The sequence below is a fragment of the Heptranchias perlo genome, chromosome 3 (assembly GCF_035084215.1).
Source record: "Heptranchias perlo isolate sHepPer1 chromosome 3, sHepPer1.hap1, whole genome shotgun sequence".
Taxonomy (NCBI): Eukaryota; Metazoa; Chordata; class Chondrichthyes; order Hexanchiformes; family Hexanchidae; genus Heptranchias; species Heptranchias perlo.
In genome coordinates, this window is record NC_090327.1 from 110869704 (window position 1) to 110921328 (window position 51625).

A 51625-nucleotide genomic window follows, 5' to 3' on the forward strand; every position below is an offset into this window, starting at 1 on the left:
ACCAATAATAGTAGAAAATCAAGGGGCAAAGGGAGGGAGGAACTAAAAACAATCGCCATCACTAGAGAAAAAGTATTAAGTAAACTAATGGGTCTAAAGGCTGACAAGTCCCCTGGACCTGATGGCTTGCATCCGAGGGTCTTAAAGGAAGTGGCTCCAGAGATAGTGGATGCATTGGTTGTAATCTTCCAGAATTCACTAGATAACACGCCTATTCAAGAAGGGAGTAAGACAGAAAGCAGATAACTATAGACCAGTTAGCCTAACATCTGTCATTGGGAAAATGCTAGAATCCATTATTAAGGAAGAAGTAGCAGGACATTTGGAGACTCAATACAATCAATGAGAGTCATCATGGTTTTATGAAGGGGAAATCGTGTTTGACAAATTTATTAAAGTTCTTTGAGGAAGTAACGGGCAGGGTGGATAAAGGGGAACCAATGGATGCAGTATATTTGGATTTCCAAAAGGCATTTGATAAGGTGCCACATAAAAGATTACTGCACAGGATGCACTGCAGCAACTCGCCAAGGCTTCTTCGACAGCACCTCCCAAACCCGCGACCTCTACCACCTAGAAGGACAAGGGCAGCAGGCGCATGGGAACAACACCACCTGCACATTCCCCTCCACACACCATCCCGACTTGGAAATATATCGCCGTTCCTTCATTGTCGCTGGGTCAAAATCCTGGAACTCCCTTCCTAACAGCACTGTGGGAGAACCGTCACCACACGGACTGCAGCGGTTCAAGAAGGCGGCTCACCACCACCTTCTCGAGGGCAATTAGGGATGGGCAATAAATGCCGGCCTTGCCAGCGACGCCCACATCCCGTGAACGAATAATAAAAAAAAATAAGAGCTCGTGGTGTTGGGGGTAATATATTGGCATGGATAGAGGATTGGCTAACTAACAGAAAACAAAGAGTCGGGATAAAAGGGTCATTTTCAAAATGGCAATCTGTAACTAGTGGGGTGCCACAGGGCTGTGCTGGGGCCTCAACTATTTACAATATATATCAATGACTTGGATGAAGGAACAGAGTGTCTTATGGCTAAATTTGATGATGATACAAAGATAGGTGGAAAAGCAAGTTGTGATGAGGACACAAAGTGTCTGCAAAGGGATATTGACAGGTTAAGTGAATGGGAAAAAAATTGGCAGGTGGAATATAATGTGGGAAAATGTGAAGTCATCCACTTTGGGAGGAAAAATAAAAAAGCAAAATATTATTTGAATGGAGAAATACTACAAAATGCTGCGGTACAGAGGGATCTGGGTGTCCTCGTACATGAAACACAAAAAGTCAACATACAGGTGCAGGAGGTAATCCAGAAGGCAAACGGAATATTGGTCTTTATTTCTAGGGGGATGGAGCATAAAAGCAGGGAAGTCATGCTGCAACTGTACAGGGTGCTGCTGAGACCACACCTGGAGTACTGCGTACAGTTCTGTTGCCCTTATTTAAGGAAGGACATACTTGCATTAGAGACAGTTCAGAGAAGGTTCACTAGGTTGATTCCGGGCATGGAAGGGTTGTCTTATGAGAAAAGATTGAACAGGTTGGGTCTATACTCATTGGAGTTTAGAAGAATGAGAGGAGACCTTATTGAAACATATAAGATTCTGAGGGGACTCGATAGGGTAGATGCTGAGAGGATGTTACTCCTCATGGGGGAATCTAATACTAGGGGTCATAGTCTCAGAATAAGGGGTCCCCCGTTTAAGATGGAAATGAGGAGGAATTTCTTCTCCCAGAGGGTCGTGAATCTTTGGAATTCTTTACCCCAAAAAGCTGTGGAGGCTGAGTCATTGAATACATTCAAGGCTGAGTTAGACAAATTTTTGATCAGCAAGGGAGTCAAAGGATATGGGGAAAAGGCGGGAAAGTGGAGTTGAGGTAAAAATCAGATCAGCCATGATCTCATTGAATGGTGGAGCAGGCTCGAGGGGCCGAATGGCCTACTCCTGCTCCTATCTCTTATGGCCTTATGGTCTTATGGCTTCCAGAGCGTCTCAGCATTCCAGTAATCCGTTCTCCAGCTGATCATCAGGATTGCTGAGGCACCACCCCGGGAGAGTGGCAATGGTGGTCGGACCTGCTGCCCTCCCTCAGGACGACAGCCTTCCTGCTCCCACCCCTGCCATTCCGCCAGTGCCCCTGTTGTTGCCTCTCGGCCAGCCAGGCCAGACTGCTGCAGACCATGCTGAGATGGTGCAATCTGAAGTCGGGCCATCCCAGCCCAGAGCTGCTCGAGGTCGTCCTCCAAAGCCATCTGCACCTCCATTGACGGCCAGCAGCCTCCCACTACCCATGCTCCAGCCACCTCATTGGAGCACTAGGATAGGTAAAGGCACACGAACAAAAGGCACTAAGGGAATGCACAAGGGTGAATAGTTCTGTTATGTTTGCATAATTTCATTTATTAATTGATAAATGAGACTTTGATTTTGCATTTGGTGGTGGTTTTTATTTAAGCAATGAGCTGAGAGGGACACCAATGTGTAATCAGATGGAGGGCGATTTGATTGTCTGGTGTGAGCGGAAAGGTGGGGAATGTAGGACTTTTGGTGAGTTGGGGGATGTAGTTCAAATTATTGATAGCTGGCACGGATCATGCGAGCACGCAGAGCCTTTACAGACAAGGCGTGTAGTTCCTGTTGCACCCTTGCGTCTTCCTCCACTTCCTCTTCCGGCTCCACTCCTCCACTTCCCCCTCCTCCTCCTCCACCTCTGGCTCAGGGCCTTCTGCAATCATTGGTGGCAAAGGCTGGTCCCTCATGATGGCAAGGTTGTGCAGCATGCAGCAGACCACCACAAATCTGCCCACCTACTCGGGAGTACTGCAGGGCTCCTCCGGACTGGTTCAGGCAGCAGAAGCATTATTTTAGGATGCCTCTAGTGTGCTCCATGATGTTGCGTGTAGCAGCATGGCTCTCATTATAGCATGCTGTGCATGTGTGCGTGGATTCCTGACCGGTGTCATGAGCCATGGTGTGAGAGGATAGCCCTTGTTGCCCAGTAGCCAGCCTTTGACTTGCCGAATCGGGTGAAAGATAAATGGCACGTTGGACTGCCGCATGATGAAGGCGTTGTGACTACTCAGAGGGTAGCGGGCATCGACCTCCATGATCCGATGCGTGTGGTCGCACACCAGCTGCACGCCGAGGGAGTGGAAGCCCTTTCGGTTGGTGAAGACGGCTGAGTTGATGTACGGGACACGCAGGGCAATATGTGTGCAGTCAATGGCACCCTGCACCATGGGGAAGCCAGCAATGCGGCGAACCCCCATGCTCGCTCGTTCTGCTTGTCTCTGTGGAGAGGGAAGGTGATGAACCTGTTTCTCATCTGGTACAGTGCGTTTGTGACCTCCATTATGCAGCAGTGTACTGCATACTGCGAGATGTTGCACATGTCGTCAGCAGAGGCCTGAAATGCTCATGAGCCGTAGAAATTCAGCGCCACAGTGACCTTCACAGCCACAGGCAAAGCTGTCCTCGCCCTGCTCTGAGGCTGCAGTTGTGGCCGCACCAGTTGACAGATCTTGGTGACGGCTTCCTTGGTGAACCTCAGGCGTCGGATGTAATCCTCCACGGTCACGTTGAGGTAAGAGATTGATCTGGGAAGGCCCTCATTGGGTAAGGCTTCCTGCTCAGTGCCCTGCGCCTCCTCATCCTCCGTCTCCTCACAGCTTGACCTGCTGGGCATGGCCTCTTTGCATGCTCCCAGTCATGCTCAATGCCCAGCAGGACTCCTAGCTGACCGCCCATGGTTGGCAGCAATGTTGTTCATCCAGGTTTGTAAATTTCCGACCCGTAAGGCAATACCTGCCAAGGCACTCTCAAAAATAGTGTAGGAACTCTCAATAAGAAGAGGGAGCTTCGAAAAAACACTTCCTACTCCTCCAGCAGCCAGAAGCAGTAATCCAGCAACTAACCAGCAACACCTGCATGGCCCCTTTAGATAGCATTGGTGGGGGGTCCTTCAGGCACCATAAGATACGTTTAGATGGTCAGGGATAAGACTGTGTGTTGAGTTGAGCATTAAGGTCCAAAATGGCGTGTATCACTTTAAATCAGCATTGCACACTGATTGCACTCATTTTCTCCCTACTTTACATGCTTCTGGCATTTGGTATTTGCGCATGCGCTAACTCCTATACCAAGATGGCGTCTGGCGCACATCACGCAGGAAACGTGCGTGCGCATCCAAGACACCATCTTGGATGTCGGCGAGGCCGTGTAGCGCCGAAACAATGGGCGCTACTCGGCCCAGTTTAGCGCCCACCGAGTCCAGTGGCAGCGTCACTGATCAAGTGAACTACTCCATGATGGACGTTATTCTTTATATTCATTCTCGGGATGTGGGCATCACTGGCAATACCAGCATTTATTGCCCATTCCTAGTTACCCTTGAGAAGGTGGTGATGAGCCGCCTTATTGAACTGCTGCAGTCTGTGTGGTGAAGTTACTCCCACAATGCTGTTAGAATCCTAGAACTCCCTACCTAAGACAGACAATGATGGTACAGCGATATATATGAAGGATTGGTGATATATGTCCAAATGAGGATGGTGTGTGATTTGGAGGGAAATTTGGAGGTAAAAGTGTTCCCACGCACTTGCTGCCCTTGTCCTTCTAGTTGGAAGGTGCTGCCAATGTCAAGATTCTTGAGCTATTGCTGCAGCTGAATTCATTCAGGGTAATGGTAAATAGTCCATCACACTCCTGCTGAGCTTTGTCGATGATGGAGAGCTTTGAGGTGTGGCAAAGTCACAGAGTGGCCAGCCTCTGCCTTGCTCTTATAACCACGTGGTTGATATGGCTGGTCCACTTAAGCTTCTAGTCAGTGGTGACTACAGGATGGTGATGCCGTTGAAAGTCAGGGGAGATGGTTGGGCCTTTTCTTGTTGAAGACAGTTATTGCCTGGCATTTATGCGTTACAAATATGGATATTGTCCAGGTCCTGCTGTGGGATGGCATGGGACGCTTCTGAAGAACATAAGAAATAGGAGTAGGCTGTACGACCCCTTGAGCTTGCTCCGCCATTCAATATAGTAGGGAAAATTCTCTGGAGTTGAGGAGAGGTGATCGCATTGAAAAGTATAAAATTCTTAGAGGGCTTGACAGGATAGATGCTGAGAGGGTATTTGCCCCGGCTGGAGAGTCTAGAACTAGGGGCCATAGTCTGAAGATTAGAGGAGTTGTGAATGGAGTTGAACATTGCAGAGTTGTCGGCAAACAGGCCCACTCCTGAACTTATGATGGAGGGAAGGTTGCTATTGGGTGAAGATAGTTGGGTCAAGGATGCTGCTCTGAGGAACTTTTACAGTAATGTCCCAGGCTCACCTGATAGATGGACCCATGTATACACGTCCATCAGCTTAGTCCATGTTGACTGGTGGACTTTGTCAAGCCTTCACACAACTCCTTCATTGCTTACCATATTACCCATACTCCAGCAGGGCACAAATTTGAGCTGCAGGAAATTCCCACTAATGCTTGGCAGAAGCCACCTCTCTTACTACAGCACCCAGGAGCATTAGGTTAGATCCTAGAACACACATCTCATTCACTGTCACCAAGGGTAAGTACTATATATACTCATCACTTTCAGGGTATTAAATTGGGGTCTACTTTATTTCAACAATGACAAGTTTTGTTCTGATACTGAAGCATAAGATCTTAGATCAAAGAATGAGCACCCAACGTAGTGGAAATAGTGCAGAGAACAATACTGGTGAAAGTGCATTTGGCCGCTGCATTGTACATAGGTGGTCAACACTTTTAGTGAAGTAGGTGGCTCAGGAACTCAGGTGAAGGGTTTGTCTCAGCGACTCCACCATATGATTCTTCTTGGCTGCAAAGATGTTGTATTATGGATGTCTCCTGGGTCAGTCAGGATCCTACTCTGCTATTGGCCTGCAGGTGGGTCACCTCCTCACCACATACTCTTTAGTTATGCCTAGCAGCACTCAGACGACAATGATAATCTCAGCAGAGCCTTCAGGGTTGCAGTGTAACATACTACCTAATCAATTTAAGCATTTGCTGGCTATATGGGCCTTGTATCTTCACTCATTATTGTGATAGCCAGTGTTACAAGTCTGGGTTTTAGCAGGCATCTCCTAGGAGCCATCGTTCCAGTCTACATTCTCCTTCCAATAGTCCCAACACAGAGGCTAGTCTGACAATGAGGATCATTGTTGTTGATCACTGCTAAAGGTGCTTTTGCTGAGACAAAAACCTTGCAGTGTTGTAGGGTCCTTGGATAGCAACATGCAGCCCCATCAGTAATACTCTGCAATACAGAAATATGATAGCTCCCTCTCATTCTGCTGCTGCTTTTCCATGGCGAAAATGAAGAAGGTACTTCCTCTAGTGAACTACTTGATACACTAGTAGATTGTAGTTTAACTGAGGGCAGAGGTAACCTCACCTAGCACATGCGGTGAATATTACCTGCACACCACACAGCTTTATCCCCAGCTCCCTGCCCGAAACAGACCATGGGAAGAGAGTTTTCCTCTGACATTCCCAAGTAGGTATGCCTGGGTCTGTAGTCAAGGTTGCATGGATAAAGGCAGTTTGCCTCTAGATAAGCAAATCTGCCTTGCATCCTCCAATTATTTTTTTGGAATACCCAAATAAATTCCCATATCCAGACTATTCCTACAAAAAAAAACAGAAAAAGCAAAATGAAACAAATAACACCACACGGGAAAAAAAAATCAGTAAAATAGTTCACAAAAAAAAAATCAAAAGGTGGGGGGAAAAAAAAAAATCACACTAGTGCTCATTAAGATCTGAATTCTATTGATATTAACATTTATATTAAGCTCCTGCACATTTTTATCCAATTTCCCAGGTCCTAGTTCAACATTCTATCGGGTAATATGTCCTTATGTTCTGTTCAAGAGGAGTCTGCTACAACTACTGAAAGAGAAAGAGCATTTAAAATGCCTGAATTGTAAGAATTATAACTTTTCTCACAAACCCACAATCTCCTGAGCAGAATATCTGTTTCTACGATCTGTCCCTGAGCTGAGGACTTTCTTTTGTGTTAAGAGTGCTCAGAAACAAGGCAACGATAAACATTGTTCATGCAATGCTCAGTACAGAGCTCAGCACCATGGCCCTGACAATTGGTCTTACAGCAATTATAACGTGAAGAGGATCAAGTACTAGTGTCAAGATAGAATACAAATTCTCCTTAACGACATACATTGATATAACAACTTTAATGTAGAGTGCATCCCAAAATACTTCATTTAAAAACATAAGGAAAACAGACAAGCAAGGCAGGAAGGGAGAGGTTGGGATGGTTGATCAAAAGCTTGGTCAAAGAGATGGGTTTTGATGTGATTTTTAAAGAGGGGGAGATGGAGAAGCAAAAGAAGTTCAGGGAGGAAATTCTAGAGCATAGGCCCAAGCTACTGCAGACTCTGCTGCCCATGGTGAGGTGATTGGAGGAGGGGATGCGCAAAAGGCCAGAGATGGAAGGAACTGAGTGGGTTTTTTTGGGCGGGGGGGTGGGGTGGGGTGCGGTGCAGGAAAGAGAATATAGGGATGGAAGAGTGTGTAGCGACAGGGTGCAGAGGATCTTAAGATGACTTTAGTCCAAACTTTCAACTTTGGCAAGGGCATAAAACAGTGGATTGGCTGCCTTGTTATACACTGCGCCCGATTTTCCTTTCCACTGAGTCTGGGCTAAACTGGCAAATTCAACCAGTGAGAGCAATGGCAGATGTAATAAGTTCATAGGTCACCTAACAGGAGGCATCTTTGAATGAACTGTTCATCATTTACCACCCCCTCAAAACAAAAATCACCGTTATTTTGGTACAAAGTAGAATGAATCTCTGTACAAATGGGGAGAAATATTAAAATCATTTGGCTCTTATACAGAGTATACCATCACAAATCTTAAACACAAGTTTAACAGAGGAAAAACAATCAGAATTTGGAAGACTAATGCAAAGGGCTCCAAATTGAGAAAATATACCTTAATAGCATAAAAAGAAAGGCTATTGCCAGGTAAACACCTATTTTGATTGGCAGATAAGCCAGAGTTGGAAAAAAACACTGATTTTCCTACCAACACATTCTGTTGTTAGTGTCAGCTTGGCTCAATTGGTTGCACTTGACTTCAGAGTCAGAAGATTGTAGGATTTGAGCATGTAATCTAAGCTAACACTTCAGTGCAGCCCTGAGGGAGTGCTGTCCTTCATCTGAGACATTCGATGGAGGCCCTATCTGCCCCTATGTGTAGGTGGGCCTTAAAAGATCCAGCGGCACTATTCAAAGAGCTTATAGCCCCCCTAGCTAAAAATCACCCCACAACCACTAAAAAAACATTAACTGGTTATGCATCTTATTATAGATCTCAACAACTGTCACTGCACTTTAAAGTAATTCATTGCATGAAACACTTTGGGATGTGATGAGAAGCTCCATAACTGCAAATCTTTGACTGCAATAAAAAATCTCAAAAATAAAAACATAAAAAGATGGTCAATCTGAAAATAAATTGCATCAAACATTAACATAATATTTGCCAGCTTACAGCAATACTTAGTGCAGCGTGAAGGGGGGGAATTGTTCTGATGTACCACTGCTTGATACCATAACAGAGACAAAAAAATAAACTGGGCTTCAACTTTATTAAGCTCCAATTATTTTATTTTTTTCCCCCCACATGCAAAAGAATGAATGCTGAAATCTTCAAGTTAAATTCATATATAAACCTCATTCAATTCTCCCTGCACAGGTCAAAGTCTAAACAAAATGCAACATTTCTTGCATGATTCAACATTTAAACAAGATGATATATAACAGAATAATACTGAAGTAGAATAATTAATCTCAATAACCAGAGAATACAAACATAACTGTTGTGCATATTGCATAACAAAGTACAGCATTCCATGCAGTTACCTTGAATATTACTGCTGTGAGCTAAACACAGTTGAAAATCCACAGCCCTTCCAGCCAACCCTACAGGAATTCACCAGAAGGGCTATAAAATAGGCTGAGAGATGTGTCAGGTCTTGTCCTTATGTCAAGGATTCTGTGAGGTCTTTAAAAGGGGTGGAGCTTCCACCTGCTCCGAAAGCCAGTGGTATAGGAGGGGGCTGGGCCAGGAACTCCCGCATTCCCAGACAGGAAATCAGCAACGGCTCATACATCAGCTGAGACCAGGTGTACCGGTCCAGCAAATGGCTGAAGTGGGGTCCAGGCTAGAACTCAAACCTGGATTCCCAAAGTGGAGCCAGATTTTTTTTTTCCTTTTTTGCAACGTTTCAGCCCCCTTACAACAGGAGACCAAGAGGGCACTTTTCCCAGGAGTTTTTTTTGTTTGGGCTGGGGGTGGGGGGCAAGAAAGATGATCCAGCACCTTTCCAAACCTTGAAACCAGCATTGCAATTTGCAGTTTCTTTTGGTAGGTTGATGCCAACCATTGACATTAAAGGATAGAACCTTCCGCTGAACCCAGAAATTGCCCAGGTGGTCAGTGGCAGAGTTTCCCAGCAGGTAGATCTCAACAGTTAAGCCAGGATGCAGCTGTGCTGCAATTGGACCTTCTGTACCATTAATGATAAACAGTTACCATTTGAAGTTTTTCTTAGGAAAAGGCATACTTTTGTTCAAACAAACTTTTCCCCCCTGTTAAAAAGACCCTTTATGGACTTTTCATTTCTTCATTCTGCAGTTTTAGATTTGTCTGACGATCACAGACCCCATTCTGTAGTTTTAGATTTGTTTGATGAAACACCAGTTACAAACAAAATGGTTGGTGTTAGGAAAACTGTCCACAGCTCACTAAGGCTGTTTCTTTTAAACTTTGAAAAGGCTAAGGGGATACAATATTATGTCAACAAAGGATATGGTTTTCTCAAGGAAGTCTTTCATGCCTTATTCCGAGTAATGGAACTTCCTTTCCATATACATTGAACAGCATAGAAAGAAAATCCAGCATGCAAATCACACCTTCATGCAGATTTTCAAATGATCTGCAAACCTGGGGATATGACTTAGACATAAGTTTTTATGGCACCTGAGGGGCCTAAAGTAACTCGGACTTTAATTATTCTGTTGAATGGTAGCCAAAAGAGGTTTCCTACATCAAGTCATTAAAAAAAATCAGGATCAAGTTTAGTAGATTCTGAAATTGGGAAAATTCAATATTAAAATGTCACATACACTTGTTTTTAATCTAGAAAACAAGTGCACCAGCCAAAACATATTCAAAGATTAAACTATAACATTTGCTTAGCTACATAGAACAACCCATTTTACTACTTAATTAACACCTAATTCTATACCATTAAATAGAAGTGTAATTACATTAGCACATTAATGACGCACTGGACTCTAATAGGGGAAATATAATTTTCAAATGTAGTCTCTGTTCCATAAACTGCATTTCTTTTGGTGAAAAAAGAGCTGATGCAACAAGACTTCTTCAGCATAAGTGACGCAAGGAGGCAGATCATTAGCATCACCATGGTTTTGAAAAAGCAGTGAGCTGCCCACATTTTCTGACACTAGCAACATTGACACGGGCACAAAATAATTATTTCACAGATTATAATCTGTGTAATAATGTCCTCTGCCATCTATGCCCTACTAATACTGCAGTAAACACACACAGTACATCAACCTAAACGACAGGACAAGAAATAGAAATTGCAATTCCAAACAGGATTTAATACAAACTTCAACTCTTTCTCCATTTTCTTCTCCCTTTCAATGTTCCCTCCGTGCGTCTGTGCACGCACACCCACCACCCCCCCCCTTTCTGGTTTACCTGCCTGAAGTTTACAAGGGACTGGAATGAAGCTGGTTTTTAAATATTAAACAGCTTTGGACAGCTACAATAAATGGTGTTTAAAATGGCAATTATAGCCAGTTGATTAGATGACTGCGTAATGGTCTCTGAAATATTACTGTACTTTTCCACTTAAAACAGTCTAGCTTTCTACTGCCAAAGCTAGAAATATGTACTTTAAAGAAAACCTACACCAATTTTAAAAATACCAGAATACATATTAATTATAACCAGTTGATTAACAATGTTAAATACAACACTTAAAAGTTGTAAACAATTTTACAACACCAAGTTATAGTCCAACGAAGGCTTGTAGATTTCAAATAAAAATCGTTGGACTATAACTTGGTGTTGTAAAATTGTTTACAATTGTCAACCCCAGTCCATCACCGGCATCTCCACATCATAACACTTAAAAGTAGCTGTCAAAAGTGTTCTAATAACATTTAAAAGTCAGCTGCATTGCTGGGCTTTATAAGCCTCCCTTCAGCTACTTCTACACATTCCCCAACAGCTTCCTTAGGCTTAATTAGAAACAATGCCATCACCCAGCTTTTCAATTGTTGGAGCAGTATGAGGTCTCTTGAACCAAAGCAGAAGAAAATGCTCCACTTTTCCTTCAAATTAAATGCATACAAATTTCAGCCACTGAAAGAACACGTCCTTTGGTCACACAGATTAAACTCAGATAGACAGAAAGATTACACTCTACTACATATGGCAAAAAATAAATGTTGGATTGGGTGATTGCTTTACCGAACACCTCCACTCAGTCCACAGGCGTGACCCTGAGCTTCCGGTCACTTGTCATTTTAATTCCTCATCCCACTCCCACTCTGACCTCTGCCTCCTACACTGTTCCAATGAAGCTCGAGTAACAGCACCTCATCTTTCGATTAGGTACTTGACGACCGTCCGGACTCACTGATTTCAATAACTTCAGATCATAACCACTGCACCCATTTTTTCAGACAGCAGGTGCTCATAATTGTTCTGCAGTTGCCATTTACAGCTCCTCCAGACCCATCTTTTGTTTCTTTACTCGCCCCATTACCACCCTCCTTGCCTTGCACCATCATCCCTTTTGTCATTTAATCACTCCTGCCCTCCACCGAATCACAGGCCTTCAGTCTTATTCTTTCCTCTCCTCTCCTCCCTCCCCCCTCCACATACTTTGGCTCTGTACTTGCTTAAAAACTGTTAAATTTCAAACTTCTTCCAGTTCTAATGAAAGGTCATCGACCTGAAACGTTAACTGTTTCCTATCTCCACAGATGCTGCCTGACTTGCTGAGTATTTCCAGCATTTTCTGTTTTCATTTCAGATTTCCAGCATCTGTAGTATTTTGCTTTTGATAAATGTTGGAAACAGACTTATGTTTCAGAGAGCACTACACTTCTATTATAGGGCATCTGAAGTCAACTTACAAGTCACTAGTGCATTTTCAAGAATTTTTTCTTTTAAATAAAATCAGTCTCATGCCTCCAGGCATATTTCTCTGTTAAAGTTTTTTTCTCCCTCCCACCAAAGTTTTACTTCAGAACCTCCGATCCCCACATTCACATATAGTCAGAGTTCTTAAAAGGTAATGGAGTCAAGCAAAGGCACAAGCAAAAACAGCAACCCAGTCTTGAAACAGGACTTTAATAAGGTCTTTCAAATGGTTTGCATACCACTTTATTGTGAATACAACAAACTTTGCAGGGCAGACAACAATTCCCTGCACTTAGACTGCCTGAAAACATGATTGTTACCTAGTGCAAGCAGGCAACCATTGCTGAACCTCAGCAAACTTTAAACAAAACGCTTTAAAAGGAAAGCAACCTATATCGGGGAAAGAAGGAGTTTGAGACTGTAATCCAATATCTGGGATTAGGATCAGATCAGATTTACAAAAAACACTCAATTTTGAATGTTATTGGAAACCCTCAAAAAAAAAACTTTGTTACCTCAGTTTGTGTACATTGACTTTAGCAAACAGCTGTTCTGTTATAAAAGGTTAGTACAGACAATTAGTAATTTGTTGCAAACCAGGCATTTACTTTTTTAACACTGAGATAAAGGACAAGGTTGACTATGTAATATTGTTCTTCTTCTTCCAACCACATTAGCTCCATATGAATTTTTCCTTCGGGATCCTTATAATCAATTGTCTGCCATTTGCCCAGGTAGCTATATCTTATAGCAGGTGAGCAGACTGAATGCATAGCTACCGGTGAGCTTACGCACCAGAATGGTTTTTCTGCTTCATCCAGAACCGTCACATCCATTAAGCAACAATGCTGAAATGAAATTTAAATTCAACATAATGCTGTAATGTCAAACAGAAGTGCCACAACTTAAATCCAGTCACTAAATTATGACATTTAATAAATGTAAACAATTTAGTAACATTTTCCCAAGACTATATTGTGAAAAATACCAGCTTGTATTTTGTAGTACTACAGGAAAACTAGACTACATTTACAATTCAGTATACCTCATGGCCCCAAGTAAACATGCTAGCTTGTAAACAATTCCCCAGCCCCATGAAGAGACAAAGCACATGCTGGAGTACAGATTCAGCTCTCTGGTAGGTCTTCCAATTGCCATTCCTCAGGTTGAGAATCAGCACTGTTCAATGATAACAGCACCCGAGAGGCATCAGCCTTGGCTCAGTGGTAGCACCGTTGCCTGAGTCAGAAGGCCGTGGGTTCAAGTCCCATTCCAGAGAGTCAACCACATAATCCAGGCTGACAATTCAGTGCAGTACTGAGGGAGTGCTGCACTTTCAGAGATGCTGTCTTTCAGATGAGACATTAAACTGAGGCCCTGTTTGCTCCCTAGGGCGGATGTAAAAGATCCCATGGCACTATTTGAAGAGTTGCAGGGGAGTTCTCCTGGTGTCCTGGCCAGTGTTTATCCCTCAACCAACATCACTAAAACAGATTATCTGGTCAAGTATCAAGGGTAGGAAAGATAAACTAGGAAATTATAGGCCTACTAGTCTAATGTCAGTTGTGGAGAAGTTACTAGAATCTTATTAGGGACAGAGTGACTGAGCATTTGGACAAAATATGAGCTGATCTGAGAGCCAGCATGGATTTCTAACGGTTAAGTCATGTCTAACTAATCCAGTTGAATTATTTAAGGAGGTAGATAAGGGAATGTCTATGGATGCTATTTATACAGACTTCCAGAAGGCATCCAATAAGGTTCTACACAAGAGACTTAATAAAAATGAGAGCGCATGGAATTGGAGGCAACCTATTGACATGGGTAGGGAATTGGTTAGGAGGTAGGAGACAGAGTAGGGATAATGGATACATACTCAAATTGGCAGGATGTGACTAGTGGCATCCCTTATGGATCTGTACTGGGGCCTCAGCTTTTCACTATCATAGAAAGGTTACAGCACGGAAGGAGGCCATTCAGCCCATCAAGTCCGTGCCAGCTTTACGCAAGAGCAATCCAGCTAGTCCCACTGCCCGCCCTATCCCCGTAGCCCCGCACATTTTTTCGTTTCAAGTACTTATCCAGTTCCCTTTTGAAGGCCATGACCGAATCTGCCTCAGGCAATGCATTCCAGATCCTAACCACTTGCTGTGTAAAAAAGATTTTCCTCTCATCACCTTTGCTTCTTTTGCCAATCACCTTAAATCTATGCCCTCTAGTTCGAGGCCCTTCCGCCAATGGGATCAGTTTTTCCTCTATCCACTCTGTCTAGACCCTTCATGATTTTGAACACCTCGATCAAATCACCTCTCAACCTTCTCCGTTCCAAGGAGGACAACCTCAGCTTCTCCAGTCTATCCACATAATTTAAGTCAGTTATCCCTGGAATCATTCTAGCAAATCTTATCTACCCTCTCTAAGGCCTTCACATCCTTCCTAAAGTTAGCAATATTATTTATAAATGACTTGGATGAAGGAATAGAGAGCTGTATATCCAAGTTTGCTGACGACACTAAGTTAGATGCACAGTATAGATGGGAGCAGAAAGTTGCAAAGGGACATTGATAGACTAAGTGAGTGGGCAAAACTGTGGCAGATGGAGTTCAATGTAGGAAAGTGAGGTCATCCACTTTGGACCTAAGATAGAGCATTTTCTAAATAGCGAGAAATTAGGAACTGTGGAAGAAGAGAGAGATTTAGGGATCCACATACAGAAATCACTGAAAGCTAGCGGACAGTACAAAAAAAATAATTAAAAAGGCTAATGGAATAGAATCATAGTTGGAATGTTGGCCTTTATCTCAAGAAGGCTGGAGGAAAGGAGTGGAAATTATGTTACAGCTGTACAGAGCTCTGGTTAGACCCCATCTGGAAAACTATGTTCAGTTCTGGGCACTGCACCCCAGAAGGAATATATTAGCCTTGGAGGGGGTGCAGCACAGATTCACCAGAATGATACTGGGGCTAAAAGGGTTAAATTATGAAGGCAGGTTGCATAGACCAGGCTTAAATTCCCTTGAATATGGAAGATTAAGGGGTGATCTAATTGAGGTGTGTTTAAGATGATTAAAGGAGTTGATAGAGAGAAACTATTTCCTCTGGTGGGAAAGTCCAGAACAAGCAAGCATAACCTTAAAATTAGAGCTAGGCAGTTCAGGGATGATGTCAGAAAGTACTTCTTCACACAAAGGGTAGTGGAAATTTGGAACTCTTCCCCCCTAAAAGCTGTTGAGGCAGGTCAATTGAAAATTTAAAAACTGAGATTGATAGATTTTCATTAGAGAAGGGTACGAATGGTTACAGAACCAAGGCAGGTAGATGGAGTTAAGATACAGATCAGCCATTATCTAATTGAATGGCAGAACAGGCTCGAGGGGTTGAATTGCCTACTCCTGTTCCCATATTCCTATATCATTGCTGTTTGTGGGACCGTGCTATGTGCAAATTGGCTACTGTGTTTCCCTACATAACAGTACTAATTGGCTGTGAAACACTTGGAACATCTTGAGGTTGTGAAAGGCACTATACAAATGCAGGTTCTTTCCTTTCCTTTTACTGTCTTCATCCAATGTCCACACAGAGATCACTGGACAGCAGTCAAGAGTAGGAGCTCAGACAATTGCTCATCACTTCAAAAGTGGAGGATCTTTCTGCAGCAACCTTGGGTCAAGTCATCCTTAAGCTGAACAGCAAACCAATTACGGCACGATAATCAGGACATTATCTTTATAAAATTTGTTTTAAGTTAATGAGATTGATCTCAATCTTTTCAAGACCATGATGGCACAGGAACATTCAGCTTAGTTTCCCTAAAGGCATCTTCCCGAAAGATGTTGCTCCTTGAAACAGTTAAAAGGTACGATGGGGTAGAGTTCCGCTAGTTTTGTACCTAAATTCCAGCACAAGATTGGGGAATTCTGAACGCAAGTGATTTGTGCCCAAAACCACTTACACTGGTATTTTCTGTTATCTTTTACGCTGGTTCAACATTCAATTCGCCCAAATCAGGCCCTGCCACAAAACTGGTCATACCCCCAGGTCGAAATTGCAAGATTCCACCAATTGCACTAGTTCGGGAAGGCTCTTCAAATTGCACTCATTTTCTTAGGTGCACAGGCACATATTAAAAGTTTATCAAAAAATATTTACTTTACTAAGAAACTGACTAGTGTATGCCAATGAAACTATTAAATGGTTCAATATAGTTTTTTTTAAAAAGTCATTTTCAGTGATTTTAAAATCAGGTTACTCATAGGTGAAGGACTGGACACCCTTATAAAAATGCTTATTTTGAGTGATAGCCATTTTCAGCTGTATTAATAAAACTGCAAAAGGTTACCACTTTTAAATACATCAAGGAATACTTTTTAAATGGAAAGAAAAAGAAACGATTACATTCTATTATACTGCCCGATTGCGCTGGTTCACGGAAGATTTTAAATTAGTGATTATGCAAATGAATTTTAATCAAGAAACTTAACTATAACCTAACCAGCGCAATTTTGAGTGCATTTTGGGCGCAATTTCCCGATTGCGCCCAAAGCAGAAACTCTACCCCAGTGCATTTTGCACCCTTGGCTGTGGTTATTTCAAATGGAAGGCATAATCCCTGGACATCGAAAACAACCACCTGGGAACACTTTGTATTGCATAGGAAGGCAAAGAATTAGCTACCATCTACAGTCTCAAAAGGAAAACAAGGTCATGTAACTTTTTCCATGTGGCACTGGCAATTGACCTTATAGCATCTAAATGTTAGTGCTACAATGGTCCTGATAAAAGAAGATATTAACATTAACATCTCAATTCTGATGTCATACTGCAATGTAGCGCATTAAAGCATCAAAACGGGGTACTGTGGAGTGGAGGAACACAATCTAAGTCTTTCCTGAGGTCTTTACCTCAGCCAAGCTAATTAGAAAGATGTTGAATGGAAACCAAACACTCTTCCATGTACAGCTAGAGGAGAGAAAAAACAAATCACCAGACTACTGTCTCTTACCATTAAGTAACTGGTAAGAAGCCACATGGTTTTCTCCTATCTTGATCACCGGAGATATGTGGCCCAGCGACTGATATATTGAGAGAAAAGGACTTGAAATAGAAGGATTTCTAACCAAAAAAAGCCAACCTCATCACTCAAAAACTAATTCTCACACCTGTACATTTCCTTTTAGGAACTCTGTATCCCAAGGGAAGTAGAGATTTCCACTAATGGTGCTGTGTTGTGATTCTTTCTTTGAACTTATGACCGTTATTCGCAAGAAGCCATTCTGGATATAATCTGAAATTAGGAAACAGCATTAGTTACACCAATACATTGCATAATACATCACAACATCAAAGTTTACCAAATTAAATGGAATACAGCAGTGAGTGCCATCTGAGATCCAGTGATCATATTAAAACTGAAATATTCATTAGGGTATGTAGAAAGTACAGTGACAAAAATGCACTCAGAAAAGCAGACTTTTGAGACTGTAAATAGAGATTTTTGTGGAAAAAGAGATTGTACAGTCAACAATTATAGCCTGGTCCTACTCCCTAGAATAAAATTGTATTGAATTTTACTTGATTATGTTGAGGTTTTATTTTGATACATGACTGATTGACTTCACTCATCTGTTCCTGGACTCTCCAGCAGGTCTCCTGCTGATCCAGGTGCTGCAAAAACCTGCAACTTAGTTTAAAAGTAGCTCGACTCAACAGCTATAAACTTTGTGGCAGCCCCATGGATTACCCTCCAGCTCCAGGCCGCCCCTCTGCTCTCCTCAATTCATCAACAGGCAAATGGTCAGCGCAAGGAAGGCAGTTGGTACAATTAGTGATATTCTTAGGAACATAGGAGCAGGAGTAGGCCATTCAACCCCTCGAGCCTGTTCCGCCATTCAATTAGATCATGGCTGATCTGTATCTTAACTCCATCTATCGACTTTGGTTCCATAACTCTTAACTCAAGCAATTAGGAATGGGCAACAAATGCTGGCCTTGCCAGCGACGCCCACATCCCGTGAATGAATAAAAAAAAATACACTTTACCTAAGCAAAATCTATCAATCTCAGTTTTGAAATTTTCAAATGACCTAGCCTAAAGACTTATTTTTGGGTTTGGGGGGGGGGGGGGGGGTGGGAGGGAGGGAGGGAGGGAGTTCCAGATTTCCGCTACCATGTGTGAAGAAGTGCTTTCTGACAGACAGACAGACATCGCCCCTGAACGACCTATTTCTAATTTTGAAGTTATGCCCCTTTGTTCTGGACTCTCCCACCAGAGGAAATGGTTTCTCTCTATCTACCCTATCAAATCCTTTAATCACCTTAAACACCTCAATTACACCACCCCTTAATCTTCTATACTCAAAGAAATACAAGTCTATGCAATCTGTCCTTATAATTTAACCCTTTGAGTCACTCTCTGGTTTCTTCTGTAAAAGGGCTGGCTATTTGGGTCATAGAATAGAATCTTAGAATTTTACTGCACTGAAGGAGGCCAAAAGGCCCATTGTACCAGTTATTAGAAAGACGGATCCACTAAGTCCCATTCAATTTCCTTTTAAAAGCCATTATGGACTCAGCTTCCACCACTGTTTCTGATAGGGGAATCCATTTCCTAACAGCCTTTTACATTTAAAAAAATTCTAACCTTTTCCTTCATTCGTTTAGTTATTGTTTGAAATTTATGCCCTCTAAATACTGATTCATCGGCCAGTGGAAATAGTGTTTCTCCCCGCTCCATTAACCTTATCAAAACCCTCCACAATTTTGACCACCTCTGAAAGCCCTCTTAACCCTTTCTGCTCTAATGAAAAGAACCCCAGTTTCTCTAGTCGCTCCTTATTACCTCTACACAGCCTCAACTTCTTCCTAAACTAGAACACGATATTTTAACAGTGACCTAACCAATGTTATGCCTGGATACTTAAAGCCAGCATTTGTCTAGGCAATAGATATAAAAGTCACTTGCATTTGTGTTCAAACATCCTGAGCACGAATTGTGCCTTCAGCTTGTAGCCAGAGAACTGATGGCCTGGCAGATGCCAAGGAGGAACATGATGGGATTTTCTAAAACAGAACATTGTCTGCAAAGAGGTATATTTTCTATTCCACTCCTCCAGCTTGCATTGCATAGTTCCTGTTAATATACTCATAATTCCAATATTAAGAATTCATCATGTAGACCACAGCTGTGGATTCTATGGATCAGAGCAAAAAGTGGAGGCCAGGGAAATCTTGCCTCCTGTCTCTGTGTAGGTGGAATGCAGACAATGTGTAATCATTGGTACCTTTCATATAAATACAGAAGCAATATAAACTAAAACAGAAGCCATCTTACCTTTTCTACAGAACAGGCTATGAAAACTACCAGACATGTAGGAGCTTTTTCCACTATGCAAGCTAATGTGGCAATGGTAGCCATGTAGCCCATATTCTGGGTCAACGTCATCCAACACTGACTCATGAGGTGGTGGCGAATACAGGCTTTTATTTTCAAAACATCAAACCCAGAGAGAATGTAAATAAAATATACAGGTTATCATTTTCAGAAGGTCACAAAACTCCCCATACATATTACATAATACAATGACAGAAAGGCTTTTTAAGATAGAAAAGGAATGGTCTTGGCCTACTCACATGCTGAAAAGGTTACAACCTTTCTTGATTATGAACAAATAAAATCTTTGTTAAATATAGCTATACATAAAAATCTTAATTTTCTATGAATCCAATGCAATTTAGATAGTTGTTTCAGTTACCAAGTGTTTAACCATTTAAGTTATAACTTTTTTTAAAAATTGCTTTGACACACAAGTACAATTCTCCTTACCAGGTGGCCGATCCCAAAGTGCTCTTCTCAATGAGTTGATGGAAATGAAGATTTGCAACAATAACAGCCAATTCCCCATCTTCCTAGAACATTAAAAAGAAGAGTGGTTGATGAAGAGCGCAATGCTTTATCTTTAAACTGTCAATGTTCAGAAGATCATTCTGGTACCACTGCCATTGCCCTTGTACTAAATTTTAAAAAATGCACAACCACTTTGCTGCTCTTGACAGGTCACATTATAAAGATAATACAGGTGGCTCACTTTTTGCTAGCCATCATAACAGACAAGAATCTGCAGATCTAATTCCTGTTGAAATACTGTAATATCTTAATATTGGGATTACGATTAATGTGGATAAACTCCCCCACAAGACATCTTTGGGATGTTTTAAACAACCATTGAAACTTCAATTTTATTTGTGAAAATGCAGTTCTTATCCAAGTATTTTCTTACCTAGCACTACAGCTTGCTTTGCCACTGATGTGAACATTCTACTGTGTTCACATGAGCACAATAAGCAAAATGGTTATAAGTTTAAAAAGATAGACACCCTTCTAATTTTCTCAATTACACAATTTAATCTAAGAGTATAAATGAATGAAGGGAATCAATTTTCTGCCCCTTTCAATATGCACAAAGAATTTGATTTAAAAACCAATCTGAATTCTCTTCACCCTACCCCCTGTATTATACTCAAATTCTAACAGCCTGCAAGATAACAATTATTCCGTAAATTCATCTTCAAACAGTTTTATGTTATTTTCAGATTACATTTCCTTAAACCTAACATTGCTCACCATTCGTATTGGCTCACATGATTCTTAGTCTGGGCTCCTATAATAATAGTGCCACAACTAGCAATAATGTTTGGGACACAACACACACTATCCACACTCAACCCCACCACAACGAAGCTCATGCATTAAGAAATCCCTTGAGACACTAAATGTAATCTGCATTTGACATCAATATTAGGATATAGATATTTAGCCCATTTTATTTATAAATCATTTTATTTTATTACTTTTTACTAAAGTTCATTGTGACAATATCTGTGTTAATGGTTTTTCTCGAGGTAGTCACTGATCACCATAGAATAATACAGTACAGGAGGCCATCCAGTACAGCTACAACACTGGCATCTACCAGATAATGTGGAAAATTGCCCAGGTATGTCCTGTCCACAAAAAGCAGGACAAATCCAATCCGACCAATTACCGCCCCAATCTATTCTCAATCATCAGCAAAGTGATGGAAGGTGTCGTCGATAGTGCTATCAAGCGGCACTTACTCACCAATAACCCGCTCACCGATACTCAGTTTGGGTTCCGCCAGGACCACTTGGCTCCAGACCTCATTACAGCCTTGGTCCAAACGTGGACAAAAGAGCTGAATTCCAGAAGTGAGGTGAGAGTGACTGCCCTTGACATCAAGGCAGCATTTGATCGAGTGTGGCACCAAGGAGCCCTAGTAAAATTGAAGTCAATGGGAATCAGGGGGAAAACTCTCCAGTGGCTGGGAGTCATACCTAGCACAAAGAAAGATGGTAGTGGTTGTTGGAGGCCAATCATCTCAGCCCCAGGACATTGCTGCAGGAGTTCCTCAGGGCAGTGCCCGAGGACCAACCATCTTCAGCTGCTTCATCAATGACCTGCCCTCCATCACAAGGTCAGAAATGGGGATGTTCGCTGATGATTGCAGTGTTCAGTTCCATTCGCAACCCCTCAGATAATAAAGCAGTCCGTGCCCGCATGCAGCAAGACCTGGACAACATCCAGGGCTCATAAGTGGCAAGTAACATTCGCGCCAGGCAATGACCATCTCCAACAAGAGAGCGAGTCTAACCACCTCCGCTTGACATTCAACGGCATTACCATCGCCAAATCCCCCGCCATCAACATCCTGAGGGCCACCACTGACCAGAAACTTAACTGGATCAGCCACATAAATACTGTGGCTACATGAGCAGGTCAGAGGCTGGGTATTCTGCGGCGAGTGACTCACCTCCTGACTCCTCAAAGCCTTTCCACCATCTACAAGGCACAAGTCAGGAGTGTGATTGAATACTCTCCACTTGCCTGGATGAGTGCAGCTCCAACAACACTCAAGAAGCTCGACAGCCATCCAGGACAAAGCAGCCTGCTTGATTGGCACCCCATCCACCACCGGCGCACTGTGGCTGCAGTGTGTACCATCCACAGGATGTACTGCAGCAACTCGCCAAGACTTCTTCGACAGCACCTCCCAAACCCAAGACCTCTACCACCTAGAAATACAAGAGCAGCAAGCACATGGGAACAACACCACCTGCACATTCCCCTCCAAGTCACACACCATCCCGACTTGGAAACATATCGCCGTTCTTTCGTCGTCGCTGGGTCAAAATCCTGGAACTCCCTTCCTAACAGCACTGTGGGAGAACCTTCACCACACGGACTGCAGCGGTTCAAGAAGGCGGCTCACCACCACCTTCTCAAGGGTAATTAGGGATGGGCAATAAATGCTGGCCTTGCCAGCGACTCCCACATCCCATGAACAAAATCAAAAAAAAATTCCAGATCATAAGAACTCACTACATAAAAAAATTCTCATCTCACTTCAGGTTCTTTTGCCAATTACCTTAAATCTGTGTCCTCTGGTTACTGACCCACCTGCCAGCAGAAAGAGTTTCTCCTTATTTACTCTATCAAAACTGTTCCTGATTTTGCACACAAATACAGAAGCATTACAAACTAATTTTGATGTTCGCGCTCCCCCCACTCCCGATGGCAGTCCTGTTGTTCTGCTCCCCACCCCCCCAAATTGCTGCCCCCTTTTTCTCTCCCCCCCGGCCTGATAGAGGCCCTGTTGTTCTCACTGTCCTCTCCCACCCCGATGGCTGCCCCATTGTTCTCACTCTTTCACCCCAACCCCTCCCGATAGCAGCCCAGAGCCTTCATCTGTACTGACTGTCTGGGACCATCTCCACAGTTGAGATCGGCAGGGTCTCCATGTCCCTGAGCTTGCCGGGTGTTCCCCATGCTACCGTGATCCCCCGCACCCTCCCCATCAAAATCAGTGCCTTAGTTTCAGACAACCAAACAGCTAACCCTGCCATACAATTTTGTAAAAGGTGATTGTGTACAGCTTTATCCATTCTTTTGTAGGATTTACTATAGAACTAGATATGGTAGCTTAGTAGTTATAGTACAGGACTAGCTACCTAGGTGCTGTGTTAGGCTTGAATCCTACCATGGCAAGTGGTGAAACAGTTTATCTGGTCATTTATTTCATTTGTTTGTGGGATCTTGCTGTGTGCCAATCGGTTGCCGAGTTTCCTACATTACAACAGTGACTGCACTTCAAAAGTACTTCATTTTCTGTGAAGCTCTTTGGGACGTTGTGAGGATGTGAAAGGCACTCATAAATGCAAGTTCTTGCCATTCTTAGAGACGAGCGTGCAAAAATAAGTTAAAATCTAGTTGTTAACTCACTTGCCAGCATCCCAGCAACATGCCAGGGTATAAACACTGTAATTTGACAAGCTTGTCACCACCAATGTACATACTGGACTCTTCCAGAGTTGTTAGATTGTATTCCGCAAGTAGAGATCGCCGGCGAGGTCTGAAAAATATTTTTAAAAACAGTTTGAAATTAGTCACAAGGCATACATCAGTTTGAGGGATTGCTCAATTTCTACGTAGCATTTCTTTTAGAAAACAACTTTATTTTTAATTTTTTTTTAAAATAGCCGTAGTGTAACCAGCAGATTCTCATGATGCTAAGGGAAACTCCAGTTTCAAATTAACATGATTCAGAGGGAAAGAAAATGGAAGAATCTTATGAAGCGCATATTTACCCTACTTTACAAAGTTAGAAAGAAGGGGAGGGGAGAAAGGAGAAGAAAAAAAAAGTTTGCTCCTATTCCCGTTCTAGTTCCAAAGTACAACCAACTATTGAAAATATGGGTAGCATAAAATTATGTTGCTGGCCTAGTAATCCAGAGGCCTGGACTAAATCTAGAGATCGTGGCCTCGATATAAAACCCGTTCCCCTCCCCGACAGATGGGAAAGGGTCGGGCAGGTGGTTAAGATGCAACAATCGCTGGACCTGCCCCCATCCGACACAGACACCGCAATTTTCACGGTGGCTGCCAGTGGGTCCGATGAGTTTCCCGCCTCTCCATGGCGGGATACTCAAACATTTAAAATCGGAGTCCTACGATGTAATAAGGACCTCGAATTGAATTTAAGTACTGGAACACAGGATTCACTCAGGTTGGCAAGGTCGCCAGGGAGATGGAGGCAGCGTGTTTGTTTAGGTGCTTAACATCTAACATGAAAGCTACTGCACTCAAGTGCTTCAGTTTCATTACAGATAGTAAATCGGAGACTCTAGAGTTGGCAAGGGAGAAGTCCACACTGGGCGTTGCCATTGCTGCAGTGTTCTGGACTGATGAAGAGTAGAGGAAGAGGACCACCAGCAGCAAGAGCGAGCTGCAAGTGGACAGCAGAGGAGGCAGCAGCATACGATCCATGCTCACAGAAAGCCATATCACCCAATAGGGTGTACAGGCAGAGGCTCAGTTTCCTTGACGACTGAGGTTCAGTGCTTAAGGAGACTCCAGATGACAACAGGTGGTCGCCAACCTCTGCAGCCTCCTCGAGGAAGACCTCCTGCCAGCTGGACCTGGCGACCATGCTATGTCAGTGACAGTTAAAGTAACAACTGCCCTGAATTTCTTTGCTTCTAGCTCCTTCCTGGGTGAGATAGGAGACATAGGGTCTTCGCAGTCGGCAGCACACAAATCCATCAGGCAGGTTCGTTTTCCAGGGCCAGAAATTACTCACCCGAGAACACCATTCCTCAATGGCGTCCTCAGTCTCCACTGGCGAAATCGAAGGAACAAGTTCACGCATTTGCACATGCGCACTGAAATCCAGAAATCGTGAACTTGCCCCTATTGGTTCGCCAGAGATTTGACGTTACAATCATGGAAATCACGGAAAAATCATAAACTTGGCCATCTGCCCAGCTGAGGACGTAACTACGTACGCCATCAAAAAGGTACGCTGAAAAATACCAGGTCTACACTACTTTTTAAAAGCACGATAACTCTTAAATGATAACCAAACACTAAAAATTATTATTTTTTTAAAAATGGAGTCTCGTATTACTCCTTATTGTAATAATTTTTGGTCATTACATTTTTTTTCACTTTTGTCTCTTTAAACTAAATTACTTCTTTGGCTTTTTATTAAAAAAATAAATTTTTTATTTACAATGACTTGCAGGATATTACTTTAAATGAACGAACTTTGCTTGCCTGCTTGTGGGCGTGACTTCTCTTCCTGACAGATTTTGTGGGCGTGTCTTCCAGTCTCTCAGACATTTCCCATGCGAATCAACCCACGCTGTTCAGAGGCTGGGTTGACATCGCACATTTTTTGAAAACTTCCAAATCACACAAGTCTACGCCACAGATCCGCAGTAAATGAATTCATACATTTAATTCACCGGAGCTGCTGCGAACTTTGCCATGCCACTCTGAACAAGTTCCGGCTCAACATTTCCCTGTGATAGAAGACAGTCAGAGAGCGAGCATCGGGGTTTGCATCTCTGGCAGGCTTCCACACAGGTGCAGGGCACCACAGATTGCATGCACGTGGCAATCAGAGCATCCTTAAACAGCCGGGAGCATTTACGAACTGCAAGGACTTCCACTCAGTCAACGTTCAGCTCGTCTGCAACCATAAAAAGAAGTTCATGCAGGTTTGCGCACGATTCCTTGGGAGCTGCCATGATCTTTTCATACTGCGGCAATCGAATATCCCCACAATGTTTCTACCTGGGTCCTAAATGGATAGGATGGCTGCTTGGCAACAAGGAATGCCCCATTCAGCCGTGGCTCATGACACCTCTGAGGAACCTCATCACTCAACCGCAGGAGAGGTACAACGCCAGCCACATCACCACGCGATGAGTTATCGTGCAAGCCATAGCAATGCTGAAGTTAAGATTCAGGTGCCTTGACAGGTCTGGAGGTTCTCTACAGTATTCGCCAACCAGGGTGTCACGGATCATTGTAATATGCTGCATCTTACATAACATAGAGGTCTGGAGATGCAGGATGAAGATGGTGCTCATGACTCCTCGTCGGATGAGAAGAACAATGATAATGGAGATGATGGGGACCCACCTGAACATATTGCTGCCCATGATGCAAGGGATGCCCCACCAACCATGCCCTCCTCACACAAGCAGTCATGTAACCCTTAATGCACTGGTCCAACATCCCCCAATTTGGGATTCAAATCAGGTCTTCACCTTCTACATCGATAAAATAAAAATCTGACTGTGCAGTCCGCATTCAATAACGGGAGATGGAAGAATGGTGCGAGTGACAAAAAAAATGATCAAATTAATTGGCTTAACAAAAAAGTGACACCCATGTGTTAACCCTCTGATCTACATATTCTTTCTCTTCCTATACCTACCACTTCTGCATAGTGCTACCCTATGGCTTCAGCAGAGATGGTGGTAGGCTGCTGTACACCTTTCTCAGTGTCCTGAGTTGCTTTTGTCCGACAATCTCTGGGTTTTGGAACCCATAGTGTAAGATTTTCAAAATTCACAGATCCCCCAAAACTCGGAGAAAAACCCTAAAGAAAAGGACTTTGGACTCTTTTCTAACCATTTCAGGGTGACTCACACACGCACCGCACTAGGAAGCATCAACCAGGGAAAAGTACTTTTCGAGGAATCTACATCCTTTAAGGGACTCGCTTCCTCATAGGGGCGACTGTAAGAATTCTGGGAATTCACCTTTTCCCTGAGTATGGAAAAACTTTGGCCCTTGACCTAAATCCTAAGATGGAAGGATAGGTGAGAGGTCACCAGACAAATTCAATCAACAACACAGTGGAATGTGGGAGAATTAATGCTTCAGACATGACTCTGTTTTAATACAAAACAGACAGCAGGGGGTTGACACTCACTGCCATTGAAAGAGGCAACTGCTCCAGACATGGTGGGGCCATGCCTTTGTTTTAAAGCAAAACCCATCAACACCTAGGACGTTGGATACAAAAGGAAGCCTTGTGTGACAAGATCTAAAAATCGGAATTAACAATGACCCATCGGGAGAAGCAATTGCAACATGATGAGGGACCATCAAAAAGCCATCAAAGATTCTTAAGGACTTTGTAAGAACTGTTCAAACAGACATGAAGTTTTTTTTTTTAAAGTGTCAAAGACCATTGTAAGAGAGGGTTATTAGAAATGGAAACTCGAAACCTCTCTCTCTCTCTGGCTCTTGCTGGCTGTTGTGTTCTGCTTGGCTTGTTCTGCCTGTCTCTGGAAGGAAGAGCAGCTTCCAGCGAACAACAAGGCAAGGGGTTCGACAGGGAAGGTCAGCAGCTCTAGAAGCAGGCCGACACACAAGAAGAAACCAGAGCAACAGCCTCAGTGACCATCAGACACCTCGCGGCAACAAGGGCCTTACAAATCAACCAACCGAATATTACCACCAACCAACCGGGTAATATTAGGCCACCGCGACCAAAGAGAACCAACTCGGGAGAAAACCGAAGATTCCACTCTACAATCTATTTCCGACTTACCTCTGGGTGAATTATTGTCAAAGATTCGTTTGGTGAGCATTATCTCTGGCCCTTTAGAGTCCAACTTAGCTAGTACAGTGGGATTGGGAGGGGTGAGGTATCTTTCTACTGTAATTTCCCTTGTGTGTACCGAAGTGTTCCCCATTTTATTAGAGTGTTAAGATTGTTGTGTTGTATTTTCTCTCTTGAATAAAGTTCAAAGTTTCTTGCACCAAAACCAGTTGTCTGCTGCACTTTGTCACAACCCCCCAAAAAATCCAAGGTCTAGAACCCAGGGTGTGGGAGCGATTCAGACCGCTCAGAAGTCAGAGACGAAGCTGACGCACACCACCCACCCCCTACAGTATTGGGCCCTGCCACTGATTGCTCCTCCTGCACTTGGGCAATGTGGGCCAACTGGAGTGGAGGCATGACGTCAGGTATTGGTTGAGGGGGTGACAATCAATGAGACGTGCAGATGTTGTGAGAAACGTCTGCACTTGTCTCACCCATCCCCGCCCCTGGGGCAGAGGCACATCAGTCCTACCTGTCTGCGGGAGAGCAAAGTGAAATATCAGTGACACTGTGGAAACCCTGATCTGGTCTGCCTGCAACCTTGTCAAGACCAGTAGAGACGCTCGCACCCAGAGTCTGCAGAGCCGCCGTCTGAGATGCAGGACACATCAGCTGTCAGCATTGACTCATGTGAAGGGCCAGCTACAATTTCCATGGAGCTCGCTACACGATCCATGATGGATTGCAGAGTTGAAAAGTCCTGAGTCATCAACCCACATAGGTTTGAGTTGGACTCCTCCATCCTCTCTGCCACAGTGGACAGTATGGCTGGCAGGCTTGCCAGTATCTCACAGCTGCTGCTGTGCCTCCAGCATTCTCCTTTTCAGTGCAGGGCCCAGGGGTTCTACATCTCTATCCTGATCAATAGAGCTTGGAGAGGACAGTGCCTTCCGGCACGTAATCTCTTCAGCTGATCCTTCCACCATTCTCTGCTCTTGGTTACTCTCACGGCACAAGTGAACAAGTGCAGTCCCATTCACCCGTCTACGCGGACCAACTGAGGTGCTGGTATCTGTACTGGGGCCTGCAACACTTGTGTCATGTGATGGTGCATCCTCAGAAGGTATATGTTCCTCTGAGGAGTCTTCATCCTCTCCCATCAGGGGCTCTTGATCTTTATGTGACAGCCCTGGAGGAAAGAAGAAAGGGATAATATTAAGTAATGGCACTTTGAGAATATTGATCAGCAAATGAAACACTTCATCAGAGTTGTCAATGTGCTGACGTCCAAATGAAGGTGAAGTTATTTTGTGGGAGATGCGAATATGAAAGATTAATGTTGTCACCCTAATCTGCTGGACTGCCAGCCTGAACATCGCCAATGATACCTCACTGATGTCAAGAGCCTCCTCCGCCACTGGGGAAAGCTCAACAATTTCTTGGGATCTTCCACCGGTCCTTGTCCTCTCCCTGGCGTTTTGCGCTCTCTTCACCTGCAAGGGTGGCACGACATAGCTGAGTGTCTGAGGAATGTGTACATCCAATGGGTGCAGTGCAAATGGTGAAGGTGAGAACCAGGCACATGCATAAGGAGTGTGAGTGATATGCCTTTGAGGAATGTGCTAATGGTGCCATTTCAGGATGTGAGATGAGAGTGCTTGGGAGGCGAGTGAGGTAGCACGAGACGATATGAGGATTGCAGTAATGATGGAGGGGAGGATGCAAGGGAGTGGAGAGTGAGAAGAGGTGTATTAACTCTGGTTGTGATGAGAGATGTGGGGTCGATGAGCATTGTGAATGGAGTAAGACTGGCAAGACAAAGAGAAAGAGGGACTGCAGTGCAGGCAGGATCTGGGAGAATATTACCTTATGCTCACCTTTCCTGACCGGGTCATGTCATTAAACTGCTTGCAACACTGAATCCATGACCTAGGGGTGGACACTCCTGCTGCTCACCACCTCTGCCACCTCCAGCCAGGCCTCCTTGGTGATCGCAACAGGCTTCTTTTTAACCACTCACTCGAAAGAGCACCTCCCTCCTGCTCCTTACTGCCCCCAGCAGCACATCCAGAGGTGTAGAGAATCTGGGCTCAGCCTTTCCTCTTCTCGCAGTAATTTTCCAATTCCTGGTTGATTTTTCAATATCACACTCGAAACCTCCGCCTCCGTTTCATCTCTGAACTGGGACTTCAGGTAGTTGAGGTGAAATCGCGTCATACGGGTCTGTGTCACACCCACTTACGCGCAACGGAGGCACGAATCCAGGAAATAAAATGATAACGAGGCATCCCTGTTGAAATCGGACATTCCTACGCATCCCATGATGTTGCGTGTTCATGGCCCGCTATGAGCTCGCCCCCCGGCCCCCCCCTCCCCCACTCCCCGTTTAGAGGCCCGCAAGTTCAAATCCCACCACGGCAGTGAGAGAATTTGAATTCAAGAACAAAAATCTGGTAATAAAAAAAAGCTGCCAGTAAGAGGCCATGAAGCTATTGGATTGTTGTAAAAACCCAACTGGTGCATTATTGTCCTTTAGAGAAGGAAGGGAACCCTTATGTAACTCCCACACCAACAGGGTTGACCTCAAGAGTAGCAAAGGCAAGAAAAGCTCTTCATTCTTCCAGCTCTCAACAATTCCCATCACCTCCTTCACAACCCAGCACAAAACCATACTATTCAATTTTTCATTCTCATTACAAACACATACTCACCTCTTACTTGCTCCCTTTGCAGCAGTCTCTTCAACAGGTCTGGAATCAGTAGCAACGTACTTTTCTGGGAGCAGTTTGCACCTGAACTACACCCGGTGCTATCAGAGGCAGGGGAAAATTAAAGCATGGGTGAGCCCGTTAAAACTCACCATAATCGCAGAAAAGCTGCATTCAAATGCTGGTCCAGTTTCATTTAAATGTATTAAACGTATGATCTGCTTTATTATTAATGCAGTGAGCAAACATTCGACAAGTCTATTTTTCCATGCATTTTAATGGATGAGGCCAGTTGTGGGGAAAGTGTGTATGGAGGACTCCCAAGTGTCCTTGGTGCCCAGGGCCATAAGAATTCTTAATCCGGCTCCGATTAAAGAAAATTTGAGTGCAGAGATGACAAATTCATTTGCATGACATTTACTTTGCTCAACTCTCTTCGGGTGCAGACACTAGAAAAGCCACAGAGTAAGTGTATTGCTATTTAGGATCAAAATGGGAGCAAAGGATTATTACCCATTTTTCCTCTGCATTAAAACAGTTTTTGGGAGTAGGGCAGAGGGAAAAAAAAATAAAATCAATCAGCCTTATGTCTGGTTCACCATCTGCACTCCCTTAACAATGAAGTGCAGATAAACATCATGGACAGTTAACTTGGTTACATTCAATCGTATATTCTCTAGTAAACCTACCCATTCATTGCCGGCGTTTTACTTGGAGGGAACAATGGTATGACTCCATACACAGCGAGTGCCTTGAGGTTAGAAAGATGTGGCCAAACAGCACCGTTCCAATACAAAGTAACAGATGTATCACTGAAGTAGGCCTTGCTCTGTTCTTGGATGTGCTCTTTCCCATTTCTTTCTCGAAGAACAACCATCCAAGTAATTCCAAGAGCTCTGTATATGCAAAACATTTTTAGGCAGCTAATTGTAACATCATTTTGGTCAATTTGATTGCAATCCTTAGAATTAGCCACACCAGACAAGTTTGGTTAGTTTTAAAGTCAACCTTCTTCACTATGCTCTTACAGAATTCTGCAACAATTTTAAAAGTTTGAATAACTTATGCATTTTAACTACTAATTCTTCAACTCTCCTTTAAATTATGGAGAAATGGTTACAACAGCACATGATTATTTTGAGAACTCAGATCACAGAAAACAAAAGAGAGTGTTAAATATCTTGAATATCTTCACAGTTTTCCATATGACCAGATAGAGTGCAGTACTAAACTATGAAGAACAATAACATGAAAACAATCTAACTTTTTTTTTTAAAAATTGAGAAACCAAGATGATGAACCACAGTCCAAGACATTAGTATGGTTGTAAAAGTGTAAAAAGGAGATAGTTCAGCTTGGGATTTAAAAAGGACTGAGAATGGAAGTTGAAGAAAAGTGCCAAACGTTAATCCTGCAAAACAATGAGTTAGAGTAGGAGACTTGCAATGAGTCTAGGTTTCACCACAGAACCCATGTGAACACAAGAGCTGTTGGACCTGCACCTAAACATTCTTGATCCATCCAAATTTCAGACATACTGAAGTTTTATATATTGGCTCTTCTACCTGTGTCGTATCACCCGCCATATTATCCATTACATGCAAAAGTTCAAATGCAGTCAACTATCATTTGCTGAGTGAGGATAGCTGCAGTGCACAATTAAGCTGTGGGAAATCTGTGATTTGCCTACTGGTACCCCAATACAATTTTTCCAGAGTTTTTATTCTTCCTGCTATCAAGCTCAAATTGTGATAATTATGTTCTAACAGTTGTCTCCAATTGCATCCTGCTGTCATGTCAACTCATACAAAAAAAACCCACTATATATGAAGTCAAATAATTCATTTAAATATTCACTAATTTTTCAAAATGCCATAAATTAGTATATTAAAAAATGGAAGCCTATGGGATTAAAAAGAGCAGTGGCAATGTGGATACAAAATTGGCTAAGGGACAGAAAGCACAGTAGTGGTGAAGAGTTGTTTATCAGACTGAAGGGTAGTATACAGTGGTGTTCCCCAGGGAGTCAGTATTACGACCACTGCTCTTTTTGATATATATTAATGACTTGGATACACAGGGCATAATTTGCAGATGACATAAAACTCAAATGTAGTAAACAGCGAGGAAGGAGGATAGTAGCACTTCAGGAGGACATGGACAAATTGGTGAAATGGGCAGACACATGGCAGATGAAATTTAACAGAAGTGTGAAGTGATGCATTTTGGTGGGGAGAACGAGGAGAGGCAATATAAACTAAATGGTACAATTTTAAAGTGGGTGCAGGAACAGAGATACCTGGGGGTGTACGTACACAAATCTTCGAAGGTGGCAGGACAAGTTGATAAGACTGTGGAGAAAAAGCATATGGGATCCTGGGTTTTATAGAGGCATAAAGGTACAAAAAAGCAAGGGAGTTATGCTAAGCTTTTATAAAACACTGGTCAGGCCTCAGCTGGAGTAGTAAACATAAGAAATAGGAGCAGGAGTAGACCACCTGGCCCCGAGCCTGCTCCACCATTCAATCAGATCATGGCTGATCTTCAACCTCAACTCCACTTTCCTGCCCAATCTCCTTATCCCTTGATTCCCCGAGAGTCCAAAAATCCATCTATCTCAGCCTTGAATATATTCAATGACACAGCATCCACAACGTGAAGAAATTCCTCCTCATCTTCAGTCTTAAATGGCTGACCCCTTATTCTACGACTATGCCCCCTAGTTCTAGACTCTCCAGCCATGGGAAACAACCTCTCAGTATCTACCCTGTCAAGCCCTCTCAAAATCTTATATGCTTCAATGAGATTACCTTTCATTCTTCCAAACTCGAGTCTATAGGCCCATTCTACTCAACCTCACAGAACAACCCTCTCATCTCAAGAATTAATCTAGTGAACCTTTGCTGCACCACATCTAAGGCAAGGAGGCCAAAACTGTACACAGTACTCCAGGTGAGGTCTCACCAAAGCCCTATACAATTGTGGTAAGACTTCCTTACTCTTTTGTACTCCAACCCCCTTGCAATAAAGGCCAACATTCTATTTGCCTTCAAGTTGCTTGTCGTACCTACATTCTAACTTTGTGTTTCTTGTATGAGGACACCCAAGTCTCTGAACACCAACATTTAATACTTTCTCACCATTTAAAAAACTATTTTTCTATTCTTCTTACCAGTGAATAACCTCACATTTTCCCACATTATACTTCATCTGCCACCTTCTTACCCACTCACTTAATCTGTCTATATCCCTTTGCATCCTCCTTACAGCTTACTTTTCCACCTAGTTTTGTATCATTTGCAAACTTGGATACATATACGCAATCCCTTCATCTAAGACATTAATATAGATTGTAAATAGCTGAGGCCCAAGCACCGATCCTTGCGGCACCCCACTAGTTACAGCCTGCCAACCTGAAAATGACCCGTTTATCCCTACTCTGTTTCCTGTCCATGCTAATATGTTACTCCCAACCCCATGAACCCTTACCTTGTGTAACAACCTTTTATGTAACACCTTATTGAATGTCTTTTGGAAAATCCAAAAATATACTACATCCACTGTTTCCTCTTTATCTACCCTGCTTGTTACATCAGATGCAGGCCATCAGGTCCTGGGGATTTATCGGCTTTTGGTGCCATTAGTTTCTCCAGTACTTTTTCCTCTACTGATATTACTTTAAGTTCCTCACTCCCATTAGACCCTTGTTTCCCCACTTTTCCTGGTATGTTTTGTGTGGCTTCTGCTGTGAAGACAGATACAAAATATTTGTTTAACGCATCTGCCATTTCCTGATTCCCCATTATAACTGCTCCTGTCTCAGCCTCTAAGGGACCAACGTTTACTTTTGCTACACTCTTCCTTTTTTTAAACATACTTGTAGAAGCTCTTACAATCCATTTTTATATTTCTCGCTAGTTTACTTTCATATTCTATTTTCTCTCTTTTTAATCAATTTTTTGGTGGACCTTTGCTGGTTTCTAAAACTCTCCCAATCCTCAGGTCTACTACTCTTCTTGGCAACATTACAGGCCTCTTCATTTAATCTAATACTATCCTTAACTTCTTTAGCCAGCCACGGGTGAATCACTTTTCCCATGGAGTTTTTATTTCTCAATGGAATGTGTGTTTGTTGAGAATATTGAAATATTTCTTTAAATGTTTGCCATTGCTTTTCAGCAGTCATACCCTTTAATCTGGTTTCCCAATCTACCTTAGTCAACTCACCCCTCATACCTATTGAATACCTCGTGTTCAATTCTGGGCATCACACTTTAGGAAGGATGTCAAGGCCTTGGAGAGGGTGCAGAGATTGACTAGAATGGGATGAGGAACTTCAGTTTTGTGGGGAGACTAGAAAAGCTGGGATTGATCGCCTTAAAGCAGAGAAGGTTAAGGGGAGATTTAAGAGGTGTTCAAAATTTTTACTGGTTTTGATGGAGTAAATAGGAGAAACTGTTACCACTGACATGAGGGTCGGTAACCAGAGGACACAGATTTAAGGTAATTGGCAAAAGAACCAGAGACAAGGAGAATTTTTTTTTAAATGCACTGCCTGAAAGGGTGGTGGAAACAGATTCAATAGCAGCTTTCAAAGGGGAATTGGATAATACTTGAAAAGGAGAAATCTGTAGGGCTATGGGAAAAGGGACTAATTGGATAGCTCTTTCAAAGAGCTGGCACAGGCACAATGGGCCAAATAGCCTCCTTCTGTTCTATAAAAACAAAAAAAGACTTGCATTTATATAGCACCTTTCACAACCTCAAGACATCCCAAAGCACCTTACAGCCAATGAAGTACTTTTGAAGTGGTCCCTGCTGTAATGTTGGAAACATGGCAGCCAATTGGCACACAGCAAGGTCCCACAATCAGCAATGAGATAATGACGAGATAATCTGTTTCTTAGTGATTCTGGTTGAAGGATAAATATTGGGGAGAACTCCCCTGATACTTCGAAACAAAAACAGAAAATGCTGGAAACATTCAGCAGGTCAGGCAGCATCAGTGGAGAGAGAAACAGAGTTGATGTTTCTGAAACGTTAACCGTTTCTCTCTCCACAGATGCTGCCTGACTTGCTGAGCATTTCCAGCATTTTCCGTTTTCTTTTTCCCCCAGATTTCCAGCATCCGCACTATTTTGCTTTTGCCCTCCGATACTTTGCTGTGTAAAATTAAAACACCTTTCGTACAATAAATCCCATTTTATGTATATGCTACGCTGCTAGTCAGGCGATGGATGAAAAGAGAGCAAAAGGGGAAAAATATCAACCAGAAGTAACACGGTGGCTGCGACATAAACCTCAACTGCATTCTGGCAGCAGCAAATCCAGTGCAATAATACTTCATAATCTGTCTCTTTTTGAACATCTATTGTGAGTTTCTACAGTAAGAACAGCATTAATGAATTATACTTCAGATTTTCTTCCAGATAAAATAGCAATGTGTCTGGGAAACATTTCTTTAATGGTTGCAAGACTTAGGAGATCATTGACATCACATTCTTGCCACTGTTGTCTTTTATTCCAAATAATCTACAAAGGAAGATAATTTGAGGAAATTTTTGAGTTAAAATCCAAGTTTCCAACATCACCAAATATTCTTAAATTCTTTGCATTACAATTCCCCCCTTTGCACCTACTTCTAATTCTCCTAGTATAAAAATTGTACTGAACATTCATTCTTACTTCACAGCTTCTTTGAACTTTGATGGCAATCCTGTGTAACGGTTAATGGGTTTCAACAACTGCCCCACTCCTCTTGTGCCCACGCCTGCACATTTGCGTATATACTCTTTCTTCCAAAATCCTGCTGAACTGTCCTGTATTGAAATTCTACTCAGGTTCTCAGTGGCTACGTCTACAGCCTTGGGCTTCCAGGCCTTTCTTTTGCATGCAAAATAGCTGGAGTAGATTCTGTGCCATATTAAACTAGAAAAGATGCAGCAAATATAAAACAGTTCATAAAAGTAAAAAAAAAATTTTACCATCACATTTTAAAGGCAGGTTGTTGTACATCAATATAATAAATGTTAACATAATTTCACCAAAATGTTTAAATATTATTAATCTAATAAATATTGATATCTGCCACAATATTAAGTCTAATTATTACTCTGGAAGTTTTGGAACACTGGCAGCTTGAAAATGTAGATTAAAGCGTTATCAACCCATTTACAGCATTACAAGTGTGTGTCGAACATGGCACCAAAATCCAAGTGCGTTGATTTTGAAAACAATGGTCTTGAAATTACATGAAAGCTTGAAACATTTGGCTGAAGTTCCCCTCTCTGCTATTTTAACAGTGACATGAGCCCATTTGTTTTAAAGCAGCAGAGACAATTTCAGATGAACACGTTAAGCTTTCAGGAGTGCCCGATGGTGTAATTTCAGGGCTCATTTAACTATAATAAATAATGGGTGCAGGCAATTCAAATGATATATACCCCCATACAAAAAGTTAAATTTTCTACATATCATTAAATACAGTAGCAAAAAAATAGCAGAAGGTCACATTATATATTTATTAAAAAATTCTAAAAAGGGGAGCTGCAACATTACATTCAAGACTTGTTACACTGTCGGCAGCATTGTTATAGGGGTTTTCAACGTTAAACTTTGTTAATTGTTAGTAATGCCTTATTACAGGAATTAACCTTGAGAAATCAGCACCTATTCAGAAATTAAGAAATCTTATCACAGAGAGGCTTATTTTCTCTTTCTTTTAAAAAAAAATCAGGGTGTCTCAAACTTGAAATATCAAAACCACTTCATTGTTTGAAAAATTGAGGTTTATTTAAAAAGTTGGGGTTTATTAAAAGTAGTAAGATGGGACCCATGTAGTTTTTTAAAAATACTGTAAGCTACTGAGGTACTTTTTTCAACCCCGAGGTAGTTTCCCTCACCCTTACTCTAGAACCCTTTTCGTCCTCCACGCACCCCCCCCCCCAATCCAGTTGTCCCCCCACTTGGTCTTGACGACCTGTATGCAATATCACAAGAGATCGACATGTACGTATAGCTATTGATAATCCCATGAGCAACTTAAGGGTGATAACTCCGGTAATCAAAATAAATGGTCATTCAGTATGAGACTAAACATTTATTCTATCAGATGTCATTTAAGGAAAATTACAGAACTTCAGTCTTCCACAGCCCAGTTAAAACCTGCCATATGTGGTTTGAGATTGCAGTTACAGAAAGATTGCCTCACATGCAGAGATTGCTCCAGTCAGGCCGAACAGCATCCCAAGAACCTCTGTCAGCCTCAAATATGTCCACTTACTTGTCATTAGACACCTGGTAGAAGGACTTGCTGACACAGCCTGCACATAACAAAGATGATACATCAAGGTAGGAAAAGATTCGCTGTAGAATTTCCCATGGCAAGCTAGAAATAATTTTCAGATGGTTATGTTGTAGTATGAAATGCAAGATTTAGCACCATCTAATACAGAGCCTCATCTACCAGATTTGAAAATATACTAAACAGTCCTAAAAGCAGAATAAAACAAAAGCCCTCAATTACTTTTAATAGTAAAGTAATGTCACATTTCTAAAATGAGATTTAGGGCATGTACAAAAAACTCAGCACTGAGATATTCACAAAATTAATTTCTTAGCACATTGAAAAGATAGCCTTTAAAAAAAAATTTTTTTAAATGATATTCACTAATTCCACATCTGTAAGATGCTCCCAGACAAGCTCTTTTCATAGCTAAAATAGACAAGGCTCCTGCAACATATGCATGACATAATCCCTCTGATTAACTCACCAACATAAATAATTGTAAATAAAGCACAGGCATTTATTATTTAAACTCCAAGTCATGACTTCACTGACTAGGCAAATAAACTAATTAATTAAAGAAAGAACTTGCATTTATGGAGTGCCTTTCATGTCCTCAGGACATCGCAAAGTGCTTCACAGCCAATGAAACAATTTTGGAGTGTAGTCACCATTATATTAGCAAACAGCAGCCACTTCGCACATAGCATGAACATTAATGAGAAAACCGACCACTTACGCCATTTTGTTGGTGTTGACTGAAGGATAATGTTGGCCAGGACATAATCAACTTGGCTCAGTGGTAGCACTTGAACTCTCAATCTTCTGACTTGGAGGCAAGTCCCAGTACAGATTGAGCACCTAATTTAAGCTAACACTTCAGTTCGATACTGAGGTTTGTTACAGGTGCTATATTTCAGATGAGCTGTTAAACAGAAGCCGTTTGCCTATTCAGGTAGATGTAAAAGATCTCATGGCACTTTTTCCAAGAGGGGGTCCAAAATTAATTTGATTTAAATGGAAAAAAAGAGTATATATCACTTTGGATATTGACTAGCACTTACTGTAAACAGTTAATTTGTTAAATATTTATGGAGATTAGTGATCTTCCAGTCACACTGCCTCCCACGTTTTCATCTCAAAAGGAGTCCCTTCAGCTGATAGAGTATGGGAGCTAGCTGTTGAACCCACTGTGACCTGAAAATGACTGTGTACAAAAGGCAGATTTTCCATCCTATCCTTTCCAAAATTTTAAAAATGAGGCTTAACCAGTTCAGTTTCTCAATTTAAAGTAACCTTATCACCCAAAACATATATCCAACTCCCTCCGTGCTCTGCTACATATTCCAGTTCACTCAATTTACTAAGACTATAGAAACAAATTTTTATTTTTAAAGAAATATATACTCCAAAGTTTTTTTTAAAAAAAAGCTCGGCAGAGGATGATTACACAGTACATTGGCACATGTTGCACATAGAGCGTTGAGGCACGAACCAATCTCCACACAAAGTTATAAATCTCAGCTGCAACAACGGACAAGTCCCAGTGAAGACTGAAATAGAAGGACTTCCTCCAGGGCTTTTAACAACCAGTATCAGAGCACAATTATTAGAAGCTTCGGCTAGATCTTATAGCGAAACTCTCATGGAACATGAATATATTAACAGAGGCTTTTAAATTGTAAACCTCAAGGTACCATAGTAAGTACAGCACAGGAGGAGGCCATTCAGCTTATCATGCCTGTGCCGGCTCTTTGAAAGAGCTAGCCAAATTAGTCCCACTCCCCTGCTCTTTCCCCATTGCCCCGTAAATTTCTTCCCCTTCAAGTATTTATCTAATTCCCTTTTGACAGTTACAATTGAATCCGCTTCCACCATCCTTTCAGGCAGTGCATTCCAGATCACTACAACTCGCTGTGTTAAAAAATCTCATGCTGCCTCCGGCTCCTTTGCCACCTTAACTCTATGTCCTCTGGTCACTGACCCTTTTGCCACTGGAAACAGTTTCTCCTTATTTACTCCACCAAAACCGTTCATGATTTTGAACACCTCTATCAAATCTCCCCTTAATCTTCTCTGCTCTAAGAAGAACAACCCGGGCTTTTCTAGTCTCTCCACATAACTGAAGTCCCTCATCTCTGGCACCGGTCTAGTAAATCTCTTCTACACCCTCGGAGAGCTTTTTAAAAAAAATTCGTTCGTGGGATGTGGGCTTCACTGGCGAGGCCAGCATTTATTGCCCATCCCTAATTGCCCTTGAGAAGGTGGTGGTGAGCCGCCTTCTTGAACCGCTGCAGTCCGTGTGGTGAAGGTTCTCCCACAGTGCTGTTAGGAAGGGGGTTCCAGGGTTTTGACCCAGCGACGATGAAGGAATGGCGATATATTTCCAAGTCGGGATGGTGTGTGACTTGGAGGGGAACGTGCAGGTGGTGTTGTTCCCATGTGCCTGCTGCCCTTGTCCTTCTAGGTGGTAGAGGTCGCGGGTTTGAGAGGTGCTGTCGAAGAAGCCTTGGCGAGTTGCTGCAGTGCATCCTGTGGATGGTACACACTGAAGCCACAGTGCGCCGGTGGTGAAGGCAGTGCATGTTTAGGGTGGTGGATGGGGTGCCAATCAAGCGGGCTGCTTTGTCCTGGATGGTGTCGAGCTTCTTGAGTGTTGTTGGAGCTGCACTCATCCAGGCAAGTGCAGAGTATTCCATCACACTCCTGACTTGTGCCTTGTAGATGGTGGAAAGGCTTTGGGGAATCAGGAGGTGAGTCACTCGCCGCAGAATAACCAGCCTCTGACCTGCTCTTGTAGCCACAGTATTTATATGGCTGGTCCAGTTAAGTTTCTGATGAATGGTGACCCCCAGGATGTTGATTGTGGGGGAATTTGGTGATGGTAATGCCGTTGAATGTCAAGGGGAGGTGGTTAGACTCTCTCTTGTTGGAGATGGTCATTGCCTGGCACTTGTGTGGCACGAATGTTACTTGCCACTTATCAGCCCAAGCCTGAATGTTGTCCAGGTCTTGCTGCATGTGGGCATGGACTGCTTCATTATCTGAGGGGTTGCGAATGGAACTAAACACTGTGCAATCATCAGCGAACATCCCATTTCTGACCTTATGATGGAGGGAAGGTCATTGATGAAGCAGCTGAAGCTGGTTGGGCCTAGGACACTGCCCTAAGGAACTCTTGCAGCAATGTCCTGGGGCTGAGATGATTGGCTTCCAACAACCACTACCATCTTCCTTTGTGCTAGGTATGACTCCAGCCACTGGAGAGTTTTCCCCCTGATTCCCATTGACTTCAATATTACTAGGGCTCCTTGGTGCCACACTTGATCAAATGCTGCCTTGATGTCAAGGGCAGTCACTCTCACCTCACCTCTGGAATTCAGCTCTTTTGTCCACGTTTGGACCAAGGCTGTAATGAGGTCTGGAGCCGAGTGGTCCTGGCGGAACCCAAACTGAGCATCGGTGAGCAGGTTATTGGTGAGTAAGTGCCGCTTGATAGCACTGTCGACGACACCTTCCATCACTTTGCTGATGATTGAGAGTAGACTGATGGGGCAGTAAGTGGCCGGATTGGATTTGTCCTGCTTTTTGTGGACAGGACATACCTGGGCAATTTTCCACATTGTCGGGTAGATGCCAGTGTACTGGAACAGTTTGGCTAGAGGTGCAGCTAGTTCTGGAGCACAAATCTTCAGCTTGACATCCTTCCTAAAGTGTGGTGCCCAGAATTGAACACAATACTCCAACTGTGGCCTAACCAGTGTTTTATAAAGGTTTTATAAAAAAAAACATACCCACCTTACAAAAGCAAGGAAGTTATAAGTTATACTAATTTTTTTTTTAAAAAGTACTAAAATCAAACAGAAATATGTACAAAGTGTAATCAAAATGAGGTATATATGATGCAATCATAGCAGAGCAAAGTCTTTTTTCCTACAATTTGTAATCGCAGCCAAATTATCCTGGTAAATGTGGCAATAATGTTGCCGATATGTATCTGAAATTGCTCTATATAGTACCTTAATGAAGCATCTACAGCTATGCAAAATACCTAGTCAATATTGCTAAAATAATGATTAGCATGTCTCAAAAGGGAGCAGCAACATGAAAATATCTTGCTTTACACTGTGCAAAAGTACAAGCTTTTCTCATTTGGCACTTCCTAGGGACACAGTCATAACTAGGTCCAAAACTAAAACCAAATCTGCAAATATAGTACCAGAAATATAATCTGATGCAAACAAAATTTTTATGGACTTATTACTTTCTGGATCATCTTTAAGTATGGGGAATTGTTCCAGAACTCTATGTTCATCATCTGTGGAATGCAACAATTCAGGGTTCAATAATAACATTTAAAGATTGATACTGCAGAATGTCCATTTGGGGGAGGGGGGGAAAATCAGAAAGAAAATCAGTTTTCTCTTCTTGGAAGGGTAGCTTTTAGGTAATCACCTCCCTCAGGAGATTAAACAAATTTTGGCAAGTCCACATCAGTGCAAATGCTATTTTATCCATTGGGAACAGCAAGCTAGATCAGCTCAATATCCTTTTCTCATTTCATACTTAATTTTAATGTTCTAATGACAGCATGGAAATGCACCGAACTAAGATCATCAAACAAACAAACAAACAAACAAACAATCTACTGGACCTCTCTTAGCCAAGTAAACTCCATCAAAATGTAACTGCACACCTTTATACAACATATCATCTATACTTGGGAGGAGTAAGGGAGAGAAAGAAGATACAAGGCACCATTACATAAATAGATCTCATTTTAAGTAGTAGATCCCAATTCCCTAAACTGGTGGGATGAATGGCCAGGCCATCGCACAAACAAAACAAAAATGGAAGCAATCCATTGGACACTGATGCACTGTAATATGGTCATTATTAAATTTCCATTAGGAACAGCAACCCTGGAATATTTCAGTCTTAAATCTGTAATTATGCATTGTACACCTATTTTTAAAAATGGTAATATTTCAAGAGCTGTGTAATCTAATGAACTGCTCATAATCTTAAAAGGTTATAAATGAGGATATCCATACACTTACAATCAACCTTTGTTTTATTCTCCAAAACTACTAGTTAGAGACAGCCTGCAAGTAGATATTTTGTGTAAAACTCTTGATATCATGATGAGGACTACAACCCAAGATTTCCATTGTGCAGAATGCACCACATAAAAGGAGAGCTCGACAGAAAATTCCCAGCCTGCCTCTAGCCAACAAAATTAACAAAAAGTTAACAAGGGAGATATACCAGATCTCTCTATAATTATAAAGAATATGGGAATGGGAAACAATCACTTTTACATTGTTCTAACTAATAAGAGTTTGGCTAATGTAATGCATACTTAAAAGCACTTATAAAATTGCACTTTAAATAGTCTATTTACTGTACTACAGTTGGTAAATTCTCAAAAAAATATCTGCACAGATCACACCAATTGCAACAAAGTGAGTAAATGACATGCTGCACAGCTTCCACTCAGCACTTCCCTATAGAGCAGTGCAGCTAATTTCAGTTAAGTGGCTGACATTGATGAAAACCCAGATTCCACCACTACAAATGGAGCTCCAACATACTGGAGGGAGAAGAAAAACTTTGCCAGGAATACATCAATATTACTAACTAGTCTTCAACCATTTTACCTACCTTTCAATGGTGATCAGACTTGCATATCTCCATTTACCATCTTTTGCTCCACGTAACTGGTAGGACTTTGAAGGCAGCCATGGAGCCGATTTATGTCCAAAGCTGAAACATTACAGCATTTAGTAACTGAACAAACTGTGGTGAAGCACAACTGCTTTCCTTATAAAAACGTCTTCATTATAGTTTGAGCATGCACTGTCAAGTAATTGCATTCAAAGAATATATACTATTTAGCCTACTTTATGTAGTTTTTTTTCAATAAGGTGTTAATAAACAAGCTACAAAAGTGATTAGTATTTTTGCATCACGACTAGTTAATGCTCTTTAAAAAAAACGCAAGTCAATGAATGCCAGGCTGAAAATCCAAAACAACAAAAAAATGCTGCAAATGCGCAGCAGCCTCTGAAAAGTGGAAAGGTAGGTTAACGAGTAGGGAAGGACCTTGAATGAAAAGTCTCTACCCTATTATTCTCCTAATAATAAATTATATTAGACACAAGAAATGTCACAGCCCACACAATGCAAAACTCTCCACCTGGTGCAGGTGAGGTAGGGCAGGGCAGGGCCGGGCCGGGCCGGGCCGGGCTCTACCTGCTGAGCAGTGACTGTACAGCATGTGATGGGCAGTGCGGGCGCCTCCCTGCTGAGGGACGACTGGGTTCCAAGCACCTGGAGCTGGTGCAGCGCCGGGGACCTGCCTTACCTGCCAGCCTCCAGCTGCCCGCGCCTGCTGCCCGCACCTCTGTTACGCGGCGGGCCGGCCGCCCGACCGCCACCCGTTGCCATCGTAACCGGCCAGAGCCGAGAGCGTGCGGTCGGGTTGTTTTTGTTTAAAAAAAAAATCACAAACAGCCGGGCGTTGTTGGCAGTTCAATTTAAATCGAAGGTGAAAGAAAAGAACTCGAACGCGGGGAGCGAGCCCGCCCGCACGCACGCACTTTCCCAACAGGGGAGGAAAAACTTGCAAAGAGTCACTAACTCCACCGATTTGACCGTTGGCAGGCGGGGTCAAACCTGATTGACGTTTCTAACAAACCAATGAGAATTTCAACCTCATCAAAAAGCAAAATAGCGAGGATGCTGGAAATCTGAATTTTTTTTTTTGTTAACCCCCCCACCCCCCCCCCCCCCCCCAAAAAAAAAGAACAGAAAATGCTGGAAAAGCTCAGCACCTGTGGAGAGAGAAACAAGAGTTAACGTTTCAAGTCGAAGACCTTTCGTCAGAACGTCAACCTCAACTGGGGAAATAAGTCAGAATCAAGGACCTCAGACCTAACACCTGTGGAGAGAATAGGAGAGTTAGGAGGAGGAGGAGGAGGAGGGTGGGGGGGCAAGTCGGATCTTATTGTATGGGCCTCTGGTGAGACCGCATCTGGAGTGCTGTGAACAGTTTACCTAAGGGAGGATATACTTGCCTTGGAGGAGGTGCAACAAATGTTCACTAGATTAATTCCCGGGTTGAGAGGGTTGTCCTGTGAGGAGAGATTGTGTAGAATGGGCCTGTACTGTCTGGAGTTTAGAAGAATGAGAGGGGATCTCATTGAAACATATAAAATTCTTAGAGGGCTTGACAGGGTAGATGCTGAGAGGCTGTTTCCCCGGCTGGAGAGTCTAGAACTAGGGGTCATAGTCTCAGGAATAGGGGTCGGCCGTTTAGGACCGAGATGAGGAATAATTTCTTCACTCAGAGGTTTGTGAATCTTTGGAATTCTCTACCCGAGGGCTGTGGATGCTCAGTCGTTGAGTATATTCAAGATTGAGATCGATAGATTTTTGGACTCTAGGGGAATCAAGGGACATGGGGATCGGGCGGGAAAGTGGAGTTGAGGTTGGAGATCAGCCATGATCTTATTGAATGGTGAAGCAGGCTCGAGGGGCTGTATGGCCTACTCCTGCTCCTATTTCTTACGACCTCCTCCTGGGTCTGCTGCTGGGCCTGACCAAAGTGGCCATCTACAGGTCCAGGCTAGACGCGGCCCATGGGGCGGTCACTCCGGCTGTCCGCCTCTCTTCTACGGCATTCTCCGTGCCCTGGTGGCCCTGGAGAAGGAGCGCGCAGTGTCTGCCGGTACGCTTGAGGCATTCCGCGACAGGTGGGCATCGCAGGGACTGGAGTTCATCGTCGACCCAGGAAAATAAATATTATTTAATTTAATTCTTTTAATTGATCTGTCGGGATGACATGGGTGGTCCAGAGTCATCAGAAAAATGGGACGCATCCACACCTAACCACCCCCCCCCCCCCAACTTCCTTTAAGGAGCTTAAACAAAAAAAAACAGAAGAGGTAATGTTATGGATATGGACCCTTTATCAAAACTAGACAATATTACAGATGAACAACATTTTCTGTCTTTGTTTCAGTTTCCATCATCTGCTGTTTTTGGCTTTTTGCTTAAATGCATGACTGCCTGGGTCATGAACAGAATTTGTGTTGCGCTAAAGTTAATGTGCGTGCTATGAATGTTTTTGTCAAGGTTTGGAAGTGGATCAGGTAGTGTGACTGGGAGCTGGGCGAGTAGAGGTTGGCAAGTTTGTGAATGGGAAGGAGGAAGATGTAGACAGGACTGTTTGTGCAACAAGCAGATGTAGCAGTCAAGAGACTCAGATGGTTACAAATGTCTCGTAATGTCCCAGCAATGGGTGTCCTCAGCATCCTCTTCATGCTGCTGTTGCTAGTCTACTTTATGCCCCAGAGGCCCTCGTGCACCTTCCTCCTTTGGGTCTAACAACTGGGCCCCTTTTTAAAGAAACATTGTACAGCATACAGCGCATAATCACTATCCTGGAGACTTAATATAGACTATTTTGCAGAATAATCCCAGACCAATCCAATCAGTTGATGTGTGCTCTCAAAATTCCAATTGTGCACTCAATGATGACTCTGGTAGCAGAGACCTTGGTGGACCTTGTGATAGACGTACTCAGCTGATATCCTGGGAAAGTACATAAGTGTCATCAGCCAAGGCTCTAGAGGGTAGCCTTGGTCTCCCAGGATCCACCCAGATGCCTGCCTTTCTGATTATCTTAATATGAAAGTGACGTGGCAGCTGTCAGGAAGGTGAGTATTTAGTGCATTATGCAGTGTTGCTTGGCAAAGACAAGCTGGATATTGAGGGAGCAGAAGTCCTACCTTTTCATGCAATTGAGAGGATGACGAAGGGAACACTATGGCCATGGATGTGCCATCTATTCCACCTTGTACTTTGGGGAGGCCTGCCACTCTGTAAAGTTGGATAGCCCTGTCATGCTGCTGGCAGAAGGCCATTGGAAAGCGTATTAACTGGCTTGCTCTAGCAAACAATGCATCGTTCTCTTGCTCTGATGCATGTCTGCATTACAGATGAACAACATTTGTTAGACCCAAAGGAGGAAGGTGCCCGAGGGCCTCTGGGGCATAAAGTAGACTAGCAACAGCAGCATGAAGAGGATGCTGAGGACACCCATTGCTGGGACATTACGAGACATTTGTAACCATCTGAGTCTCTTGACTGCTACATCTGCTTGTTGCACAAACAGTCATGTCTACATCTTCCTCCTTCCCATTCACAAACTTGCCAACCTCTACTCACCCAGCTCCCAGTCACACTACCTGATCCACTTCCAAACCTTGACAAAAATATTCATAGCACGCACATTAACTTTAGCGATTAATGCTGCCCAAATAAGCCTGGAACATCCCTGATAGATAAAAATTGAGGGCAGTGTTGAGGTTGACAACCGCTGGAAGTGCAGTATATATGATGAAGGGGGGCTGCAGGTCAGATTGTAGCAGGTGGAACTCATTGAGGGCTTCCCTAGCAAAGCAAAGCCTTGTCAAACACTGCTCCTCAGTTATTTGGTGGTAGGAGTGCAGTGGTCTGTAAATTCTGTACGGGGACCGTATGCCTCTACTGGGACCTAACCACCTTGCATTCCTCCCCTTCCTCCCAAGAAACTCAAATACAGGGGTGTGGCCAAAGAAAAACCCAGGTGTGTTGTTCCAAGCTTCTCTTTGCTTTCCCTATTGGTCCCAGATCGAGTCAATCAGGCCAAGCCTGGGTCACACTGTCAAGTTAGGTTGATGGACACAGATAAAACTGAGGCTTGGTAAGTTCATCTCAAAATGACAGACCTGAATCCAGTTGGAAAACACAATAAGGAAATAATAATCCATGCAATTATTAATTAGAATACTGAAAGAAGAACGACTTAAAAACTGTTTTGATTTAAAACTTTGTTTTATAATGCAGCCCTCATGAAAAAGCTGGAAGTTAATGGAGGCCAAAGACAAATTTTGCATTTGATCCAGAATGTGTACTCCAATTTCCAGACCCCAGGTAAGGGTAGAACCTATCCCTCGACAAAGAAGCTTATCCCCCAATCTACTGTTTTGTCAGTTTTATTATAGGAAATAAAATGTAAAAGTATTTTAAAAAAGTGTAATTTTTGCATTGGGGGATTTGGAACATTTTAAAAGTGGGTATTGATGGTACAAAACTTTTTTGTTGGAAGTGGCCTGGAGATATGTCTCTTCAGGAAATTTTGACTTTTGACTTTTTTTGGTATATTTTCCAGCACTTTGGAGCTTTCTGTAATTTTTTAAAGTCAAAAGCGATGCATTCAATTCCCAGGTGAGTCTAGCAACAATGTAATTACCTTGAATTTCCATGGGCCGTCTCATAGGAACATGAATAGGTCATTCAGCCCCTTGAGCCTGTTCCGCCATTCAATTAGATCATGGCTGATCTGTATCTTAACTCCATCTACCCGCCTTGGTTCCGTAACCGTTAATACCCTTGCCTAACAAAAATCTATCAATCTCAGTCTTGAAATTTTCATTTGACCTAGCATTAACAGCTTTTTGGGGGGAGAGTTCCAGATTTCCACTACCTTTTGTGTGAAGACATACTTCCTGACATCACCCCTGAACAGCCTAGCTCTTATTTTAAGGTTATGCCCCCTTGTTCTGTCCCCCACCAGAGGAAATAGTTTCTCTCTATCTACCCTATCAACTCCTTTGATCATCTTAAACACCTCAATTAGATCACCCCTTAATCTTCTATACTCAAGGGAATACAAGCTCAGTCCATGCAAACTGTCCTCATAATTTAACCCTTTTAGCCCCAGTATCATTCTGGTGAATCTGCGCTGCACCATGTCCAAAGCCAATATATCCTTCCAGAGGTGCAGTGCCCAGAACTGAGTGAAGTACTCTAAATGGGGTCTAACCAGAGCTTTATATAACTGTAACATAACTTCCACGCCTTTGAATTTCAGCCCCCTTAAGATAAAGGCGAGCATTCCATTAGCCATTTTAATAATATTTTGTACCTGTCCACTAGCTTTTAGTGATTTCTGTACTTGGACCTCTAATTCTCTCTGCTCCTCCATAATTCCTAACTTCTCACCATTTAGAAAATATTCCAATCTATCTTTCTTAGGTCCAAAGTGGATGACCTCAAACTTTCCAACATTGAACTCCATCTGCCACAGTTTTGCCCACACACTTAATCTATCAATGTCCCTTTTTCAACTTTCTGCTCCCATCTACACTATTTACTGTGCCACCTAACTTGATATCATCAGTAAACTTGGATATTTCTTTATTCCTTTATCTAAGTCATTTATAAATATAATAAAATGCTGAGGCCCTAGTACAGATCCCTAGGGACACCACTCTGCCAATTTAATACGTACCCATTATCCCTACTCTCTGTCTCCTACCTCCTAACCAATTCCCAACCCATGTCAATAGTTTGCCTCCAATTCCATGCACTCTCATTTTTATTAAGTCTCTTATGTTGAATCTTATCGAATGTCCTTTGGCAGTCTTTATAATTAACATCCATAGACACTCCCTTATCTACCATGTTAGTTACCCCCGCAAAAAAGTCTACTAGGTTTGTTTGACATGACTTACCCTTTACAAATCTATGCTGGCTCTCTCTGATCTCTCCGGTGGAAGATCGGCAGACCGCTGGAGAAATGGCTATAAGCCAGCCACCTAGTTTCTCCAGGGTTTCCATTGAAGTTATGGCAGGAAATCGGAAGAACCCCATTGAAATTATCCCTCATTATCACCTGTGAATAGGAGCATACTTTAGTATGTTCATAACAGATACTCAGAGGCCTTCCTTTATGAGATCATCCAACACATTGTTGATCAAGGCTATCGAATAAGATTGGTGACAAAGGACAACTAATGGAATATTGGATTCACTCATAACTTAAGTCATGACAAGCTCCTGTCCCACTGCACTATCATGGTAACTACTTCTTTTCCATGTCATGCATGAGGCCATTGTGCTTTAATTTTCACAGATAACTGAATTATGGAATATGACCCCAAAACAATAATATAAATCCTAAAATCCAATATAACAAAAAGGAATTTAACTTAATCAATCTAAGCTGTGGCCTTGTGGATGTTTTCCAGTTGGGTGTTGTTTTTTGAGTTGCTAGCTTTTTTGAAGCTGTTGGTGTATTTTGTAGGTTGTAGGCTGTTCAAAAAAGGGGAGACGGATGAACGTGTTAACTACAAACCAATCAGTCTAACGTCAATGATGGGAAAACTACTAGAGACCATTGTCAAGGACAAAATTAATTCTCACTTGGAGAAGCATGGGTTAATTAGGGATAGCCAGCACGGATTTGTTAAAGGCAAATCGTGTCTGACTAACCTGATTGGGTTCGTTGATGAAGTAACAGAGAGGGTTGATGAGGGTAGTGCAGTGAATGTTGTATATATGGACTTTCAAAAGGCATTTGATAAAGTACCACATAACAGATTTATTCAGAAAATAGAAGCACATGGTATTAAAGGGATGGTGGTAACTTGGGTACGTAAGGGATAGGAGGCAGAGAGTAATGGTGAATGGCTGTTTTTCTGACTGGAGAGAAGTATGCAGTGGGGTCCCCCAGGGGTCGGTATTAGGACCATTGCTTTTCTTGTTATATATAAATGACCTGGACTTGGGCAATTTCGAAGTTTGCACATGTTACAAAACTTGGCAATGTAGTAAATAATGAGCAGGATAGTAGCAGACTTCAGAAGGAGATAGACAGGCTGGTGAAATGGATAGACACATGGCAGATGCAATTTAATGCAGATAAGTGTGAAGTGATGCACTTTGGAAGGAACAACATGGAGAGACAGTATAATCTAAATAGTATCATTTTGAGGGGGGTGCACAAGCAGAGGGACCTGCAGGTGTATATTTACGAACCTTTGAAGGTGGCAGGGCAAGTTAATAAGGCAGGTGAGAAAGTCTATGAGATACTTGGCTTTATAAATAGGGGCATTGAATCTAAAAACAAGGAAGTTATGCTAAACCTTTACAAATCACTGTTTAGGCCTGGTTGGAGTGTTGCATACAGTTCTGGGCATAACACTTTAGGAAGGATTTCAAGGCTTTGGAGAGCATACAGAGGAGATTTACCAGGATGATACTAGATGAGGAACTTCAGTTATGTGGAGAGATTGGAAAAGTAGGATTATTCTCCTTAAAGCAGAGAAAGTTAAGGGGAGACCTAATAGAGGTATTCAAAATAATGAAGGGTTTTGATGGAGCAAGTAGGGTGAAAGTGTTTCCTCTGGCAAGTGGGTCGGTAACCAGAGGTCATAGATTTAAAATAATTCGCAAACGAACAAGGGGGGAATTGAGATTTTTTCACAGTGGGTTGTTCAGATCTGGAACACACTACCTGAAAGGGTGGTGGAATCAAATTTGATAGGAACTTTTAAAAGGCAATTGGACATGTACTTGAAGAGGACTAATTTGCAGAGTTATGGGGAAAAAGCTGGGGTGGGGGACTAAGTTGGACAGCTCTTTCAAATGGCCTCCTTCTGTACTGTAAGATTCTATGATTTTATGTGTATGAACCATTAATATTATCCTTGCCCTTTACTTTCATAGAATCATAGAATCGTTAGAGTACAGGAGGCCGCTATTCAACCCAGCTCTATGCCGGCTCTTTGTAAGAGCAATCCAGTTAGTCCCCTACCACCGCTCGTTCCCCATAGCCTTGCACATTTTTCCCCTTCAAATATTTATCCAATTCCTTTTTGAAAGCCACAATTCTGCATCCACCAACCTTTCAGGAAGCGCATTCCAGATCATAACCACTTGCAGCGTAAAAAAGTTTATGCTCACATCGCCTTTGGTTCTTTTGCCAATCGCCTTTGGTTCTTTTGCCAATCGCCTTAAATCTGTGTCCTCTGGTTCTCGACCCCTCCGCCAATGGGAACAGTTTCTCTTTATTTACTTTATCTAAACCCTTCATGATTTTGAACACTTCTATCA

At 42.6% G+C, this 51625-nt stretch overlaps 1 protein-coding gene across 2 annotated transcripts; it reads right to left on the reverse strand.

Moving 5' to 3' along the window:
- Nucleotides 1-12462: 12462 nt before the first annotated feature.
- LOC137318980 (F-box only protein 15-like) lies at nucleotides 12463-44330 on the reverse strand. 2 transcript variants are annotated; one of them, XM_067981455.1, is made up of 10 exons: nucleotides 44046-44330; nucleotides 43343-43444; nucleotides 37676-37780; nucleotides 36079-36321; nucleotides 31083-31289; nucleotides 23563-23692; nucleotides 20089-20171; nucleotides 19597-19742; nucleotides 17426-17550; nucleotides 12463-13114 (listed from the first exon to the last, which is right to left on the reverse strand). In XM_067981455.1, the coding sequence occupies exons 1-10, from the start codon at nucleotides 44126-44128 to the stop codon at nucleotides 12845-12847; spliced, it is 1494 nt and encodes a 497-aa protein (XP_067837556.1). In that variant the 5' UTR covers nucleotides 44129-44330; the 3' UTR covers nucleotides 12463-12844. The 2 variants fall into 2 exon arrangements, with proteins under 2 accessions (XP_067837556.1, XP_067837557.1); XM_067981456.1 differs by lacking the exon at nucleotides 36079-36321.
- Nucleotides 44331-51625: the final 7295 nt, after the last annotated feature.

Bases quoted from the DNA above. Each gene is read 5' to 3' on its own strand.
- LOC137318980 (XM_067981455.1), bottom strand. From the start codon at position 44,128: ATGGCAACGGGTGGCGGTCGGGCGGCCGGCCCGCCGCGTAACAGAGGT. The intron at 37,781-43,342 runs GTAGGTAAAATG...AATTATTTCTAG, and splicing joins AGTCTGATCACCATTGAAAG to CTTGCCATGGGAAATTCTAC. The intron at 17,551-19,596 runs GTAAGATGGCTT...TCCTAATTTCAG, and splicing joins TAGCCTGTTCTGTAGAAAAG to ATTATATCCAGAATGGCTTC.